The 71,837-nt window shown below is 40.6% G+C and overlaps 5 protein-coding genes and 1 long non-coding RNA gene across 7 annotated transcripts in view; 3 read left to right on the top strand and 3 right to left on the bottom strand.

The window, feature by feature from the left end:
- Window positions 1-1,839: 1,839 nt before the first annotated feature.
- On the top strand, window positions 1,840-5,409 carry cd74b (CD74 molecule, major histocompatibility complex, class II invariant chain b). Its single transcript, XM_076275222.1, has 7 exons — window positions 1,840-1,996; window positions 2,560-2,726; window positions 3,303-3,385; window positions 3,547-3,574; window positions 4,089-4,301; window positions 4,446-4,496; window positions 4,935-5,409. The coding sequence occupies exons 1-7, from the start codon at window positions 1,950-1,952 to the stop codon at window positions 4,940-4,942; spliced, it is 597 nt and encodes a 198-aa protein (XP_076131337.1). The 5' UTR covers window positions 1,840-1,949; the 3' UTR covers window positions 4,943-5,409.
- Window positions 5,410-7,147: 1,738 nt separating this feature from the next.
- LOC143112851 (SLC35A4 upstream open reading frame protein) lies at window positions 7,148-9,259 on the bottom strand. The gene is made up of 3 exons (XM_076275223.1): window positions 9,180-9,259; window positions 8,590-8,688; window positions 7,148-8,347 (listed from the first exon to the last, which is right to left on the bottom strand). The coding sequence occupies exons 1-3, from the start codon at window positions 9,192-9,194 to the stop codon at window positions 8,153-8,155; spliced, it is 309 nt and encodes a 102-aa protein (XP_076131338.1). The 5' UTR covers window positions 9,195-9,259; the 3' UTR covers window positions 7,148-8,152.
- Window positions 9,260-19,701: 10,442 nt separating this feature from the next.
- On the top strand, window positions 19,702-43,668 carry apbb3 (amyloid beta (A4) precursor protein-binding, family B, member 3). The gene is made up of 12 exons (XM_076274738.1): window positions 19,702-19,932; window positions 30,427-30,620; window positions 30,805-30,872; window positions 34,464-34,515; window positions 35,713-35,859; window positions 36,260-36,387; window positions 39,664-39,778; window positions 40,007-40,094; window positions 40,752-40,835; window positions 42,473-42,588; window positions 42,725-42,904; window positions 43,434-43,668. Exons 1-12 carry the CDS (start codon window positions 19,884-19,886, stop codon window positions 43,656-43,658), a joined length of 1,446 nt encoding a protein of 481 aa, XP_076130853.1. The 5' UTR covers window positions 19,702-19,883; the 3' UTR covers window positions 43,659-43,668.
- A 3,039-nt stretch (window positions 43,669-46,707) lies between these two features.
- Window positions 46,708-52,401, top strand: sra1 (steroid receptor RNA activator 1). Its single transcript, XM_076274126.1, has 5 exons — window positions 46,708-46,809; window positions 47,202-47,327; window positions 48,916-49,163; window positions 50,004-50,112; window positions 51,188-52,401. Exons 1-5 carry the CDS (start codon window positions 46,785-46,787, stop codon window positions 51,382-51,384), a joined length of 705 nt encoding a protein of 234 aa, XP_076130241.1. The 5' UTR covers window positions 46,708-46,784; the 3' UTR covers window positions 51,385-52,401.
- Window positions 49,063-53,886, bottom strand: LOC143111873 (uncharacterized). Of its 2 annotated transcripts, XR_012984629.1 has the most exons (4): window positions 53,832-53,886; window positions 53,596-53,695; window positions 49,998-50,126; window positions 49,063-49,155 (listed from the first exon to the last, which is right to left on the bottom strand). It is a non-coding gene; the product is annotated as an uncharacterized LOC143111873 (long non-coding RNA). The 2 variants fall into 2 exon arrangements; XR_012984628.1 differs by having other exon boundaries at window positions 53,596-53,849.
- A 13,980-nt stretch (window positions 53,887-67,866) lies between these two features.
- Window positions 67,867-71,837, bottom strand: part of LOC143111532 (vascular endothelial growth factor C-like) — a 9,432-nt gene continuing 5,461 nt past the window's right edge. Inside the window, exons 3-7 of the mRNA XM_076273776.1 lie at window positions 71,682-71,837; window positions 71,252-71,388; window positions 70,606-70,709; window positions 69,904-70,387; window positions 67,867-69,443 (exon numbers count right to left, since the gene is read on the bottom strand). The exon at window positions 71,682-71,837 is cut by the window's right edge and continues 35 nt beyond it. Of these exons, the coding sequence (XP_076129891.1) occupies window positions 69,323-69,443; window positions 69,904-70,387; window positions 70,606-70,709; window positions 71,252-71,388; window positions 71,682-71,837 (1,002 nt within the window). The 3' untranslated portion in view covers window positions 67,867-69,322. The remainder of the gene's footprint in view (window positions 69,444-69,903; window positions 70,388-70,605; window positions 70,710-71,251; window positions 71,389-71,681) is intronic.

Genomic DNA, 71,837 nt, shown 5'->3' with positions numbered 1-71,837 from the left:
GTCGTAGAGCTTATGAGTTATATAGCCTGTTATGGTTGTGAATGCTCCTGTTAGCTTCAGAAGACCTTTGTTTCTTACATAAGATGTCTATTGATATGTAGACTATTGAGCCCAAATACATTTTATAACTCAAGTGTATTTGATCATCCTGTAGGCCTATAGAGTACATCATAGATGTAAGGTGTGTCTTGGATTTAGCCTTTCTGTTTATCATTTTAATGTATGAGTCTTAAATGTTTTATTTTGCTTGCTGCAGAGAATGTCACCTTTAGTCAATCAGACACCACTTCCTCTGGTAATGATTGATGCCGTATTCATCCCCACCTATCAACTCTGCAGTGTATCTTGGTATTACTCATCTTTTGTTTTTGGATAAAAGTGTCTGCTAAATTAACACACGTAAATGTAATGTGTGAACATGAATATCCTTTTGGGACAATAAAGACTATCTCTATCTCAGGTATGAATTGGAATAAATGTGTAGACTACTGAGACATCTAAACTTAAAAGAAAAAAGGTGGCCTTGTGGATCCAAAATAAGGGGTGCCATAACTCGGCCTGTGGGCCCTACTTTCCAAGAAAATGATTTCCAAGGCTCAAGAATATTTCAAAAAGTGGCTATTGAAAGTGAAACCTGCCATATATTGGCTTTATAAATGAGCAGGAAAAGAAAAAAATAGTGTGTTCCAGTGTAAAGTGGAAACAGATTTCTGTCTAGAGATAAAGAGGAAGTGATTTGTTGTCCACCATAACATTTTACCAACAGTACAGCCAATCACAGCTTGTGTGGAGACTTCTGTAATGGGTTGCTAGGTAGAACTTTCCTTCAAACTTCTTCACTAGTGAACTTTTGGGAGCAATGATTCATTTGTTCATTGAGCTTTTCATCTGTCTCATCCTTGTTATAATTAAATCATTTGTTAATTATGAAATTAACTATTAGTTAAGTTGGATCAATTAAGAATAGGCTACAAGTTCACATTTGGCCTATTGCAAGGCATATCATCATCATCATCCTCATCATTACGTTTTGAGGATTTATTATTTTGTGTGGAAAATAATTTTTTTACATTTTAATTTTTCATTTTATCTTCCTCCTGAAAAGGCTTTTTACTTTTCTTCAAAGAAAGGATATACAGTTGCCCCCAGAATTATTTCCACCTTGATTTGCATTGAGCTTAATGAGCATCAAACCAGCTAATAGGCTAACTGAAATAACACCAATCTCTAGGTATGGTGAAGGGTATGTGATGATGTGGGGCTATTTCAGTTCCAAAGGCCAAGGGAACCCTATCAGGATGCATAGTATCCTGGATCCATGAAATAAGGCCTTTAAAAATAAAAATCTGCCTGCCTCTATGGGAATTTAACATAGGGGTGCCAATACTTATGACCCCTGTATTTTAAGGAAGAGCATTATGATACATTATTCATTCACAAAGAAAATGAGTGTCCTTAAAGGTAGGATATTTCCTATTTTTTTTTTTACTTAAGGCATTAAGATCAATTTCCAAAAGATGGTTTTTATTTCTCTTTTTAGTCAACTTTAGCAGAGGTGCCAATGATTCTGGAGACAACTGTAGCCTAAGTGCTGCTAACTCACCTTCAGTCTTATTTATAATCATTCGTATAGTATCATTCGAGTGAGGGGAGGTCAATTAAAAGAAATCGGATGAGCATTTGATATGTTACCTCCATCACTGATGCTGACAAACAGGTCAGGAGTTTGAACATTTGAAAAGAGTTGTCCTCTATCAACAGATGATGCTTTGCCCTAGCAGCCAATGAGAAACGTCCGCACTCCAAAGCAAGCGAAAGCAGAAATGTGCCTATGGGACTTTCCACGCAATCTTTTGGTCATTATTAGTTCGTCTGCAAGTTCAACAAAGTGAACATCTCAACTCTGTGTGTGAATTTATTGTTCTAAAGGATTTTGATTTCTCGCAAAAATGCCTGAATCTGAGGCACCTCTAGTGACCACCGAGACTCCTTCAAGGTAAGATTTCAATTTTAATCAAAACATGCAGGATCTATAAAACTAACACTTAGGCCTATACGTATTATTTAGTTTAGATCCTGTATTGTTTTGTATCTATAGTTCTAATCTTTTACACTTCAAGATCAATTGTGATTAAATGAAAAAATATATAAATATATAAATATAACGAATGTATAATTTAGAGTTAGAGAGAATTTGTGATGTAGCTAGAGTAGACTAAAGAAATTTTCAAGATTGTTTTGTTCACAAGTAATTTTAGCATGCAATTTCAGCAGATATAAGTATTTATGGCAATGAATAAATACTATTCACGTAGTGAAAATACACTTTGTAATCTAGACACTATAGCAGAGTTGGTATTGTCGCCGTCCATTTTTTTTCAGTCACCAGTCACCTTTCAAGCTCTTGTTCTACATCACAGTAATCTGAATTGGTGTCTCTTGCTTTGCCATTATTGTATACTTATTGTTCCTAGGTTCCTTTGAAGAGAAAATAGATTTAAATCTGAATGGGATAAAATAAATGATAAATGAAAATTAAAAAATGAATCTCCTTAACAGGGGCTCCAACAAGAAGGCGCTGAAGGCTGCAGGTCTGACCCTGCTGGCCTGCATGCTGCTGGCTGGCCAGTGTATCACTGCATACCTGGTCGTGGGTCAGAAGGGGCAACTCCAGGACCTGGACATGCGTATGCACAGGCTGAAGGAGATCAGCAGCCGCTCAGTCGGTGAGGCAGAGACCATAGTCATGTTATTGTTTTATGTAGAACTGCAACAATTCATTGATTGATAGATGAGTTGTCAACTATGAAATTGATCACCAACTATTTTGGTAATTAATTGTGTTGTGAGTCATTTTTAAGGAAACTTTTAAACTAAAGAAATTTGCTGATTCCAGCTCAACTTTATGACGGTCAACTTTGGTGTAGGGGGCAAAACAAGGCATTTGTTGATGTTGTCATAGGCTTTGGGAAACACCGATAGACATTTTTTTCACAATTTTCTGACACTTTATAGGCCGAGCATTTAATTGATCAATAGAGAAAATTATTTTAAAAACAATATATTGATTATGAATATGTTAGTTACAGCCCTAGTCTTTGTTTGGTATGATGAAATCAGACAGCATAGGGGCAGGCTTTAAGGAGCATAAGGAGGCTATTCTGATTGTCAATCTTGTAAAAGTTAAACGTGAATATTGTCAAGTCATTGAAATTCAAAATTCCCATACTTACATACGACGTGGGGAAACATTATTTGATGTACGTTATATATTAACTGAGCTTTCTCCATTTTATTTCTAGGCTCAGGTGTCCCCATGAAGATGCGCCTTCCCATGGCCTCTATGCCTCTTCTGAAACTGCGTGAAGACCCTGCTGATAAGAAGGTACTGCTTGTGTTGCCAGTAATGGCCATTCTTTACCGGCCATTGCCCCAACGCTCCCCATTTGAAAGTTGATCTGATCTGAAAGTATGTTTCGATTTGTGCTTGCTGGCTTAAGTGCACTGTACAGCCTGATCATGTTACCTGTGTGATCTGTCTTTCAGGACGCTGCAACCCAAGCACCCAAAGATGGTGAGCAGGAAGCACCTCCTTAATTTTCATTTTTCACACACACACACACACACACACACACACACACACACACAAACACACACACACATCCTAGGATATTTAGTTTACCATGCCTGTGTAATTTTGCACTTTATACCTATAACATAGCATAATAACAAAGCCTTCCATAGGCAAGGCACTACAGGTGAATAGGGGAAAATGTAACTAAAATGTACTAATATATATCACCATGAATTTCCTCAAGTTGATTACTTACTTAAGGACAATATTTTTTGTATAGCAAGTTTTTTAAAACTGTTATGTTTAAATGTAAATGAGGCAGTATCATTGTATCATTTGTATACATTTCAAGTACATAACTCTGAACGTGGGAGAAGGTCAGGTTCAACATTCTTGTTTTATTTTGTTGCCAGATGAAAATGAAATGTATTTCCTGGGGGAATTTTGGATATCTCTTTTTTTGTATAATTTGCCGCGTAGTCTAGTTAGTGAACAGATGTATTTCCTGCAACAGGATCCAGCTCCCTCACCCAGTGTCAGCAGGAGGCCCTGGGACTGACCGACACCAAGCTGCCCTCCTTCCGCCCTCAGTGTGACCGGGCTGGTGGCTACCTGCCCAAGCAGTGCTGGCAGGAGGTGTGCTGGTGTGTGGACGCAAACGGAAAGGAGATGCCCGGCTCCCTGGGGAATGCAAACTGCGCCAATGGCAACATGAGGGTTGCACAAGGTATGATGAGTGACCGTGATCAATCAAGCCCGCTGACTCCTGAAGAGATTTCTCATGCTCGTACCCTGAATATTATAAGCCTGGATTCATGCGTGTGAATGAGAAAAACTCACACTGTTTGGGTCGTGCTCTCTCTCTCTCTAGCTTTTGCTGTCCCTGGCTTACTGCTCCAGCCCCAGGTGGAGGAGACTAAGGGTGAGTGATTTCTTTGCATCCAAGACCAGACCAACCTTAACTGATAATAATGATAATAATACATGTTATTTATATGCACCCGTTCAAGTCACCCAAGGACACTGTACAATTAAAAGGTTAAGGATGTTAAACAGTACATACAGAAAGACATTGCAAACGCAGAGGACATTGTACAATTCAAAGTTGAAGACGCTACACACTACATACAGACACAGATGACACTGCACACCAGAGAACACGAATACACAGACACATGGCATAGTGGAAAGAAGACATTGTGATAAATAAAATGAAAATAAGATAATATGAAGAACCAAGATAAAAAAGGTTATGAGACGGGATGGGTTAGGAGGCAGATATAGGAACTGGAACTAGACGAAACTAGGAACTAGGATTTGGAACTGAGTATCTTTGTGTTCTTTTTTCTTTGTGTTTCAGATAACTGAGGCTCGAGAGAGGAAATGAAAGTGGTTGTCTATTAAACTTCTAAAAGTTTTTCTAAGCTGTTTTTACAACAAAGAGAAAATGTTAAAGACTCTGTTCCTGATATATTTTAGGTGTTGTGTGTCCCAATTATCATAATTCTGAAAGAATTTGCAGCCTAAAAAGGCACTTTTACTGTGAGACGATTTCGTAATGGCCTAGTGCCTAATTGAGGAAGTGCTGTGAGTTATTGGAGGCTTTTTTGTCTGTTTATCATATGGCTGCACTGATTGTTGTGGGACTTTAGGTAAGAATTTACTACTTTAAGTAGAATGTTTGTGTATTATTGGTTCACTGAATTCTCTACAATTTATTTCTGATCTATATCTATATCTAATATAACTAATTAATGTGTAATGAACTTTCTGTAATGACTTTATCAGAAATGAGAGACAACAATGAACAATTAAAACAACCACTGTAAAACATGTCCACATCTCTCTTTGAACACCTTTAATGTTGCGATGTGTTTGCCTACACTTCAGGTCATACATCAACACCATAAGAGACTTGCATTGACATTTTACTGTTTTAAAAATATTTTCTGTCACCCTGTGTATTGCAATAATGTAATTTAATTAAACTTAAGAGAAATTAACTCCACTGATGTGTGTTTTGGAAAGGACATGCATACACTCACCTGGTTTTATTGAGTGGACTAACTGGCTAAGTAACACTAATACATTGGGATCATAAGAGCCTTCAGGTTCAGTTCAATTAAATTTGGCTGTAAAATTATATTAGCCTGGGAGAACCCAGACGAACTTTTGGTGAATATAAATTTGCTCTGCAGGTCCGTCTGGCAAAAAGGCCATTCACTCCCATTTCAAATGTTTTTAAAACCCGGGTACCAATCAACCGTTGACGCATGCTTACATGATGACATTGAAGACGCTCCTTTGATGAGATGTTTTTGTTCCGTTGCTCTGCATGTCACCGCCTTCATTGCTGTGATTGGCTTTAGCTCTATCCAATTGCGTCCAGAGGCATTTTTATCGGTGTCCGTTCTGGATCATCTGAAGGGGCTTCACTGTGCAGGCTGGGAGACCTGTAAGGAGGGCGTTGCAGTAGTCAAGTCGTGAGATGACTATTGCCTGAACCAGGAGTTGGGTAGCATTCATCACTGGGTAGCATTCATCACTAAATATCACAAAATACTGTATCATGTATGTAGACAGTAGAAATGTTGTGCAAGAGTATCCTCCTTTGTAGGCTATATGATGTTCGACCTATCCATAATGAAGCCAAAAGGAATTAAATTGATTTGAGATAAATTGTTCCTTTGAGCCTGCTGGGAACTACTAAGAGCCATTGCCACACTACAGGTTGTTTTATTCTGCAACTAAAGCAGAAAACAAACCAGCAAGTCATCACCTCATCTCTTAGCCCTATATGGAAAAGAGCCCATTCGCCCATGTTGCACTGGGCGAAAACGAGGCTTTGGTTGTAGATAGTTCGAAAAGTTGTGAATGGAGTAATAGCTTATTGCTCTGTATTTCTTAACTACGACAGAACTAAAAGTATTTTTTCATTGTTTTCCAAGAGACACAGACATCCATCAGCAGTAGATTGCATAAAGCGTGATGTTGGACCGTATTTTGACATTTAGCCGAGGTAGCACAACAATAAAGCCCTCTATTCTATTAATAAATCCATTTTTTGTCCATCCATTAGGATTGATTTCAAAGCAGCTGAAATTGTGGATGACATTAAGTGAATGTAGTGCGACAGCAGGTTTACCACCTCACCCTCGTTGAAAATGTTTAAAATGGCGCTCACGTGACAAGCATATTAACGTTGGTTTCCAAATCACCAAAAACCAAGGGACATAATTCTCTTTCGAATGGAGTAAACAACTGCATCAGCTTCTGAAATGATGGTGAGGTAATGTACCAATTTAAATTTAATTTCACTGTTTCTAATGCCCCTGGAAATCGTAAAACAGGAAGTTCGAAAACGGGCGTCAATGGGATCCTTTCCAGACGGACCTGCAGAGCAAATTCAAATTGGCTAACAAGTTCGTCTGGGTTCACCCAGGCTACTCATCTCTCCTACATGCACCTCCCTTTTCAAGTGGCTCACACTGGAGCAGTTATACCAGTTACCAGTTATACCGCGACACAACGTGATATCATGGGATAGCAAATAACTAGCACACCACAGACGAGTAGTCTACAAATGCTTAGAAAGTACATTTATATGCAAATTGAAAAAAAAAATGGTTCCAGTTTCCAGGTTGTGTTAAAAAAAGAGTACAAGTCCATCCACATGCATGCCATTTAACTTAAATCAAAGATGACATTTCAATAGAAAAACTACATGGCATTTTCCTTATAGATGAGTGTAACAGCCTAGCCCAAACCAACCCAGCACCCAGAACATGAAGTAATCTACTAGACAGGCAGTAAATGCATAATGGTTTTTATGTAAGGCTGTTTAGAATATGATATACATTGAGTCCCAGGTTAACTGCACAGCAGTCAAGATATTAATGTCATCCATCTTGTGTATGTCAGAAGGCTACAGAGGGGGAAGTATATACTTGAATGGCACCAGTGGTCTGCTGGCACAGTAGAAGCACAATGGCTGTCAGCTTTACTGGTTATACCACATTATCAACGATCAAAGCAGGAACTATTCTTGACAATTTACACTTTCTCTGAGTATGGAGATGGTCTAAAATATCCCTGTAAATGAAGGTACTTAGCACCTAAAAGAATCAAGGGCCAAAAAGTGTCACTGCCTAAAAAGTGTCACTGAGTTATTCCAGTACATATCTGGTTTCAACACCAACGCCGTAATGTCATTATATGACAGAAAAGGGTCAGACTTAGCCTAACAATGTGCGTTTAGACAATACTAATGGCTAAAGGAACAAAATAAATCTTGTGTGTGTGTGTGTGTGTGTGTGTGTGTTAGGACGTAAAAAAATATTCCAGGCTGGAGACTTGAGACACTCTGAGTGAGGGTCCACAAAGAATATCCCAAAAAATGTTCATCACACATGAACAAAAACACACTTCCAATTAAATTGACACCAAACGATAAAATACAAAGTGCCACTGCATATGCAAGGATATGTTCCACCATGATGCCCTAACTGAACTCTTTGTGTGACTTGGTCAGCAATCCTTCATTCATGGCTTTCAGGTTTAGGGCAACCAGAGAACAATTCACTTGGATCCTTTCTTAAAGAAACTGAAATCTTTGATGGTTTTCTCAATGTTAGGCACGCTGTAGTTTTGTGCTGCAAAAATGCCAGTGCATGTCCCTACAGCCACACCCAGGATAGCAGAGGAACGCAGCTTTGCAATCACGTAGCCTGCGAGAAAGCCCTTGAGGAAGGGAGATGAAAGGAAACTGCCTCCCTGCAAAAGAAAGACAACATAATGACTTCTCTGTAACCAATACATTTCATAAACAAGACCAAATTTCTCTGTAACCATCTAAACACGTCCATGATGCACTGTCATAAAAAATATAAACAGTGGCCTACATTTGGATGTCATTTCTACACAATCACAGTCAAAACTCAATAAAGTATCTATCCCCTAAGGATCAATAAAGTATCTATCTATCTATCTATCTAAACTAGCCGACACAAGCTTACCTGAGGCATGCCCACTTGAACCTCATTCTCCAAGCGCTCCTGGATGTCCTCCAACTGGCCTTTCAGCGATGCAAAATCTCTCAACTGTTTGAAAGGATCCTGAATAAAATAAATAAATAATTTAAAAAAAAACAGCCAAACTTACGTTAGGTAGCCAGCACTTAAATACAACAGGCCTGCAGTTTTAATATGTCTACTTAGAGAGGGTTACATCAATGAGTCATGGGGTGTGCCTTATCCCACAAAAATGTCCACTGAAAATGTGAATGAGGCTGCCTAGATACATTTAGTTTAGTCTACAAAGGCTATACTTGGTTTAATAATATTACTGTATTATTCTAAATATTCCTTTGCAATTTAATGTAGGCTAATGTCCTTCCGCGTGTGGCAACGATCGCTACCATAACTTCGGCTAAACTTAAAACTTAGGCTTCTCTGGATGCCGAAAAACTGGCAACGGTGGCTCTCAAGCGAGTTAACAAAGAACACATAGCCTAAACAAGTTCATGGATCGGATATTAACAGTTGAATTTCCATAGACTGAACTGAGACCCGCAGGCTTTTCCAAAACGTTATGAAATTGTACTAACCTTGTCATTCGCCATGTTTAGAAAGCGAACGAATTGTTCCGGCAACGATTACAAGTCCTCAAAGGGCGTGTGCTTAAATCTGCCTGCGATTGATATGGACTAGTTTAAGTGTCCAAGACGTAGCGACAGAGGGCGGTATTTACCCATAATTTTCAGGTCTCTGATCTATTCCAGGGACATTTAGCCTACATTAACTCTGGTATGGCTACCTGTTTTATTTTCACTTTTATTTGTATGGGCTGCTGCTACACTATAGTGGCAAATAGAGAAACACCAGGGAATAACATTTAGTCACATAGATTTATTGATTTCATTTATGGAAATAGAAGACAAGGTAGGCTCATAGACATTAAAGGGGAACTGTAACGAAATAGGAAGTAACGGTGATATAACTGATGTGTTATCAATTCTATTAATGGTAGGATACTTAAAACTGCTGAAATAGTTACAAGGGGAAAAAAACGGTGATCTGTTATTACATGGGCAGCCATCTTGAGCTTCAATCTGTGATGTCATTGACATGGTACCAAAATTGATTGCTACTTGGAATGTTGTGGTTGTGAACTTGCAATATCACCATAATCCATGATGGTGATGGTGCATGGTTATAATTCTGAAATGCAAGTCTGACCTCTGAATTTATTTTGAAAGAGCTTAAATTGATGCATTTAAAAGTTAAAATATACAAACATTTCTTAAATTCTTACAAAACACCCAGGACGACACAGCATCAGATGAACGCAGGTTCAGGTGATATACGGTTTTACATTGTGTTCGTGAGAAATTCCTCCGAGACTAATGGGTGTACAGATGAAGGCACTCAAGGCAGAGCTATATGAAGAATGTAGCATATGTCTTGGTAATTTTCTCACAAACTGCGAATCACAGCAACTCATGGCTAGCACCATTTAAAAGCTGGCATTGAGATCTTCCACGTGGTGTACATGTGATATCATACATGTGATGGGTACATGTGAAGTATGTGATGCATACTTCGGGAGTATTTCAACAGAGAAGAATATTGTTCTCTATATAAAGTCAATGGGTCATGTTAACCATACAGTGACGTAATTGAACATCGCTGCTTGATGACAACAAACGTAAACTTCAGTGCGTGGAGGGAAATGTGATATGTTGTGCTTTTATTATTATTTATAGATTAATTTGTTTACAATATTAATAACCAGTGTTGGGAGTAATGAGTTACAAAAGTAATGTAATTACTGTAATATATTGCTGTTTCCGGTAACGCGGTAATGTCAAAGGCATTACAAAAATTGGGTAGGCTAATATTTACTCGGTACAAACTTCAGTAACGCGCGTTACAATGCATTTTAACACACAATTAAGCGCTTGTTTTGTTTTGATACATATTCGCAAACACCACCGTGAGAACAACAGACGAGAAAAAATCCTCGGAAAATAGTAGAACGTATCTCCCGATACTGGTTGAAGATGACTGTGGCTGCAGCAGACTCTAAGTCGGACTCAGAGACAAGGATATGAAGAACATAATAGTTAGTGCACTTTGTGTGCGAAACCGAAAGATCTCACTATGCCTCGGCGAAATAGCACAAGTCATTTAATGAAACATCTAAAGTGGTGCCACGCTAATCTTTTTTATTCTTGATAAAACACAAACTATGTTCTTCTAGTGCATGACAGCTTTGAGCTGTGAACTTGAATTAAAGAGAATAAAGGGATAGAAATGCAGAAAAAGATTGTGTAGCCTGGCAGTGCCACCGCTCTCACCACGCGCATCACGCACTTTGGGTTCTCTCAATCTAGTAGAATGGAATTGGTGGGTCTTCAATAATTCGTTTCCCAAGCATTTAGACTACATGAAGCACATGATATGCCAAGTCGACAAAAAATCCATTCAGATAGCTAGGTGGATACCAGGCTCATAATTCACTTTTATTTGCAAAACGAAATGTGAAGCAACATGTCATTGCATACTTTCCAAAGCAATAAAGGCTGCTTAAAACAACTTAACATTGTGCATATTATTGTTAATATTGTGCTATCAATGTAACTCAACAAACAAGGCTTGTAAACAAGAGCTGGCAAAAGGGCATTATGAGAACGTAAAGATCAATGCTCTTAAAGTGACTGTGAACCATTTATAAGAAAACAGCATTTCTTCAGAAATTAATGTTAAAAAAACACACAGTAATGGTCTGTATAATAGGCCTTTTATTTTACTTTATGTGTTTGAGTTACCATTTAAATGTCACTCACTCAAAGCCACTCACTTAGGGCACCGAAATGGCCAGTAGGCCACCATCTTGACATGTCTTTATTAAGCTTTGATTTACAATAGGCTCTCTTTTGAGCAGGCCTAGGCCTTAAAGTTACAGTATTTATATCACAATTTACCAGACTTTGACCTTTTGTCGGTTTTTAACAAAATTTTGACTATGATTGTTCCTTGTTTTGCATCATGAGCACTGCGCCTATTGCATTCTTACTGTATGTTGTTAGCCTTAAGCCTAGCTCAGTCATTATGCTATCACATCTCCCTCCATTGGAAGAGCAATGAGCTGCATTGAGCGTAATAAACTGCATTTAGAATGGCAAATCCATATTTCTAGATATTTTGGTGAAAGTAACTTAAAAGTAATGCAATAGTAGTGTAGCTAATGCCTTACAATTCAGAGACAGTAATATTATAATGTAACAAATTACTTTGAAATGGCAGTAATAAGTAATGCATAGTACATTACGATTTTGAAGTAACTTGCCCAACACTGTTAATAACCAACATGTTATCAACTTAAATTCTGTCCGTTTCAGTTCCTCTTTAAGGGGTAGTGTAACGGAGGCGAACTGAGCTTGCTAGTTGCCCGTGTAAATCCTCACACCCCTAACCTTAACCCCTTCAGACCTGATTTTTTTCTGTTGAGCAAAAAAAAAAATATTCAGCTGATTTTTACTCCTCTCCAATGTAGAAATAAAGGGGAAAAAATAATTATTTGATAAATCATGTCTTTATTACTATTTTTTAATGTCCATTACAATGGACGCCTCGACTAAATAGGTGTAAAATGACATGAGGACTTAGGGAAAAAAACACTATATTTTGTACATATAGTATTGAAAGTAACAATCACATATGACTTAAACATTTGGAACTGGATGTTTGCATGTGTCCAAATGTTTTTATATGTCTATGAGCAGGTCAAAACATGCACATTAACTAATGTGCCAGATTGCGTCCACACAATACCTGTGGTGCTAGTACAAAATGTTTAGCAGTTTTCAATATACACACATAGTTTGCGTTGTGTTTTGCATTTTGCACTGTTGTTTTCACACAGTCTTGTGAACTGAACTGTTAAATTGATTTTTTTAATTACATGATCCAATAGGAACACCGGGGGTATTTTTGCAACATATTTGCTTGTGTATATGGAGGGAATGTGCTTTACTAAAGTGTGTGTGCTCATTTTACTAAATTGTGCGCTCAATTTTGTAAATCGTGTGCTTGTTTTACTAAACAGTGTGTTTATTTTACTACATTGTGGGCTCATTTGCTAAATTGCACTCATTTTATTTCATCACATTCTCATTTAAATTTTTGGAAAAAGAGCACACAATTTAGTAAAATAAGTGTACTTTTTAATAAAACGAGAGCACGATTTAGTAAAATGAAAACACGATGTACTGTAGTTAAACGAGCGCACAATACACAAAAATGTGTGCACAATCTAGTATAACGAGTGCACAATTTAGTAAAGCGAGCACATGATTTAGTAAAACGAGTGTATGTTTTCTCAATACATAGAAAATCTTGCAATGACACCCCCCAGGAGATGTCATTGCAAGATTGTTTTTGTATATCAAGATAATATACGCTCGTTTTACTGAATTATGCACTTATTTTACTAAGAGTGCGTTTGTAAATTGCCACTCCAAGCGCTCTGAGCCAACTCTTAACTTTTAACCGTTCGTAAAATGTGGGTGGAATTATCGTTCGTTTATTCAAAGTGTCACACTCTCAGAGCATCCAGATCGTACTCTTATACTAACAAGAATAGATTGTAATATGGTTAGAACGGAACCCTAGAGTAGTCATTGCAAGATATTATATATCCAGAAAACGTATACTCATTTTACTAAATTGTGTGCACATATTGCTAAATCATGCGCTTGTTATACTAAATAGTGCACTCGTTTTACAAAATTTAGTTAACATACGCACAATTTAGTAAAACGTGCACACAGTATATTAAAATGTTATGTAAAATGTAATAAACTAGTTTTTTGAGAGAGCTATTCTATTTTCAGTGTTGAATTTACGAACGCACCCTAAATTGTGCACTCGTTTTACTACATAGTGTGCTCGTCTACTAAATCACTCTTTTTAGTAAATAGTGCACTCATTGTACTAAAATGTGCACTCATTGTACAAAAAAATAGCACAATTTGACTAAATGAGCCCACCATTTAGCAAAATGGACACACTATTTAGTAAACCAAGCACACATTTGACTGAATTCAGTGCACAATCTAATAAAATGAGAGCACGATTTAGTAAAAATGACGACACATTAAATTGTGCACTCGTTTTACTACATAGTGTGCTCGTCTACTAAATAACTCTTTTTAGTAAATAGTGCACTCATTGTACTAAAATGTGCACTCATTGTACAAAAAAATAGCACAATTTGACTAAATGAGCCCACCATTTAGCAAAATGGACACACTATTTAGTAAACCAAGCACACATTTGACTGAATTCAGTGCACAATCTAATAAAATGAGAGCATGATTTAGTAAAAATGACGACACATTTTAGTAAAATGAGTGCACATTCATCCAAAATAGCTGAAATAAATAAAAAATGCATTCAAAATTATAGCTTGGGTCTTGAGGATATGTCAAAACATTGCCTGGTGAGTGCCTAAATGAGTGTTGGCTAACATCTCCCAACACCTGATGTCCATTGGGATGGACATTAAACTTTGAAAAAATCCTGTACTACACTGTTATGAAATATATTCAAACTAACTTCAAATATCATCACCTGCAATGGTTAGAATTATACTGAGTGCAAATTGGTTAGGCTATCATAAACATAAATTCATATTTATGAGGGGAAAAATGTGTTTACTCCTGTTCCTATTTAGCTTCAGAGCCATGCTTGTCTTGTCTGATGTCTGAAGTGCTCTCAGATCAAGTTACAGGCCCTAACTGCATTCTGATTGGGTCATCAGGATCCAATCAGTTACAAAGCATAATTAAAATGGTGAAATCACAGATTTTCATTGGTCTAGACCCAAAAATATGTCATGTCCATTCCAATGGACGTGGGGTCTGAAAGGGTTAAGAACGCTTCTAACTGCTGAGTTGGAAGCCTGGGCTTTTAGCTCAGTGGTTAGCAGTGTTGGGAGTAACGGCGTTTAAGTATAACGGCGTTACTAACGGCGTTAATTTGTCAATAACGGAGTAATCTAATTAATTACTTTTTACAACGTTACAACGCCGTTAACGTTACTGGACGTTAAATGCGGTGCGTTACTTACTTTGCATTGATTGAATAAACTGTGTAATCCGAACGCACCCCTGGCTCACAGCTAGTGAGGAGGTGGGTTAATAACGACGTAAGCGATTAGGATTGGCTAAGGCAGAGTCATGTTTCATGATAGCCAATCAGAGCCAGTGTTTTTACACACTTGCCAGCACACGCGCCACACACACGCAACAGCTAAAGTAGAGATTCGATGAAACAGCAGAGGTCAGGAGCAATCCGATGAAAAGTTGGCATTTTCAAGGTGGAGATATAAGCACTACTCAAATTCAAAGTCAAAGGCAAGAACGTGCATGTAATGCAGGGGTGTCAAACTCATTTTGGTTCAGGGGCCACATCTGATCTCAAGTGGGCCGGACCAGTGAAATAATTGCAAAACATTCTTTGACAACTCCAAATCTCCAGCTTAGTTTTTTTTAGTAGGCTATGCTTTACCCTTCAGCCTACATTTGTAGCCTACATAATCACAAGGGATATATTAGATTATTACACATTTATTCAGAGAGGCCAATGAAATTGAAATAAAATGCATTTCACTCATAAACAACTGGTTTATTTTTATAGTTGAGTGGATAGGCCTACATTTTTACATCTGACCACCTGAACCAACTCACCACACTAAACTCAAGTGGGAGCTATGAAGAAAGTTAACATCCTGCCTTAAAAATGTAAATGTGCAAATGTATGAAAAATAAAATGAATTTAACAAACATAAGTTAGCAGTGCATGAGCAATACGATCAACTGATACGATTAGGTTACATCAGATCAAATAATTTTGTAGGCTAGGTGGCGGTGCTGTGTAATAGGCTATCCACCATAAAGGCCAGATCCTGCACCCATTCCGGGCATTTAAATTGCTACTGGTCTGCCTTTGTTCTCCAAGAACTGTCCAATTTCCTCTCGTAGTTCAAAGAAACGCTTGAGTACGGCACCTCGGCTTAACCACCGTGCTACAGCGTGGTATGGTAAACCAGACAGAATGCCATTATCACTAAGAAAACAGTCAAACTGACGGTGAGTCAGACCTCGCGACCTGATTAAATGTACAGTTTGCACAACCACACTTTAACATGATCCAAGTTTAGTGTTTTACAACACAACACTTCCTGGTGCAAAATACAATAAAATGCCCAAACATCTTGTCCTCCGTTTGCAGGCTGCACTTTGTCTCTGAATTTTGTCGCAACGCCTGCTTTTCTCCCGACAATGTAGCCAAACTGACAGCACAGGACCAGTCAACTCTTTTGTTTTTTTGGCTGCGCCTAGCGGCTGAATTGAGCTTTTCGGTTATTTTTTTGAAAATTCATAACTCCTCACAGGAATGGGCTAGAGATTTTTTTTTTTTTTTGACATCGTCAGAAATGTATTCTCTACAAGTCTGGGCCGGATTAGCGGGCCGCATGTTTGACACCCCTGATGTAATGTGTACATTATGTCCAGGAGCGAAGACTTTGTCGACATCCGTTGTAAGCAACTCTAATTTAATGAGGCATCTCACACACGCTAGTAGCCAAAAACACCGATAGCCCCCCTCCACCAGAGATGATAGCTCGCCATCCACTAGCAAAGAAGGACTCGGAGCAATGTCCTCCAAGCAGCAAAAGCTAGATCTTTCTGCCTCACAACAAAAACCTATGACACAGGCTGAAGTCAAACGTAGGTCTGTCGATGTACAATTTCCCCTTGGGGATCAATAAAGTATCTATCTATCTATCTATCTATCTATCTATCTATCTATCTAATAAATATCGAAAGTTATGTAGCCTACAAACACCTGTCTGTTCTACTAATTTCAACTGGCTTTTCAAAACTGTTCAAAAAATCCAAATTCTTTGACATATAGCAACTTTTTTTAACAGTAACGCAAATAGTTACTTTCCCTGGTAACAAGTTACTCTTATCATAGAGTAATTCAGTTACTAACTCAGTTACTTTTTGGAACAAGTAGTGAGTAACTATAACTAATTACTTTTTTAAAGTAACGTTCCCAACACTGGTGGTTAGAGCGTTCGACTCCCATGCCGGTGTGTGTTGGGGGGTGCGGGTTCGAGGGCCGTGAGCGGTGGACGAATCACGACCTTGGTTACAGTGGTGCCGTGACCCGGATGGGAGTGAGGATTTAGGGAGGTGAGTGTAACGTAGGCGAACTGAGCTAGCATGCTAGTTGCCCGTGTAAATCCTCACACCCCTAACCTTAAAGAAGCCCTCGGCGTCCGTTTTGCAGTCTTCTTAGAAACTACAATCTGACTACATTTTCGAGGCGCGATTGGGTACTTCCGCTGAGTCACATCCGGATTTCCTCGGACCGGGAACAGAAGTGATAGGGGGGAAAGTGATAGGGGGAGACAAAGCACCCACCAAACGACCCAGAAAGTGTTTTTTTGCTAAAATTGTTGCATAGTGCTCACACCCGGTGTGTTTTCAGGTGTGCGGGTTCGAGGGCCGTGAGCGGCGGACGAATCACGACCTCGGTTACAGTAGGCTACATTCAAGGGACAACATACTGAAGTGAGAACACTCGTTAAAGGTACACTATGCAAGATTCTTACCTTAATATGACATTTACGAAGCCAATTTGATGGTAAACAAACTTGTAATAGGCGAATCGTTCACCACACACATAGACGTAGTGAGTCGCTACCGAGAAAAGCAGTCATCCAACTTGAAGAACGGCGGTCCGACAAATCTTGCGAGAATCGTGAAACGTTACTAGTAGAAAATTAAACATTAGTCAGTAAATATAGCTCTTTGGAGAGATAGTTTACTTTTTGCCTGTTGTTAATCCTTCACCACAACAAAAGCATTTTCATTGTGTAGGCCTACTACAAGTCACGAGAAGTTTGCTATTTACAACAGCAGAGTAAAATATAAATATACCAATACAAAAATACCTCAACCTGCACAGTGTAGGCTACCTTTAACATGCTCCCTGATATACGCAAGACGGGACAAAAAACAGCCCACATAGGCTAACACAATAGAGGCATATACAGTATTGAGCTAATGAATGTGATTATAGATGTTGATGTCGTAGTTTGTCATTTCAGTTTAACAATTATAAGCCTAAAATAAGGATGTATTAGATAGGCCTATTTGAAAAAGTAGAAGAAGTAGGGCAATGAGAATGGACTATGTAGCCTACTTCACAGGGGTAGTCCACTAGGCAGCTAGCAACAATTGTTTGCATTTCCTTACTGAGTATCCTCATTTGCCTTTGAGTTTGGGCCAAGAAGCAAAAAGGGCCCATGGCAAACACTTATAGGCTACTCATATCAGGCAAACATGGACACAGTGCTGCTCAGAGATAACAAGGGTAGGGGCTCTTGTCAAACAACTGCCTGAGTGTGTGTGTATGTGCGTACTGTACGTGCGTGTGCGTGTGTTTGTGTATGTGCGTGCATGCGTGTGCGTGTGTGCGTGCATGCATGTTAATTGTATGTTTTTCCAATCATGAAACAATTAATTGTCTCTGTTCCTCCTACCCTCACTTGCCAAGTTAGCTGGCTGCTACTTCACCTGTGATGTAATGGTTTCTAAGAACGCACTATTCTGTGTTGAACAACTGAGGGAATTTATCTGTGTGTCATCTTATATTCACAAACCAGTGAAGCATGAAATTGGTGTTAGTGTTTTTGGTGTTATTGGGTTTTTAGCCTCATTTGGACATTACCTAGTTCTATGTTGATGAGCCACACAAACACACACACAAGCATGCATACAAACACACACACAAACATGCATAAAAACACACACATCTACTACTACTATACTGTATGTGTAAATGTGTACATTTATTTTGACAGACATATTTTCCTGTTTCAGTCAGCCTTTACATTATCATCAACCACATGCAGTAGCATTTAATCTCAGACAATGAGAACAGTCTGTTGTTGTCTGTGTCTTGTTTAGCCGCTCTGCTGAAGGTGTCTCAGCTCTCAGTGCATATACAGCTCCTGCATGAACCACAGTGCAGCTCATCCCAGGCAGTCTAATGCAGCCAGACACACACAGGAACTGGACTGTGGTTGCTATGGCAACGCAATGATGTAGTTGAGCAAAGGATGATGCAAACGGAGGCTGGACGATGACGGCTGCTGGAAGACGTCAGGTTGTGGCTCTCTGTTAAGGTGGACTGACTTTCACTGAGACAAAAAGTCATTTAAATGTCAACTTCGCCCCAATGTCAGCTCTGTGAGTAATATACTCCCACTGATCAGAGTGATATTGCATGATTTTGAGAGACTGACCTCAGTATTTCTGCTTTTTATTAATAGTTATTCATTCACAATCATTTCATTTTTAAATTAATTGTCTGCTTGTTAAAGTTAAAAATTAACTTGCACTCCTGTCCTGCACAATATATATATATATATATATATATATATATATATACAATATCTATTCTTGATTCTATCTATTCTTGATTCATCACTTTTTCAAACATCTGTACAAGATCCTGTGATCATAAAAGAGTAATTTCCTTTTTGTTTGTGTTTTATCAACAGTTTTATCTCGGACAGCAATGCCGTGATTATGATCACGCTCAGGTGCTTCATGCTTGTGTCCCTTTTCCTCTTGTTCTACACAGAGGCTCTTCTTATCCACACTCAGCCATCCTTAAGGCGGCTCCTTGGAGGAGGAGAGGGTATTGGGTGGGGTTGGGGGGGGGGGGGGGGGGGCTGCAGGTCTGACCAAATGCAATCCCAACGCAGGGGGGAAGAGAGGCGGCATCGCATCCTCACGTCCAGCATCTACATCCGCACAGGCTGAGCTAAATAAAGGGAAAAAGAGAGAGAGAAAGAGAGGGAGAGAAAACAGAAAGAGCATCCAGACAAAGGAGAGGGGAAGGGTTTTTTTGAATGTTGTTATTGAATCAGTTGTAGCGCTCAGAGGGAAGAACTTGGAGAGAAAGGAGACAGGGAGATAGAAAAAAAACAAGTGAACAAGAGAGTGTGTGTGTATGTGAGAGAGAGAGAGAAAGAGGGAGGAGGGACAGAGGATAGTAGATTTTAATCCTCTTGGCATGTGAGAGAGTCCCTGGCTTCTTGGCACTGTGTGCAGTTGTTACGGGTGTGCAGAGCTCGTTGTTGGTCTTGGTGGTATCTGGAAATCTTGGACTGGAATGTGTCACAGCTAACCCAGGGGGGCCAAGACGGAACACTGCTCACTATGCTGGGGAAGGATTATATGCTCGCGATCATCATAGTCAATTATGATGGTAAGTACGCAAGCACACACACACACACACACACACACACACACACACACACCATTCTGTTTGACCAGACCTCTACCTATGCACCCATACTTGTTACCCCAGGCATGTATAAAGGGGAGAAATAGTCGAGTTCTCTGTACCGGTCCGAGGCCACAGACAGTTTTTTGCTGTACTATATAATGCAGACTACAGGTGCTGTGTCATGTAGAGATTGGTGGCTTCCTAACTTCTCTTTCAGGAGATGGTTGTGGCTGGGAAAAAAGAAAGTTCACTGGCTGCTTTAGATGATGTTAGATTAATTATTCCTATATAAGTTGCCTTTGAAAAAGCGATTCTACCAAGTATAAATTTTTTGTTAAATATCCTTTTCAATGTATTTTGGAGAACACTTAGTTATGCCATCTGTAGCCCAGGTTTATGACATCTTTTTCTCAGGACACTAATGCAATGATTATGTTTTCTTTGTTTGAAAACAAAATATTTCTACTGGTTTGTACATTATTAACTTCCCTATTCCAGTGCATTTATACATGGACACACATATGGTAGATTGTATTGGTGAGACTGGGTATTATTCGAATACCATTCGTCTTGGTAACTGTTGCATATTGGTGAAACATAATAACTTAACAGAACATATTATTTCACATTTTTGGCAGCTATTTCCTTGTTGATGATTATTTGTACTGTGTCTGACAAACTTGAAAGTGTCAATTTTATTGTGAATTTCTGAAGATACCTTCCCTGGGGTTACATCTGCCTTTGTACGTCACCACTCCAAAAATAGCTTTCTCTCTGCCCCCCCCCACACACACACACACTAACCATCACATACTGCACCTGATTTTCTGCACCTGATCAGTTGACATGTATGGGATATAATGTGAATTCAGATTTATTGTCATATACCAAAACTGCTTTGCAAAAACAAGTGCATATTTGGGACAATGAAACAGAGAGAGAGAAAGAAAGAGAGAGAGAGAGAAATGTTGGTGGCCGTTGGCGTCCACACCAGTGGAAAAAAGATCACATAAACACAGTGTAATGAGGTAGTTACAGCAAATGAGAGAAGCACACGTGCAGATGGTTCTAAATGAGCGGTGGACTTGGTAACTGTGTAACTGGATAGAACTGGATATTCACTGATTACATGTACATGCTGACCACAGGTGCTGGATTAAATGGACAAAGGCAAAACAGAACAAAAACACACACGCACATTAGATTTGGAAAGGCATGTTGGACCACGCAACTCATGTTTTGCTATTGCACTGTACCCAAAAAAAAAAGAATCTTGGGAGCTCTGAATAACGGTTGCTGAGTTTTGGATCTTCCGTGATGGCTGATTGGAGCCAGGCTCCAGATTGGTTTTATGATCCCCCTGGTCTCTAATCCCCCTGACGAGGTTCAGCAGACCATCTGACCCTCTACAGACAGCATGCACCACCAGGATTACCCTCCTACAGATGTTGCCAGAGACTCACACACAATTACACACTCACAACCTCTCTCTCTCTCTCTTGTTCTGTCTCTCTGTCCCTCTCTCTCTCTACCTCTCCCTCAAATATATGGATAGACACATGCGCACACAAACACAATAACAATAACATCAACAACAACAACAACATCATATTCTTGTTGTCCTTGTACTGTACTTAGCCCTCTCACATGTTCTTCAATCTTTATACATTTGAGTCTCTTGGTTTTCCTCTCTGTGTGTCCTCAACACTCTATAGGGCTGTGTTGACCTTGGCTTGCACTGGTACAATTGCCTTGCACTTGCTTCCCACTCCTGCTTTGCCTTTTATTTCATGAGCTCTACAACAAAGGCTTTAGAAGAAAAAAAAGATGATTGGGATTATCAGGACAGCCACCTCACCTCAAAAGCAACCTGGTTCCTAACTCTCTAAAGGGAGCTGTTAGGCCCACGATTGGCTACTTGAGAGCTGTTAGATAATGAGCACAATCAGAGAGAGAGAAAGAGAGACTGGGACAGATGACTGGATAAAGTGGCCTCAGTCTCTGTCATCCGTCAGCAGACCGTTTTGCTCTTCCCCTCTCCACAGCCCTGCTCTAGAGCGTAGACGGAGCGGAATGTTGCAGGAGATTGGCAAAATCAATGCAATAAGGAGCACAGCCTTGACTCCTGTGGTACACATCAGCAATTGCATGGACAGAGTCTAGTCGAGAGAGGAGATGGTGACGCTGGATGAGACAACTGCTTGGCACACACACACACACACACACACACACACACACACACACACACACACACACACACACACACACACATGACTCAGACATCCAAGCTCCCCGCTGGTAGGCTGACGTTGCCATAGGGACTGGCTACATACAGTATTGCAGGCTCCCTGTAGGGTTCATCAATAATTCAACAACCCCTCCAGTCTCCACCACTGTTACACTCGCTGTTGTCTGTGCTCCTTACTGTACCTCTGACCAAGGCTCTTTTACAGAGCGAGAGACCATGAAAAACACAGTGGCAGTATATCTCCTAGAACATATACGCATACATGCATAGTGCTCTAAATGGGAAAGGCATCCTACTCAAAAGAGTCAGAACAGAACAGAATTTTACAAAAATGATTGATTTTATATTATAGTCTATCACGTGCAGGTTCTAGTAGAACTGACACATGAGCAGTGGCGTAACTATAGTAGGTGCAGCAAGTGCAGTCGCACCAGGGCCCGTGACCTCCCGGGGCCCGTCGCTACCCCCGCCCTGCCTCCTTTTTTGTTTTTTTTGTTTAGAACTTTAGAATGTTAGAGCACGGAGAGTGAAGCGTCACTTTGACGATCTATCGGAAGATGAGCGCTTAACCGATGCAGAGAGATACTTCAAAGTGCAGGTATTTAATGCAACTCTGGACATCATAATCAGTCAGCTCTCCCAAAGATTTGCAAGTATGCGGGAAACTTGTCATGTGTTTGAGTCTTTACGTCCTATGACCCTTCAACTCGCAGGTGATGATGAACTGCTTGAAAAGGCAAGACGTTTGTCAGACCATTATAGCAGGGACATTGCACCGACATTCCCAACACAACTCCTCTCATTCAGGTCTTGCTTTAAAGCAGAGATTTCACAGAAGTCATCTATTTTTCAACTTGCCAAAATGCTGGTGGTAGATTATGACAGTGTAACATCCACATTCGGGGAGGTGTGTACTCATGTTGTTTCTGACATTGCCTGTGACTGTGGCAACAGCTAAGCGATCTTTTTCCAAACTCAAACTTATTAATATAGCTGCAAGCAGCAATGAGGGGGCCAAGCAGTATAGGCCAGAGTAGCCACGGTGACAAGATAGAACTCAGCAGACACCCGGGATCAACAGGGCTGAAACAGGGCTGAGTATTGCCACCGCCTCCGCTAGCCAGCCCCCCCCACCTAATCACCCCAGCCCGTCCCAGCCCGTCCTGCCCTGCCCTGCTCTTGCACGCACGCATTAGAATTAACTGGATGGAACATGTTGTCATCAGTTTCACATCAAAAAATAAAAGATTGATAAAACACATCAGCAACTACACATCAAAATGCTATATTGCTAATTACAGCACCCCCTAGAGGTCAAAGGTCACCAAATTGTTTGAGCGTCCTCCTAATGGGGTCATGAATATATGTAGTAAGTTTGGTTATGATACATGGCAGGGTTGCTGAGATATGAGCTCACTTCCTGTTTGGCGGCTTCACCACCAAATTCGATTGGCTGTTACGGGCGAATGCTTTTGTCAATTGTTCCAGAGAGCAATATATTGATAGGTTATGGTCTGAAGATGGTCTGTGCCAATGTTGGTGAAGATCAGATGAAATTTGTGACCTGCGAAAACTTGTACGTGTTTTTGATTAAATCCAATATGGCGGCCGAATCAATTACGATAACATCACAAGTTGGCTTGGGTCGGCCTAAGGACCTTCAACAATTGTACCAGACACCACTAGTGCATTTTAATTCTAAGCACAACTGCTGCTACAGGCCAAAAGGCATGTTTCTTAATTACAGCGCCCCCTAGAGGTCAAAGGTCACCAGATGTCTTGAGCGTCCCCCTGATTGGGCCCTGAGTCCATGGACTAAGTTTGGTTATGATAGATGAATGAGTTGCTGAGATATGAGCTCACTTCCTGTTTGGCGGCCTCGCCGCAAATTTCGATTGGCTGTTACGCGCGAACGGTTTTATTTCCGAAGACAAAAAGCAATGCATTAATGAGGCATGGTTTGTAGATGATATCTGTGAAGTTTGGTGTCGATCGGACACAATTTGTGACCTCTGATACGTTTTAAGTGATTTTGATGAAATCCAAAATGGCGGAAAATCCATCATGGCGGAAAATGACGTCATAGGGTGCGTTGAACTCGGCTTGGTCCAAGGATTCCAATGATACCTCATTTATGACAATCGGGTCAACAGGTCAGAAGTTACGTGCGTGAACGCAAGTCCAACTTTGGCCTGTTGGTGGCGCTAGAGCGCGGGAGGTGCCAACATGAAACTTGGTGACATGAATCATTGGACTGTTTCCAATCAGTGTGCCAAATTTCACAACTTTTCACCGGACGGTTCTATGGGCTGCCATTGACTTCAATGGCGGAAGCGTAATAATAAGAAAACGTAGAAACACAATGGGTGCCTTCGCAGCTTCGCTGCTTGGCCCCCAAAGACCTATACCTAAGGAGCAGCATGGGGCAGGAGAGGCTCCGTGGGTTAGCTATCCTGTCCATTGAAAATACGAGAGCCAGAGCATTAAATATTGGGAACATTGTTGACGATTTTGCACAACGAAAGGCTCGTAAGATGGCCTTCTTCTAATGGCCTAATTCACGCATATTGGGGATTGTATGCATATGAATGATTTTATTTGGTTTCTGGACGGTTAAATAAGTTAGGCTACATTAAGTTTTGTTTCTGCGCAGTGCGAGTTTATAAGCAAGCAATCTACGCTCGCAGTTTCAGCAGAGGGTTGAAGAGGCGCATTGAGTGTTCCCACAATTCCATGCGAGTTGATGTTAATGCAGTAATATTAGATTACCCTGGCTGTTAATAAAATTATTTTTTAATGTTTTTACATGTAATGGATATGTAGTCGTGTGTTTTTTATTTGAAATTGTAATCTGTAACTACTAAACTACTTCGGTGCCTCAGGCCCTTTGCATAAACAATTGAAGTCACCCTTAATGTGTATTGCATGTATCAGAGTTAATTCATCCTGGGCCAAAGGTCGTCGGTACAGGGCCCGCGTAGCGCTCTCGCACCTGGGCCCACCATTGGCTTGTTACGCCACTGGACATGAGAATGAATGTGGCTTCAATGATGACATCAACTTTTAGTATTTTGAAAGCTGTTGTGATTGATTACATGTTCAGCGATAGTAAAAAACTGTAATAATCTGTGGAGGTTTTAAGGTTCGAAATACAATGAACAATGATTATGTTTAAAAATATGCCATTGTGCAGTACTGCGACAGCATTTATCACTATTTCCAGGTTAACTTTCAGCTTAATGTGTGAGCCTGTGAGCATTATTTGATGGTTATGGAGATAATCTGTCTTTAGGTGCTGTGTGCTGCCACCAGTAGCGTCCCTAGTTGTCTGCCTATCCTGTGTAAAGTGAATAGATGGTCCTGTCTGGCCAGATGGCTCCCCATCTGCTCTATCACACCACGTTTCACCGGCAGCGGCGCAGCAAGGCGGCCTGAAATACTCACCGCGTCTCAGTGGTGTGGTGTGATTATTACAGGCCTGTTAACTCTTCAACCGCCGCACTGGTTGGACATGGCTGTGATTGATGATCCAGGGGAGAGAGAGAGAGAGAGAGATCCTGTCTGAGTGAGTTTCTGTGCGTGTATGTGTGCGTTTGTGTGTGTGTGTTTAGAATTAGCTCTGGGGAATGTCTCAGAGTGTTATGATTCATGGCTTTTAGTTTTTCCTGATAGAAAGTGGGGAGATTAGGAGTAGTCATTAAGAGCCTCTTGAAGGGCAGCTACCTGATCCTCCTGAAAACACATAAAGACTTATTTTTAATCCTCCATTCACACACTATAAAACACAGTCCTCAGAATTACATTCATACATTCATCATAATTCCACTGGAAATACTCAAGAAACTTTGGAGGTGTATAACACAGTATATGAAGTAGAGTCAGCACATGATTTATGACGAAATTCCTGAATTGTTTCATTTACAGCATTATCTGGTTGTTTCGTAGTTTTTAGTGCAATTCAGGGGTAAGGATTACATTTGCAAGGCTTAACCTTGTTATACTAAAAAATCTGTAGTCTTACTAAAATCTAATTAATAGTCCCCTAAAATTGACTAAAAGTCCAAAATTACAGGATTTAGTCTCTCAGTTAGGATTGTTTGTCTATTAATGATTTAGCAATTCTTTGTCATTTTGTAAAGGTTAAGTTTATAAATACCATTGACCTGAATACTGACACAGAGAGCGATATCACTTCACTACAGCACACTGTCAACTCAACCATGCGATTCTACAAGTTAGATTGAAGCACTGTAACAGTTTTAAAACAGGTTGTTGTGTTTAGAGAGCAGTGAGCATGTTGTCCTGATATGCAGTTTTGAATCCTATGAGCTATGACTTGATTTCACCCAGGGGGTACATCTGCTGTGATATTCCACATGCTCCTGCCAGATCAAATCCTTTACAAAGCAAAAATATTTCCTATCTGAGCTAAAATAGATGAATTAAAGCAAAAATGAGACATCTACAGCTGGGTCAAAAAAGCCACTGCAAGCATTTGCAAGGGCATAGAGACCTGGTAACATCCCCCAAACAGTTACATCATTCCACTGGGTCAAGGTGAGTATTTCTACTGGTTTAAGCATACCTTCTTGGCCTAGCAATGACACCTTACTAAGCATACAGCTAATAGATTGTGGGACTCAAAAGGAATGAGTCCTTTGTAAAAAGAAAAATGGAACATTCCTTGACATTTCTTTCATTTTCACCTTTTGGTATGTTTCTTTTGCCTTTGTAAACATTTGAACATTTGACAACTTGCTGAATCACCTGTGTGCATGAAATGTGCAATAGCAATGGGGTTGTCATGCCTTGTCCTGACAATAATGAGTCTGAATTCTGGATTGGAGTCTATTCAATAAGGTGTATACTGTCAGGCCGGCTGATAACACAACAGGTGTTAGGTTATGTAACTAGGCTTGGGGCATGTAAGATTCCAGCAGGGCCTTTCACCACTGTTGAATGAAGAATTACAAAGAGAGCCTTAGACATGAGAAGATTTACTAAAGAGGTTATGCAAGGTGACAGACAGACAGGATCTACTATTATGAGTAATGTGAGACGTGAAACACTTACAGTGAGATCTAACTGTTATTACCAAATTTACTGTAGATCGACGTTATATTTATAATTTATGGCAAAATTGCGCTCATTTTCCTTCTGAATTCAGACTTTTTAACCCAAAGAAATGACAAGAGGTGAACAACGGAGGCAATTGTAGCTCAGTTCAACTGAATTAGGGAAGAAGCCAGAAATATTTGCAGTCAACCAAATGAAAATGGAAATCCCTCCTCTTTTAATCAAACTCTCTGTGATGTGCATCAGTGGGGTGAAAATGGTCACAGAAGAGCCCCCTGGACAGCAGCCCTGTCCTTGAAACAGAGATTCATTTTTATTCATGACTGAACTCTCTGACTCACAGTTCAATCAATCACCAACATGTGCAGGACAGCTCTGTGTAATCTGCCAGAGTCATCGCCTCCCATGGGCAACTGGGTTGAATATGAAACTCACAGGCAGGCGCGGCATTGATCGCTGCAAGCTCTCGCTCTCTCTCTACATGTGTGCAGCTTACTTGCACGGGCTGATGCATTAGCCTGCGCTTCAAAGGACTTGCTGACCCATCCATTTTCATGAGTATGTCAGCAATCACATTTCTAACATTATTATGACCGCCACTAGCACCAGCACAGCGTGGTCATGTAGGTTTATATATATATTTTTTTTTTTTTCACCGATTGTTGGTCGACAATTTCCGGGATACCGAAACACCCGAGCATGTGAAACTTAGTGGCCATGTACTGTAGCCCCACTAGGCTGGAAAGGAATAGACGCTTATTCTGCCCTGGGCCATGCACTATGAAAACAACTGGAGGCACTTGAAGTCCTGACCATAGGGGCCACTGCAATAAACATTCTGTATCTCAAAAACTGGTTAAAGGAATGATCCGGAGTAAAATCCTAAAGTCTATTTGTGGATGATAACAAGTTCAAACTTTAGGGAGCAAATATATGTTAATTGTAGTAGTTTTGAGCTAGACCGTTTTTTGCATTAACAACAAAATGACTGATAGAGCTTGTAGCGCAAGGGGCATTGCACCACGTTAAAACAAATCGCTATTTTTTAACCACTGACAAGGCTCAGAATAGCATTACACTTCGTTGGTGGTGTTGAGAGGATCCCTACTGACAAATCTATTATAAAGTAAACATTGTAAGTGTAGAGAGGTTATAATAATGACAATGTTTATGAAGTCAGTTATTAACCAGCTTGAGGTAAGGTACGTACAAGTCATTGACAACTCAAGATGGCAGCGGCCTGAAGACAACTTAAAGTGAAGTCATTTTGTTGTTAATGCAAAAAACAGTCTAGCTCAAAACTACTCCAATTAACATATTTTTGCTCCCAAATATAAATAACTTATTAACATCCATAAATAGCCTAGACCCTAGGTTGTTTTTACTCCAGATCATTCCTTTAAGATACAATTTTGAAGTTTGGTATGTTTACTCTTGGTCGCATTTGTTAATTTTGCTCACTCAACAAAATGGTTGCCAGCAGACAATCAGAACAAAAGTCAGTATACTATTTTGTGCTAGTATCTTGTGAAGTAAAGGTTAGCGAGATTTGACATGCTGCCTCACTACCACAATCTGTACAAGATGTATGCCACACACACGCACAAGCACACATGCATGCGCACACGCGCACACACACACACACACACACACACACACACACACACACACACACACACACACAAACACACACACACAAGCAAACTGGCAATGCACATAAGTTTGTACAGACACACACACACACACACACACACACACACACACACACAAGCAAACTGGCAATGCACATAAGTTTGTACAGACACTCACACAAACACACACACACACTGGTGCACATATGTTTATGTACCAAACTGAATTTGACATACATAAGCAGAAATTTTAAGTTGCAACAATCATCGAGCAACCAAAGGCAGAGCATACAGTAAGACTGTGGTTTACGAGAAGTTGCAGGAGTAGGGGATGGAGAGAAGTTGCAGGAGTAGGGGATGGAGAGAAGTTGCAGGAGTAGGGGATGGAGAGAAGTTGCAGGAGTAGGGGATGGAGAGAAGTTGAGAAGCATTTTTAACTTTCATAAATACACCATATATATATATGATATTTTTAGCTTCCATTCCTGGTTGTGAGGTCAATAGAGTGTTTCAAACAGATTGTTCAGGGGTTTAAGTAGAGTGCTAATGCGCACTCATAAATCACAAATGTAACCCCCCTTTCTGTCCTGTCCTGGATACTCTTACACTCCTCTCTCTCATTCTCTCTCTCTCATTCTCTCTCTCTCACTCTTCCCCCACCAAGTGTGCTTCCCCCTTTTGCCCTCACATTTTGGCGGATGGTACATGAGTACAATGTCCTGCTGCTGGGACTGGAGGCATCTCTCTCTCTCTCCTTCTCTCTCTCTCTCTCCTCTCTCTTTCTCTCTTTCTCTCACTCGTGCTGAGCCTCACTCATGTCACTACTGACCCACTTCTGTCTCGTGCACACCCCCCCTCTCCTCTCCACACACCTTCTCTTCTTTTTGCTCTAACTTGCATGCATATGAACACACACACACACAGACACACACACACACACAAATAAGCATATTAAATGAACTAATGCGACCTCTTCAGGCAGAGAAAACTATTATTTTTGGAATGAGACCACTAGGACTTCCTTGACCAAGAACAAATGTAGCTCAAGTTTACATCCATTGGATACTGACTGACCATGCCTGGCGTCGAGGCGCTGGAGCTTGGCACGCGGCAGCCCAATCCCACTCTAATGCCACAGAGCCGCCCGCACAGCATTTTGACCTGATATCAGTCTGACACACATGTGAATGGAGGATCATATTTCATCTGCTGGGTTGGTCACGTGTACAGCATTTGGAGGCAAAACAAGGTCAGCTCAGTGCCATAGATTCCCCTCAAACTCACAAAAAAAGGAAAAGTGTGTGTGTGATGCCTCTGGAATGTTGAAAAAGCAGTAGAGGAAATGGTGTGTTTGTGGTCCCAGTGCAAAACACAAGACATGTTGCAAGACTTACTGACAATTAATGAAATAATAACGCAACTCTCTGAGGTGGCAAGAGAGAGAGAGAGAGAGAGCAACCTGATTACATACACACTTGGCCCAGGTGTCTTAGTCACAATCTGCTGTGTTTTGGACAGATAATATCTGGGCTGACCAGAATTTGGAGTTGGACTCCAACCTACCTCCAGGATGGCGCACCATACGGGACAGTACGGGCACCTACTACTGGCACGTGCCCACTGGCACCACGCAGTGGCAACATCCGTCATACAGCGCCGAGGATGAACAGAACCCCATCACCATCAATGGTATCACTGCCAGCAATCTCAAGGTAAACACCTCTAAGCATTCCACTGTGCCAGAGGACAATGGATTGACATGCTGTTTTTGCAATATAGATTATAGGCTGCTTTTATAATTGCTCTTTTCTTGATTGGATTATACAGACTAAAACTAGCTAGGCATGCCAGTGTGACAGATGGTCATCTCTTCTGTGTCCATCTTTTGCTCTCCAGAGTATCGGTGCTGTCGAACAAAATGAGTCTTCATCCAGGCAGAACCCTGGAGGCCCCAGCAATGACAGGTCAGTTATACCCCTTCCCCCCACACAACATTGCACACAGACTGCACAGAGTAGTGTTATCTAGGGATGTCCGATATTGGCTTTTTTGCCGATATCCGATATGCCGATATTGTCCAACTCTCAAATTTCGATTCCGATATCAGCCGATACCGATGTCGATATGTGGGTTATTTTTCCTCAAAACTAATTTAGGTAACATCACATATCTCCTGTTATGGAATTAACACAACATGCTTAATGTTATTGTGATGCCCCACTGGATGCATTCTTGAATGCAACAAGGCTTTCCAAATGTTAACATTGTCTGTGCAAAATAAGAAAAATACTTCAACTTAATTTAGGGAAAAAGTGCCATGTTTATTTTTATTTTTTTAATTGTCTCAAACAACAGTTTGGATTACACTCTCCCTGAGATAATCTTGACAATGCCCACAACAAATAGGGCAAATTTGACTTCTTCACAAATGATAAAACATTGTACCTGAACAACTATGTGCAACATAGCAGAATGTAAAGCCAACTAAAATAACAGGCATAGTGTATGACAGGCTACCCTTTTTCTGTGTTAAATGAGCCTGCATTTGTAGGATGCTTCATGAACTGTTTCTTTAACTAAAACTCAATCACCTTAATTGAATGAATGCACAAATATGAGTCACGGGGTGTCTGTTTTTACAGACAAGACAGACCCTCACTCTAAACCCGTCCTTCCTCATATACAGATATCTAGGCTATATTTAACATTTATTTTATATTTGGCCTGTTATGAAATCATGTATTGAACAATTTAAGCACAGCTCAGCTTTAAGAAACTCAAATAGCCTAGATGATTGCTTATCATTTTGTGATCATGAAGGCTACTTTCACAAACTCTTATTGTCAGCTGTCCTCTGATTTACCGATATCTAGGCGACATTTGTAATATTTGTTTTGTATTTGGCCCGTTATGAAATAATGTGGAACAATTTAAACACAGTGTAAAACTTAAATCCCAAATTTGGAGACATCCATGTATGTTGAAATTTACTGCAAATTCAAAACGGGATTAGTCTGGAACGGCTAACTGTACAGGGGACTGCTTTACACCTTTCTGTTCGGTAAGGTCTGCTGTTTATTCTGATATATGGTTTGTCATGTGTTAAACGGTTCTGAAGTATTCCACCGAGATGAATGGGTAGGGAGATGGACGCAAAACCTTCGGTAGAATTTATGATTAAATTGAATGATATTATTTACTTTTCTCGCGAACCGTTCACCACAGCAATTAGCGGCTAACATCGATTAAAAGCTGAGAAAAAGCTCTTTCGAGTGATACTTGTGATGTCTGTGTGATGAGTAGGATGGGTTAATTTGGACGCACTTTCTTTCTTGCGCTGTCACTTTCTCCACTGCGTAATTTGGTCATAGGCTAAATATATATCGCTATTAGTAGGACGCAAAGCAGAATATTTAAAGAAGGGGGCACCAAGGCCACCGTGGCCTGTAAACCTCTGATTTTCAAAGGGGCGTCACGGCCAACGCAAGGGGCTACTACGGCCACGAGCAAGTTTGTTACTGCAGCCATCCACGCATGTTTGTATGCTTCAAGACGCAGATTGATGAGGTCATCATCTGTGCGCCGGTAAACGCTTCAGGAGCGCATAGGCACTATTTGTGTGTAACGCAAGCATTATGTTATCGGTTTTAAGGCAAAAAAATCCGATAACGATATTAACAGATATTACATTTTTATGCTAATATCGGGCCGATAATATCGGTTGGCCGATATTATCGGACATCTCTAGTGTTATCCTAATGCACTATCCAGTTTACTACACACTATACATTGTGGCATCATGCTGCCTTGTAATAATTGATGAATAATAGTCCCATACTATATTACTCATTGCCAGGGCGACAATTGGTCATTCACCAATTGTATTACACAAAGACAAAAACCACTCTTCATATTCTTGTCCATTTTCCAAATCACAGTAGGTGCAGCCTATGTCAAAGTGCCCTCTCACAGTTTAGAAATGGTCAGTAGTGGGAACCGGATAACTCTGCAAATTCTTCTAGCCTCATCATTGTTGCCTTCATGATTTCATTTTAAAAGCTTCTTATATTAAAAAAGAGATATCAATTATCAACAGTGACAAGCCAACTGAAACCTGCCACTCTCTTTCTCCCTCTTGTGCGTGCTCAGATGCATTCCCAATTAAATGGAGTAGCATATTGGTCAAGTTACATCTGCTGCATAATGGAGATTGAGAGAGAAGGACCCAAAAAGTATCATCCTTATGTAATATGCTGTTGGTGCATTTTGACATTGCAAATATTCTCTAAGAAGAGTGAAAAGCAGTTTGCAGTAAAGCTACTCCTATTTGTTGGCTTGATGTAGGAAGTGATGTGTGTGGTGGTAGCGGCGGCACTGCTCATTGCCCTAATAATTTGCACATCACAATCTGGCTGCAACACAGGCTCAGTTAAAGAGTTGAAATTGCAAACTAGGCAGATCTCTTTTGCTCATTTGAGTATCCTTGATGGCTTAATTTACTGGACGAAAGCACATTTCCTTTCCCCCGGGAGACGAATGTCCAACTGTCTGTTTTTCTGCCTGAGCAGATGCTGTCTCCACTAGATGGCAATTGAACAGGGGCAGAAAGAAAGAGAGAGAGAGAGAGAGAAGAGAGAGAGAGAGACGCTGAAGCGAAGGAAGGACAGTTTCTAAACAGGGCCACAATGCCCTGGCCGAGCTCCAGACTCACTTAGTCTCACCCACAGGACTCTTTACCATGTCACGTCCGATGTGACCCATAGGAGGCGCCGGTCTCCATAGGAAGCAAGATTAATTGAGACCATTTGAGTTTATTAATCCTCCAGGGAGTGCTGGAGTGGAGGAGGCTGAAATGCCTTAGCCAAGGTGTTTTCTGCTGGCACCAAGGAGAGACGTAGTACCACCTGCTTGTTATACAGCTCTAAAAGATTCTCTCATTTCTCTGGGTTTGGAATATGAGAATACATAGTTGAGAGGAAATGGATTGAAGTTTGATTCAAGGAAAAAGGTAAGAGATCCCAAGTGAATGTCTTTTCATGGTGAAGTCTGGACAGGACACTAACCACTGCCATCTCTAGTTCTGTATTTTGCATCATTGAACAGTACAGAGGAGCAAGCGGAGAGCAATGGGGGATGAGTCAGTTAGTGGATTAGAGGAGGGCGAAAAATGTCTGTTGTTTTTGTTCTCTTTCTTCTGTTTGGGGTGCTCTGATTTTGGGATGCTTTTTTTGGATGTTCCTAAACAGCTGTATCAGCCGAGACTACATTGTAATGATCATTTTGTACCAGGGATATCAGCAGGGATATCAGCAGCAGTCTCAGAATATTTGGCTGAGGTACTGGCTACTTTGTGTCCCTGGTACAGCATAATACATGACAGACAGACAGACAGACAGACAGACACACACACACACACACACACACACACACACACACACACACACACACACACACACACACACACACACAAACATTCATACCTTATCAAATGTATATTTTGTAATTTCTATGATTAGATTTACAGAGGATTAATCACCTTTCTTTGTGCCCTGTAGGGAGTCCTGGCAGGAGGAATACTTCTATGCCAACATGGATCCTGACTCTAAGGTAAGGATGTTTAAATATGAAAGCAATCTCAAATCTTAACATTATCTTTGAGCACAAAATATGCTTATTTTTCTGCAACCCTCCTTTCTCTGAATAATGATCATGTTTCAAATATATGATTGAATAATTAAATCACAGTCATCATCTTCAGTAGTTATGTTGAGAGATCCTTTTGGGCAGTGTGCCCTCTAAACAAAGCGACCTCATTCAGACATTCCACTGACTGTGTGAAAGAGGATCCATGTTCCACTGCTGACAGACTGAAAAGCATGAAATGACAACACCAGCCCCCCAGACCTTGCTCCAGTTCATTCTACATCCATTTCTCTGTGGACCGAAGCCTCACCCAAAATGTCATTGCTTTAGAAGTTCCGGAACTTCCTGAGTGCTCGGTCCACCATTCTGGGTCCTCAGGGTCCCTTCTCGTCACACTAACAACCTCTGTTTGGATAGTTTAGGTTACAAAGCACTGAGGTCACTACCTGTGGCTAATGAGGTAAAAGCACACCTGTCCTGGTTTTTGGGGCTAAACAGGATGGGCTCGATGGGTGCCGAGGCCTGTTGCCCCCATTCCCCCTTTTGTCACAACTTGTGGTGTGTAGGAATCAAGGTCTTGATGTGGTTTGCATTGCAAATGAGGAGAGAGTGACTTTAGATAAAGACATTAAATCCCTGGACAACCGAGTTTGGCTGCTACAACTCTCATCTCTTGCATTTTGTAAGCACACCCACAGTGTGATGTCTCTGACTGTACATATGCTGCACGTGTACATGTATATATTTGGGGCAGCCATGGCCTACTGGTTAGGGCTTCAGGCTTGTAGCCAAAGGGTTGCCGGTTCAATCCCCGACCTGTAGGAAAAATGTGGGTGGGGGAAGTGGTTGAGCACTGCTCTTCCATGCCCACATCCACGGCTGAAGTGTCCTTGAGCAAGGCACCTAACCCCTCACTGCTCCCCGAGCGCTGCTGTAGCAGGCAGCTCACTGCTCCGGGTTAGTATGTGCTTCACCTCACTGTGTGTTCACTGTGTGCTGTTTGTGTTTTACTAATTCATGGATTGGGATAAATGTAGAGACCAAATTTCCCTCACAGGATCAAAAGAGTATATATACTTATACAGTACTTACTTACTTATACTTATATGGGGTCAGTTCCTGACTAACCTCTCTGTGTTCCCCCTTGGAATCTGTGTGCAGTGCTTTGCCGTCCGCTCGCTGGGCTGGGTGGAGATCCCGGAGGAAGAGCTGACCCCGGGCAAGAGCAGTCTGGCCGTGAACAACTGCATCCAGCAGCTTTCCCACAGCAAGGTGGAGGGCCGCGACGCGGTTGGGGCCTGGGGGGAGGTGAGCTGAACGCAGGCAGGCCGTGTCGCATCGCAAGGGGCAACTGAGCTGATGTCTGATAGGGTTTCACTAGCAGCATTTATGCAAACAATGACACTGTCTGTGGGAATAGAGGTCATGGAATACAGTTTTTAATAAAAAGTAAAGTAAAGTAAATAAAAAAATTAAAAAAATATATTTTTTTTTGAGTGGGAGAAATTGAGCTGGCCGTCTTAACAGTTCCTGTGCTTTTTCCCCTTTGAATTCTAAACCTATTTCTGTAAGCCCCAGGTAATATTCCACATTTGTGGAGAACATAGTATTTTATAGCTAATTTATTGAGGGAATGACCCCATCTGTGGCCGATTTAGAACACAGAATTGGAGCGCATCCAGTCTCACTCTCCTGTGTGTCCTGACAGGGCCAGGATATGATGATGGTTCTGAAGAAAGACACCCTGAGCCTGATGGACCCAGTGGACCACAGTCTGATCCACTGTCAGCCCATCATCAACATCCGTGTGTGGGGAGTGGGATGCAACAACGGCAGGTGAGCCGCTCTGCTCCACTCTGTCTCTCTCTCTCTTACACAATCTCTCTCTCTATTGAAAGCTTTCTAGTGAGAACTGTTGTTTTTTTGTTTTTTTTTAAAAAAAAAAGCTCTTTGACAGTATTTTTTCTGTTTCTTTTTTGACAACCTTAACTCTATCAGAATTCTAGAAAAAAAGAAAAGAAAAAAAAAAACCTTTCTGGCAAGTTACACCACACTGGCCATAACTCAGGGAAACATAAAAACCATTTAGTCCGCTGAATGAAACCTTGACCGTCCAAAGTTTGTTATTTATGGTAGGCACACAGCTTTGGGCGAGACTAGCATTGAAGGCCACGGTCTGAGTGATTGGACATGTACATTTTAGCGCTTGCTGAATGTGAGTCTAAGGGCAGCTATTTACGGGTACTCTAGGGAAATCTTCCGGGACAAGGGTGGGGTGGTGGTGGTGGTGGTGGGGGGAGTCAGCTCCTCATCCAATGTCGCTGTCCGTGGTAATGCTATATCAGAATACAGGCTGCCTAGCAGGCTGTGGACACATCATTGAATGAGATCAGGCTGAAACTGTGTCTGATAGTGATGTGCATAAGAGTGTGTTGTGCTGCAGACACTCTGTTGTCCAGCACCAACACCAGAAGCACAGCTGCATATCAGTAACTCTCTATCAGGCGTTTTTAACAGATGACTTTCTTTCTTTTTTTTAACTGCAACTCATGAATACAGAGACAGGTAATCCCTTTTTCCTTTTTATGAAAACAAAAATCGGAGTATTATTTTGGTGCCAATATCATTCATGGGTTTGCCAGCTTGCAACCACATCATGGTCCTTAGCATTGAACTGTCTGCTCATAAATGATCATTGTGTACTGCGGGGTTAGTCTCTGTAGATGCTGTATGTCTTTTTCCATTGCTTCTGGTGAACCTGCTTTCCTCTCATTCAATAGACTTTGTACATTTGCTATGTTAGACAAGACCTTACAAGTACCTATTTGAGATGTAGTATGCTCTCTTCCTTCTATTTTCCATGCATGTCTGGTGACGGGGGTGACGCTTTTCTTTGCAACGCACACAGAATCCAGAACATTCCTCTGAATGTTTATGTCCATGTTGCCAACATACTGTAGCTCTTTCTAGACTTATTTAGATTGACTGTTTTTCAGTGTCACCACCAGTTGGTTGCAATGAATTGAATATTATCTCATTGAAATTCCACACCCTGTAGTTCCAGCAGTCATTTCTGATGTGGTGTGTTCATCATCCCTTAAGAGATACTATAGTATCAACAGATGAACATACTCAGTTCACTTCAACTCACTGAAATGTGAATTAAAATCAAGTTAACTCTCAGTTAGGAACAAGAGACCTGGTTTATTGTATCCTTCTAGTTTTGTTTGAATATGTAATGAATCAGAAAAATCTCAACAGCCAAAATGACAGGGTCAACTCCTTTTCTAAAGTGACTCATTATTCATTCCTAGAAGACAGCCATAGAACCAAAAATGTTCCTTTTTACACAAACAGTCATGATCCATTCAATTATTTGAACTCGGAAAGTTTACTGGATTTATGACAGACATACACCCACACCAAAACACCACCTCTGGGCCGTTTTTCACACCCACTGTTGAATAACACAGAGGAGAACGATTGAAGCTGAACATGAATAAGAGTGGCTGAAACACAGCGATTTAACTCTCTGTTGGCATTCACTTACTGGGTGTTTTCCCTCAAGTAAGCGCGCAAGAGCGTCCCCAAGCCTGAGTCTCTTCAAGAGAAACTCATCCACAATTCCTTTTGACTCCCACATTTGTCACTAAATAATTTAAAGGCTGCAAAAGCTAGGAGGCATTTTAGGGATATCATCACACGCAACGTGACTGGAGCCCTGACCTATATAAAGAGAAGGCAACTCTGTGTGTTGGAATGTATACAAGACAGACAATAGAATTTACTCATGATAAATAGTTCCATCTCAGCAATACAAAAACGAAGCAATGGATTCTGCTTGTACAGTACATGAGACTTATCTCGAGAGTTATCTGTGTTTTATGTTAAAGACTGACTATTGAACTGTAATGCATGCCAAAAGACACGGTTAATAGGAAATTATATGCAACTGATAAATTTTTAGCAGTTATCGGTTTGTACATTTGTATCTAGTTCTTATTCTTCTTATTATTATTGAAATAGATTATCTTTACTTTTTTGACCGAATGAGATAGATGTGTTAACTATTATAAAAAGTGGAACATAGACATACAAACATATACATGATGAAATACTGATATCAATGCATTATAACCAGGCAGTTGCTGCTCCTGGACATACATGCGTTTCATACGTCTCTGGCGTGCTGTAGTGTTGTGAGTGCTAGCTCTGGAGCTGTGAGGAATCTCTGGTTCAGAGAGATTCTGGTGCCACTTCTCCTCAGGCCAATCTCAACTTAGAGACAATGCATTGCATCCCGCCAGCTCCCCCCCCCTGCTCCCCCCCCCCCCCCGCTCCCTCCCTCCCTCCCGCTTCCCCTTCCCTCTGACTGTCTGCCTGCATAAGATCTCATGTCTGACCTCAGGAGGAAGGCCATGGCCGCGGGTGGCCCAGGAGGGTTCTTTTCAGGGAAATTGGACATGAAAACAGTCACAGTTGGGTGAAAATGGAGATGTGTCTGTGCCTCTCCAATGCCAGTGTCTGTGTCACAGAATGCCAAGAGGCCAAAGCGCTAATGTCCCACATGATTGAGCAGTAATCTGCTCTCTACTGCTTTGCATCTGTCAGCCCTGCATGCTAAGGCTTTGAAAATGACCATCAGATCCTGGTAACGACTTTCAAAAGGATATTTCACTATTTCAAAAGGATGATGGCAACAGACACTGTTTTCCTGTCTGTCTGTCCGTCCGTCTGTGCCTGATATGACAGGATAAGAAAAGATAATAATACACCATGTCAGTAATGAAAAGATGTGCGGATGTGCGGACACATCACTTCTTTGTGTGGCTTCAAAACTTCTGACTGATGAGAGCCATCAGACAGAAAGAAGTAAACATGCTGTACATCGTCATGACTACAGTTTTATGTTTTATGCTGTTGTCATTTTCCCATTCATTGTGTTGGTGTCGCTGTCGCCACATCAACACTCATGGCAAAGAACAGTGCCCACATTCCAAGCAAAGTCCACAATGGTCTTTCTCTCTCTCTCTCTTTTTCTTACCATAACCAGTGTCTTCCCTTTCCCCATGTTTTGTTTCATGCTGGCTGTTGGATTCTGCTCCCCTGCAGGGACTTTGCCTTCGTAGCAAATGATAAGGACACCTGCATGCTGAAGTGCCATGTGTTCCGCTGCAATGCTCCAGCCAAGACCATTGCCACCGCGCTGCACGAAATGTGCTCAAAGGTGACCACGAACCCCTGCAAACTCACGCAGCTCTCTCAGGCTTCGCAGAGCCTTCTCTACTTGCTAATCAGGATGTAATTCATTGTTCTGCAGATCTAAACCCTAACCCTGACCATAAAACTCCCCAAAAAGTTGGGGTGTTCTTTTAGAGATGTACAGTAGTGTTTGTAGGGATGAAGTGTAAGAAGATGTGTGTTTGTAAGCATTTCTGTCTCTGTGTGTTGCCAGATCATGTCAGAGAAAGCAGCCATGCACCCATCCATGGCGAGGTCCCTAACAATGGAGAGCATCTCTCCAGAGGACCTGCCCAGACAAGGTAGACCGAGCAGCACACAATTAACAACCATAAAGGACACTGAAACTATGACACAGTCTGTGTAAAAATAACTAACTACAAATACAGAACTAAACCTGACACAGCATAAAAACTAAATTAAAAGCCTAGTCTCAATGAGACGCAGGTCCCTCTTACTGGCCTGGTGTGGTTGCAGATTTGGATAAATAAAAGCAGAAGCCCGGTCATGGAAGTTTTTACCCCATAAAGCCCACCAGATCACTCGCTTGAGCTAGTTCTATGCTGTTTAGATCATGTACACAAAAGTTAGAGGGCAGTGTTTCAATTTCTCTCAATTTGGACATGCTATACATCTTTAGATCGGTTAGATTCTCCACAATTCAACCGTTCAGTTTATTTTACGGAAACAACGAGCACCGAAGTAGGCTACAGTCAAGATTTACCAACATGGTAAACAGGCAAAAGGAAAAAAAACACAGTAAAATTGATACATCTTTTTTTTATTCACTCACTGTCTTCCATTTAGTTTAATGCAGTTTGTTTTCACATGTGCACTTTGTACAAGCACTATGTCCAAAAGAAACTAGAGGAGTTAGATTAGTGGAATCCAACACAGTCTTACACGCCATCTTATCACTATGTTGGAAGTGAATCATGGCCCTGTTCTGTGTGTCTTAGTGGACTTCCTGGATGCGGTGAGGCAAAGGGTGCAGAAGTTCGAAGTGGAGTACATTGGCAACCTGCCCGTGTCCAGGGCAATGGGTGAGTCACTTTGGCAAACGGCAAATGCTACTTTGTTCGTGACCTCGGGGTTATAGCTCAGGTTACAGCTTGTGTTGCACGTTTCGTGAACAGCTATGCACAGTCATGCTTGCATAGAACCTGAAAGTAATGTGAGTTAGATGCAAAAATACTTGGGTGGACAGTCCTTTTTGCTGTAAGGACAGTTTGACCTTTGTTCCTTTTTGTGATTGTATTGCATTGTCTCATTTTGATGGAAGAGATCAAACAGAAATAGTGTGTGATCTTTGCAGAGCTACTGATTGGAAATAGATCAAATGGCCCAGCGTTCTTCCTGCTGAGTTGAGAGGAACCCTAGATAAATCAATGATCATAGCACACCCCAATCTGAGGTCACAAATAATTATGCAATTATCATCACTAATTACTATATTTGCAAAGTTACAAGGGTCTAATCAGTCTCATTACAGTATTTGGCGCTCTGTCTCCACAAGATAATCAAGACTGAAATACATTTAAATATTTAAATATAAAGTATTTCAAGCATGTGCAGCTATCTTGTTTCTACCAACCACTATGACAAACACTATGCCAACACAGTACATACAGTAGTACAACATTTTTTCATTTAAAAAAAGAGATTAACATTAGCCTTGCTCCAATTATAAAACAAAATGGTATGAAAGAAACTTGCATTGAACGTGCAGCCATCTTGTTTCTACCAATCATTATGACAAACATCTGGGGAGTGAAATGTTTGTCTTGACTAACTGAAGATGTCTAACAGCGCGTGTGGCAGCAGAGGGCTGTGAGGCCTAATCCTCAGTAGGAAAGCCCTGGACATATTCTGTCATTCTCAGTCCGTCAGGGTCAGCATGGCATTGCCCTTTTGCCTGATATTTCTTTAAAAACATCAGTGGATCCCTCTCCAGACGCTAAACGGATACATCCATCATTGTCTCAGAGAAGGAACACTGAGTTCAGACATTTAACCTTCAACTCAATGCAGAAGTAACAGAGGCACAAAAGGGGAACAGAATGCAGTTTGCTGTTGCTTGAGGTGTGTGGCTGGAGGCAATTTATTTGTGTCATTCTACTTTTCCCCTTTTTTACAAGTATGCATTCCCATTCCGGTAACACTGTACAAAACTGCAGTATTCATGAAACATTATAAACATAATTATAAATGTTCATAAAGTATACATAATGCATTATAGTAACTGGCATAAATTAACTTCTATTATGAATATAAAAAAAGCATTTGTTGAATAAAGTAAGCATCTAACATAAGGCAAAGATGCTGTCATTATAAGGAGGTTAAAGAAACGTTCTGATACATTCAGATATTGTGTGAGATTCTGAATGAATTTAGTCATAACAATGTGTGAATAATTATATAGACTTGTGGCAACCATTATGAGGCATTATAAAGACTCGTAACTCTAAGAATGTGTTTACAATTATGATACTGGGTACTTAAGTACTGTTACCCAAATTCCTGTAGAGGTGTATTAGAATGTGATTAGTGTGAACATTATTTGATGTGTGTGTGTGTGTATGTGTGTGTGTGTGTGTGTGTGTGTGTGTGTGTGTGTGTGTGTGTGTGTGTGTGTGTGTGTCTGTGTGTCTGTGTGTCTGTGTGTGTGTGTATTCACAAGGTATGGAGGTTTTAAACCGGGCCATAGAGAGCATCCTGCACTCCAGAGACCGAGACGAGTGGGAGCCCATTGTGATCCATGTGTCAGACACCATGATGTCCTTGTGGAAAGGAGAGGTGAGGCCAGGACCTACTTTACACTGCAGTTGAAGGACACAGTCCATGTGCACCAGAAATTGTCCTTGTGCTGCTTTGGATACAAACATTACGTTCTGTTATGTTCTACATTTCTGTTCTATGTTCTCTGTCTCAGGATGGAGACGAGCCTTTCTGGGAGTCTCAGGTGAGGTACCTCACCTTCCTGGGTGTGGGTCACGACATGCACACCTTCGCCATAATCGTGGACGCCGGGACGCAGCGCTTCGAGTGCCATGTGTTCTGGTGTGAACCCGACGCCGGCTACATCTCCGAGGCGGTGCAGGCAGCCTGCATGGTATGCTGAGTCAGGGGTCCCCTTCGCTCCCCGTAGCGTTTAGAGGGCTCTGCAGCACCGTCGACCTCTGAATCTAATATTCTCTTCACAGATGTTGGAAACGTCAGGCTACTCAGTTTAACACTCTGGCATCACTGTGGTTGGCTCGATAATGCCACTTCGAATGCCATATTTAACCTAATGTCTAATTTTAGTTAACAAACTATAAAATCACTTAGTGTAGTCTTGGAAAACACACTGGGTCGGTTTCCCATACATGGATTAAGCCTAGTCCATGACTAAAAGACTTCAGTGAAAATCTTCAGCGAAAAAAAAATCTTAATCTAGGACAAGGTTTAATCCATGTATGGAAGACAAGGACACATTGTAGGCCTACTCATCAAGTAATTTCTGAACACACTTGCACTGAGCAGGTTTGAACATCACACTGACCATAGTGGCAGACCAAGCAGAGAGTGTTGTGGCTGAAAATCAGAGACATGCTGTAACTGTGTGTGTGTGTGTGTTTATGTGTGTGTACACTGTGCAGGTGCAATACCAAAAGTGCTTGGTGGCTCAGACTCCTCCTCCAAGGTCGAAGATGTGGCGCGCGGGCTCCAAGGTCAAACGCGCCAACTCCATGGACGGCTCCACCTTCCCACCGCGCTACCAAGGACACTCGCCTCCAAAGATGGCCTCCTCTGGCGTCAAAAAGGGAATGCTGGCCTTCTTTGAGACGTTTCGAAACAAACAGCCGGTGATGCCCACACCATAGCACCTGGGACCTGGGGTGGGAGGGGGGGGGGTGGGGGTGGGGGTGGAACCATAGGCAAGGAAAGGGGGGTACTAGAACAATGTAGCTGCTGACGATGTAAAAGTATAGCATGATGAAAAGAAGAGGGACCAGACAGGATATTGAAAAAGACTATGAGAGATAAAATGTTCAAATTCATACCAGCTTGTCCAGAAATCACTTTCCAAGGATTACTCAGCCCTTATAATAAAAATACAAACAATTAGGATTACAACAATTACAACAATAAGCTTACAAAACTACACTAACTACAGTACAGAAAAATGGTACATGTCTGGTCTCCTGCTACTAGTGCTTTGTCTCTGTGGATATACATATCTTAATTGAGCTGGTGTGTGGTATACTTGGGTGCTGTGCTCTCACATTCCACAGCCTGGAACTCCTTAGTGTCACCAATAGGAATGTATCTCGACGACACGCAGGTTTTCGACTTAACATTAGGACATCATTCCCACAGTTGTGGAAGTATAGCCAAGGAACAAAAGAACACTGCAATAAAATGACCATTGACCAACAACCACAAAACATTTTTTTCAATACATAGGAAAACAGTATATATTTTAAAAACGTAGCGTGGTCCTTGTATACTCAATGTGTGTAGAAGATGTACTCATTTTATTTGGGTCACTTTTAACTTCCAAAGTAAACTGTAGAGATCTTAAGCAATTCACACTATTACCGAAAGTCAATCTCGTAACTGTATCTGTAATCCCTGAAAACTGTGGCTCTGTTTTGTGTTCAATATGAAAATTGAGGCTAGCATCTTTTGGCATAGCATCCTTTGGAATTAAAATTCCTGACACATAATAATTCAGATCAAAATGAACTGAACTCGCTCACACTCAACCCATATGCTACTTTAGAATCTCATGACAATACACAGCAAGACTGCACCAACACAATAAAATAAACACCAGTTCATTGTTAAAATACAGACAACCTGAGCACATGACTGACAAAATGCATCGTAGTGAACTGCTCAACAAGTCAACTGGCTGCAGCCAGCACAGTACATAGTACAACATTTTTCCATTTATAAAAAGAGATTAACATTTACCTTGCCCTGATTATAAAGAAAATGGTATGAAAGAAACTTTGAACATGACAAAATGACTGCATCTGGATGTTTATATTTAGATATTTTTTGCTGACTGCCCCCTACAGCTTACTGGCATCACTGCATGAGTTTGCACAAACCTTGGAATGCACATTCTAAATGGAATTTGAGATTTTAAATATATATTTTCTATTGCAACAGGCATTAAATCAAATTAATCAGAGATCCAATCAGAAGCGTTATCCAAATTGATCTATGATTAAAAGAACCTGAAAATGACTAAGTTAGCTCTAGCTCTGGCTCTGGCGTACTTGAATGGCAAGTGGGTTTGCTTTGACATCTGTAGGTAATTCCACCAAATACAGGCATTTGCTTTTGGCTGTTGTTTGTTTTTATGTATACAAATCCTGAAAGTTCTCTGCTCATCAACACAAATGGACGCCAGTGCTATATGTTGGCCCCTGAAACCTAAAGCATGCTTCTTTGAGAGGCTGTGAAATCTGTGTGCATACATGTGAATGGCACTAAAGAACACTGATGTGAACCTACACATTATATATGCAACTGCTCCTTATCCTAGACTTTGAATACAGTGTGTGTTATATAACAAATCAATCAACTCAGGTCTTCTTGTTGCTTAAAATTGGTTAAATGATACATAGATGGTGAAGCCATCCGATATTGTAAGTGAGGACAACGTCACTACAGCATGTAAGACCAGTGTATGGAGAAAGCATTGTGTAGGAAAATTAGTCTGGACTACTGTTACAAAGTGGTTATGTAGCACCTTGTGTTTATCAATTACTCTATTTTGCTATTTATACTATCAGAATGACATCTTTCTCTTTCTTTCTCTCTTGCTCTCTGTTCTCTAGCACAAGACTAGATCATGTATATGGAGCTGTTTTTTAATGGAGAGTTCTCATTCTCACTGTTGTACCAGACTGGATCCACACAGTGGCAATCTATGTTTGACTATTAAACTGCTTGATTATCTTTGTTGTTCCTGTCTGATCGGTATTTGATTAACACATCAAAAGTCAATAATTCTCACTATTGTAAATACAAACTGCGTCAACTGAATTACTGTAATTAAACAAGTGTATGGACAGCATCCATGTTCAGCTGGAATTGGCTCAGAGGTGCAAATAGAAGTTACAGTGTTTTAAATTTACTAAGAACACTGTACTAAGACAATTCTGTCATAAAAAACATGTAATAACCAGGTTTTACTCTTTTCATTAGATTAACTGTTTCCCAAAATCTGCCCAAGCTATTGGTTTTATTATTAGCATGGGGTTCATATCTTGTATAATCAAAGAAAGGTTAGCTTACCTTGCAAATATTATATTGTAATGAATCTGCAGATAGCACAACATGAGTTGATAGTCCTCTCTTCCTCATGTATGAAGATTATATGATACTATTATATTGCCTACTCATGACACAAATTCTATGATATGGCAGCATTATTGCTAAAATTATCCTACCACACAAATCAAAGCTTTGGGGTATAAATGACTAATTTATGACATTTAAAGGAAGTGTTGGTCATGCAACTCTCCGGAAACTACATTTCACATCTCATTTTAATTTTCCCTCAGTAATTCATAAAGACCCACGGTAACATATACATGGATACTTTGTGCATTTTAAAAAGCCTTCTCCAATAAAATAAAATGCATTATAGCATACCCTAGCAATTAAGCCCACATTCAGGGGATAGGATGTCATCAATTTCCATTAGGCTACTATTAATCATGATACAATTTAAGTAAAATAATCAGGGATTAACCATAGCTTTTGAATTTGACGTAATAAAGCTAGCAAATTCTTTAAAACATGATTATTAGTGGTATTTGTTTTCTGTGTTCTTGGCGCGCGCAAGCGCGCTTGGTGCACAATGGAGATGTTTGCGTGTGTGACAGAGCAACCGGATATCCGTAGCCTGGCTTGAAAAAAAAAGGGAAAATGTGCTCACGTGTCCCGGATATACAAGAATTGAATGTATTGAGATAGGTGAAATCGCAATGGCAGACATGTATATCAAACCCGGTAAGTATTTACACACTGTATAAGTAGCCTAAGTTACCGTAGCCTATATTCGCAAAGAGAACTGCGACCATATAAATTAAGGCCATGTCCGAATCGGCTACGTGGCCTTACTGTATTGTTTACATGCGGCGAGTGTCCATCAGCTGATGGAATGTAGCCTAATCATAGAAATCCGAGCTAACCACTAACAGTGCTCTTTAATTCCAAATAAGTATGTTGTAGCATAACAAGGTAATGTTGTATCTTATCAAAATCAGTAGTCTACTGTCAACTTATGGCAAGATCTGATAAATGGGTTTAGTGTCTAAAGTTAGTGTCGCTTCAGCATACTTTTTAAGAGTTATATGTTATGGCATAATCACTGTTTTGAATATGTTTGTGTTCATGGATAGGTAATCAGGAGCGTGGATGGAACGACCCCCCACAATTTTCTTACGGTTTACAGACGGCTCAAGGCAGTGGCCCCAAACGTCTACTCAATAAGAGAGTGCCACCTCCTCAACTCTCTGGACCTCAGAGTATGTAAAAAGAAAAAGAAAAAAATTGTCTATGATGGACTATATTTTATGTGGCTACCACTTGTCTGTGCTGTGTCTAACCTCATCCTATATAGCACTTGAGGTGACTACCACTTAAAGGATTGATTGATTTATTTCTCCAAATAGAAACCACAACAGATTTGTATATTTATTCATGTAATTAGCTGGTATGGGATCAATTATCCACTATATCTATGACCTTATCTATGATCCACCTGTGTCATCCATGTCCATCTGCATCCACTATGACTTTAACAAGATGACAAAAATTGATAATGAATACACTAATGATACACTAATGATAGTTTTTAAGCAAAATATTGCAGATTGCTATTGGGTCATTCCATGTCAATTCAACCAGGGCCCACACACTATAGGTCTCAAAAAATTCTGAAAAAATGAGGTGTACCTATGTTACTCAGGAGACACACTGTAAAATAACTTTTTTGTAAGATCAATACTTTCCAAGATAAAGCCAGTTTTACGGGGGGGGGGGGAGGGGGGTGTCGATTTTGTTCAGCCTCTTTTTTTTTGTCAAAGTTCACAAGCTAATAACATAAGAACTAAATCATGTAGGAGGCTCAAATTTTACATGCTGGTTCATAAATAGGAATAGTATGTAGCAAAATTGTCACGTTTGGTCTGGATGATCCTGCGTGGTCATAGCTGTCCCTCAAAGTGTTCCTCTGTTTAGGCCTTCATAAGACATATTTGTACTCAACATAGGCTCTTAATTTATTTTCCTTATTGAGATAAGTAGAAACACTCTCATAAAAAGCAGTGAACAGAAAATAAATTCCTTCAGGGTCTGAACAGCAGACCTCACAAGTCTGAAAAATCATTTTGGATCTCATTTTCAGAGCACATTAACACCTTGTGGGAATGTACGAAGATTTTTAAAAATATTTTTTTCTGTAATCTCCATGATCCCTTCTTTTTAAAAACACCAATTTGACCTGTCTTATGCAAATCTTTCTTTTTTATTTCCCACCTTTAACATGGGCAAAATGCACCATTGAGATCTATATGTTTTGTATAGAGTATCCACAGGTGGCACTAAAATCACTGAAATTGAAAAGGATATCCCCACCCTTGCTCAGGTACTCTCGGGTGATCCCGTCAGAGCAAAATTTGCCTTTGGTTATTTACTTATCAATGCTATACAAAACATATTGTTCTCAATGGTGCATTTTGTGTTGTTTTGAATAGCATTGATGTAAAGAATAAATAACCACATTTTGCTCTGACGTGATCACCTGAGAGTACCTGAGCTGGGGTGGGGATATCCTTTTCAATTTCAGTTATTCAGTGATTTTAGTGCCACCTGTGGTTGACACGTCAGTACGTATTTCACCCGCTGTATACTTTATTTATTTGCTAATTTGAATACAAGACAGGACAATGAAATGGCCAGAATGACCAAATAGGAGACGTGGCTCCAAAACAACATAGAGCCCTGAACCACTTAACGAGAGCATCCATCACATTAATTATGTCCACAGCAGTGCAGCAGAACATCAGTGCAAAGTTTTTTTTTTTTATAATTTAGTTTAATTATTTTCACCAGGCCCGTCTCCAGGGATACCCCCTCCACCGAGTCTCTCCACTCCTCCCGCAAATCCAACACCACCACCGAGTTGTGGAATGACCCCACCACCCCTGTGTATGACCGCATCACTGGCCCCGCCATCACGGCCGTCTCCTGGGGTAGCACAGACAGAGTCTCCCATCACAGACTCAGAAGGGGAGCCCAGTGTAGATGAGGTTGTCGCCCTCCTTCAGTGGGCACTTACAGCCTGTAGGAAATCTGTTAAGGTAAATAACATGAATCACTCCTCAGTCCTCAATCTGAAGTAGGCTAGTTACTGAGCTTATCCATTCCCATTTCTTCATTATTCATGCAAAACAGCTAGGCCTAAATTCAGTGAATTGTACAACTTTAACACTAAAGTAATATTGAGTAGATGAGTTTTCCTCTGTAGATCAGTAATGCAGTGGTAAGGTAAGCACATTCTCAGAAAAACTACAGAAAGAGTGCTTATGTCTTACATGTATAGTTTGTGATTCTGATATAATTGACTTTTCTGTCAAATTCAGCAAATTGCTTCTCAAAGGCCTCTAGCTTTCTGCTCATTGTGTGCACTCAAAAGATGCGTTTGTGCACAGTTCTATCAATGTAAACTCATAGCTTAACTAGGCTAAGCCATAAACAATTCCAAGAAATCAACATGTTGCTTCAGGAGCGTGGAAGGGAGAAGTGCAATTTGATTGGCTGTTGAGCTTAAATATGAAGAATCTTAATTTTGACAGAATTGCAGACTTGGCCAGAGCCTGTAAAGAATCATAGAATTTGCCAGATTATGGCATCCCTGATAGCTGAATAGTATGCTGGATATATGAATGTAATTTAGGTCAGTCATTTCTTTTATGTCTTCAGATCTTTGATTAAACTGAAGGATAGAACATTTCAATCTTGCTTTTGAGGAACTAAGCCCTTTGAATACTATTAGAACTTGTACTTACAGTTCTGATGTTAACACCTATTAATGTTCATGTACACATGGTAACTTTAAAAATATGTATAGTCTGTCAAGAGTATAAATGCTATATTTTTTATGAGTTTTAAATTGTTATGTTTTTCTTTGTCACCTATAGAAGCAAGTGTGTGATGATGTTGACAAACGTCTGAAGGTGTTTGAGGATATGTGGAAGAGTGGGAAGCTTTCACTTCCTGTCAAGAAGAGGATGAATCTTCTGGTTCAAGGTCAGTGGTCTAACCTTTAGAGAAAGAGAGGAAACAGAACAATCATTTTTTAGAATTTGGGTGCATATGTTAACTCCTGAATTCGCATGATGGATAGGAACATTATTTTTCAATGTGCCCTTCACTGCATGGATGAAACGACCAACAGGCAGTGCACAGTGACCATATTTACATGCACAATAATGAACTTAATGTTAGGATCATTAATATTATTTTTTGTATTATTATTAAGGCTATATCATTTTAATTGTTATGTTAATGTCATGTTTATTGATGTGTTCTTTGCTTAGAACCATGAACATAAACATAATTTTATATTGGCCTTACCAATATATGATCCAGTGGATCCAATTTCCATTCTCTGAATATGGTCAAAAACCTTAGTCTGACCAAGGGGAACCATACTTTGAAATGGTATGACTGTTTGAACTGAACACTTGAATCTCTCCACACATCCCAGCACATTTTCCTACTTGTTTGGTGAACATGCCTATTTGGGGTTTAGTACACGACTACACGTACACAGGGATGGTAATATTTTCACAGCTCACAAAAATACCTTGGGCTCTAATTTGTACGTCACGGTAGGTAATGCGCTAAATCCCTCAGTGCATGAACAAAAGTTAACGTTAATACTAGGCAAGATCGTGTTGCTAATTTAATGCAGAGAACGATCCTACATGCAAACTTGGGTGAGTAAGCTCAGGTGTGTTCCTGCACAAACAAGGAAGTTCTCTGAATAGGAATTTCTTCAAAGCCACACAATGTTGGTAAAACTTTAAAAAAAGGACTTAAATAAGGACTGTACAGTCAACATATTCTTATATGTTAAATTAAATTGCTACAGATCGCTGAACTCATTTATGCTTGATTCCGCATTGTATCTGCAAGTATTGGGAACACCACATGGGATGAAGTGTGTCCATGTGCTGAAGTGTGTCCAAGGTGTGCATTGTGGTTTCAGATTGAAGTCCTCTGTGTTAAATCTTATTTCTTAGCTAAATAAACACCTTTTGAAGGCTGTGTTGTCAATGTAGAAACTCAGTCACTTAAGTAATTTTGTTCCTCAATGCAGAGATGAAAAGCCACAATTGGAATGCAGCTGATGAAATCCATCGATCTTTAATTGTCGACCATGTGAATGAGGTCAGCCAGTGGATGGTCGGGGTCAAGCGTTTAATTGCAGAGACCCGAAACCTTCAGCCTGAACACCTGTGTGCTGCAGACGCCGAGCAGACTCCGAGCTGCACATCTGACGATCTCAATCCTTAGTAGTCTCGTTTGGACTTGTGCTTAAACCATCTGAAAAGGTTGTGGGAATCATGTGGCTGAAGGGCTTCCTTTGCATACCTCTTGAGACTGAACTTTCTCCCCAGACAGTGTGGAATGATGGGGGAACTTCAAAGCTGCTGACTCATCAACCTGTTTACAGTCGACTCAGTGACTGCACCTTCTCCTCCATCCTTCTTCTGTCTATCTGCCTTATCTTATTCTAGCTGTACACGACAGACAGAGAGACACAGTCAAAGAGAGACAACTACACCGCAAAAGAAAGTTAATGCTATATGGACTTGCTAAGACCTTGGAATTATGCATGAAATCTGTGTGATTAAGTCAGTGCTATGTATCTCTCATTTATCTTCAGGAATCATACCTCTCGAATCAGAAGTCAACCTTCAAGTTTATTTAAGGCCATTCTGCCATAATCTATGTCAAGCTTGTTGTCAAGCATTTCCACCGTGTAATATCCTTGAAGTATACAATTCTCTGTGTATTTGATTGGATTCTCCATTTTCTTCAGTTGTTCAGATCATGGTTGTTATCAGTAACCATGGTTTGTGTTTCTGTGAGGGAATACAGTGCTTGTGCTTTGGGATCTGAAATTTCTAAATCATTTTTCCACATTTGACACCTCTCTGTTTCCATTTTACCTGTTTTGCACATTTAAAAGACAACAAAGGGAAAAAAAATAATACTCATTGTTATTGACAGTTAATTGTTACTGGACAAAATTCTTTGTTACAATAATCTACAATATAAATAATCTGAAAATAATCTTCCGAATGAATAATTATCATAAATGACCATACATTGGTAACTTTTTTGTTAGTTTTTCTTCATGTCTGCACACACCAAACTAAATATCCACTGTGATTCATCCATTTAAAACATAATCTATTCTTTAACATTAAAGGCGTCCTATGCAAGTTTTTTTTTACCTGAACAGCTTTACGGCAATTGTTCAATATCCTACTATTTGTATTAAACAGTGTAATATTGCCATGTCAATCCACATGTCTGGTCTGAGATTATCTAGCCCAGTGTTTCTTAACTGGTGGGTTGGAACCCAAAAGTGTGTCACGGAACTGTTCTGGGTGGATTGCGGAGCTTGTGGTTAATAAATAAATAAAATGGTACCTTATTAGATCTAATATTGGACCTTTAATTTAACAGACTTTATTTGTGGGCAATTTCAGTCATTACCATGTACATAGGCAATGTTAATGTGACCAGTCATGTTAGACATAATTAGTAGGCTGTGATCCTGAATATTTGAAGTAGGCTAGGATATGGATTCCCATAAATTGAGGACAAAATAGGACAGAAACCCCAGAATAATGTGCAGTGAATTGCTGGCACAAGAGAGCATGGAACCATTAAAACTAAAATGCCACATGGAAACAAGGCACCCCTGTCAAAGTCAAATATGTCGTACTTTGAAAGGTGATATCAGGAGTTGAAGACTTCACAAATGTAATGCCAAACATCCGCATGTTCCAAACAAGTAGGTCTACAGGCACTTTGTGTGTCTTACCATGTAGCTCACCATATCCGTTGGCTTGAACACTAAAAAAACATATGGGTTGTGACTTTATGAACATGGGAAATTGTGGGTCACAAAGCCAGACCAGTTAAGAACCACTGATCTAGCCGATAAACATCCACCTGCACGGTGTCAAGATAGAAGGGTACAAGCCATGAGTGGTATTTACGACAGTGTAAAATACAAAAATACTCGACAACTTAAGGGGGAGCCTACATTGGATACCTTTAATATCCATATGTGTGTTTTTGTGCTTTGCTCATTGACGGTCAAAGCTGCACAATGAGCAATTGACCTGGGAACAAATACTTTTTAGTCACTTTTAATACTGTAATACCTTTAAATACTTTAATTCTTTTAATACTTTATTAAGTTATACACTTGTACACACAAGGTCATGAACAGAACAGAAATGGCTGATATTGTCATTGGATTTGACATGCTTATTGCTGCACTACTCACCTTACACCACTGGGCGGCAGTCTGTATATGTCTAACTCTAGAGGAACTACAAAACAGTGGAATAGTCCCTTGGTAATGACTATAATAGAACAGCAACAGCAGAATAATGCACACACAGGACTGGTTATTGCTTAAAGAATAACAAATCTGTTTGATAAAATACTGTAATTAAATGAGCACTACCTGAATCTACCTACCTGACACACCGAAGGTTCTGGAGTCTGAAGTGGAATCCTGAATCCAGAGGGCAGAACCGATACAGACAGAGCCATCCCTGCATGGCTGGGTACAGGTAGTCTAGGGACCGATAAAGAACACTTAGGTTCCACAGCACAGAATGAGTTTTAATCCGTGGACATCTGCTTTACATGATCATGATTCAGTGCAGTGTCACTTCTATTAGACTGTGTCTGAACTAATGACATCTTTTTACCATCCACTTTCATGTCTGCAAATACTCCCTGGAGATCCCACTTATTTAAAAAAAAAAAAAAAACAGAATTCTGAGTACTTTCAGTTCTGTTTGTTGCCGTATCAACAGTAGAGCGTCACAGAACATTTGTGTTTGGTCCCAGTGTTTGGACATCTCATTGGTGATCGGTGATTCATTCAACATGAGCATCACAGATGAGCATTTTCATTACTGTAAAATGTGCCTCAGTGTTGTAGGCCACTCCCAAGCCTGGCCAACAACCTGTCACCGGGAATGTGTGTGTTTGATAGTCTATATCCATAAAAAAGCTTTCAAGTTGTGCAGGCACTCTTTTTCTGCAAGTGTCTGCAATGAAAGGAATTAGGTTATAGGCATGTACTGTACCAGCAATAAAAAAATCTGATGTTTGTCCAAGAAGGAAAACTACATAAATTTCACTGGCTGAACATAACATAGTAGAGAGTTACTGAACTGTGTTGACTCATAATTAAGTATTTATGGCTGGCCATGACATAGTGCCAAAAGAAACAGAGATATTGCCATGGAGTTTTGCACTTTTAACAGTATGTTGGAGAAAGAATGGAACTTCCCATTATTTAAACAAAACAAGAACGAGAATTGTAAACACTATCTTCTAATCATTTGTTTTTAGCCCAGCTTTATGGATTAGTCCAAAGCAAGATGTAACTAGTTTTGAGGAGTATTCGTGACAACTGGATAGCATCCCAGAATGCAGCGGCCACCTCCGTAATGTGAGCAGGAATGCTGGGAAACAGAGCAGATCCTAATCTTTCTTTCTCGCAAACTGGTAAGACTTTTTAGAACATCAACCATTGGCAGATATTTATTTCTTGTCAGTCATGCCTGTTGCTAAAGATTATTTTACTGGCGTGTTTGTATGGCTTAGACTCTTCCTCATCATGTGTCCATCATGTGCCCTTGGAAACGTGACACAGTTCACACCCAACTTTGTCACACCCATCTATGAATAATCCTGGGAACAGTCTATTAGGTAAATATATTTGTCTATTTTTACTATGTCTCTATATTTTAATTAATTATTTACCATCTACTGTAACATTTACAGTACATGTCCAGTAATTCTTTACAGTAAGAGTACATGAATTATCATGAATTCATGCATAAATTAATTCATGAGTTATGCATTACTTCATTCCTTTATATCTTATGAGTTCATAGTCTCTCATTCATCACCTCATGCATGAACAACACGTCAACTAAAGCATTAGGTAGGGTGGGTACATCATTATGATTTAGAATTTCTTAAGCATGATCATCATGATTACATGATTACAACTTAATTGAGTTCATCATGTTTGTGGCCCCTCAACTAAAGTGGTGAATAATGACATGTGCTGCAAAGTTGTGTTCAAATGAGAATTTGAGCAGCGATGACCATTTTTGGCAGAAAAAGAAATAATCATGATCGTGCTTAATAAATCATAATTCATAATGATGTGCCCACCGTACATAATTCTTTAGGTGATGTGCTGTTCATGTATGAGGTCACGATTGACAGACTATGAACTCATGTTCCTGATGATTCATGAGATATTAAGGAATAAAGTAATACATAAATCATAAATTAATTAATTCATGGATTCATGATAATTCATATACCCTTACCGTTTATTGTTACTACATTTCCTATTAAGTATATCTAATGTAACATGTTTGTACAACTGTACATAACTTCACATTTGGGTTGGCACTGCTTGTTATTTTTGAACATCCTTGAGACAGTCCTCTGCATAAATCTGATTTGTTGTCCAGAAAATTGTTTCTCAATCCACCTCCACACTGATATGATCAAATGTGTGCCCTGAAACCAAACTGTTTTGTTTCATAAACCACTGAAATCATGCACAGCGACTGCCAACACCAAAACCCTTGCAGTTAGCATTGTTGCATTGAGCAATGTCAAAAGCCACTCGCTGGCAGTTCCTCTTGAAACACAATGAAACCCACTTCCATCCTGAGGGCTTCAGATGCGGGGGAGATGACGCAACACTTTCCAAGTCTTGTGTACTCAGGCCTTAACACAACAGACATAACCAAACTTCCACACACTGTAAAACAAATTCACAGTTCAAGACACGCTGTTTAGAGTGACTGGGATTGTTTTTCAATATTATAATTGATTGTGCTCTTTCTTTAAGGTCATGCATACAGTAAAGTTAGAGGGATAACTGAAAATTCTTTGTTAAAGTGAAAGTCCTTGACCATCCTTAATATAACATTTTTTTCAAAACAACCAAATGTTTGGGATTTGAAGTAAAACCTAAACAGAGAAATGGAAGAGACTGGGTGATCATCTAAATAAAATGAAAAGAATTTGCCTCTGTGGTTTTGCCGATCTCATGGCGTATGGCAAGCAAGCAGGTACATGCCCGTGATGGGAAAAGAGGTTTAGCTGTATTTATGCATGCTACGTCATCCCAGACCATGGTATTACGATCACAGTTCTCATTTCTGAATGGTTGAATCTCCTTGGCTGTTCGTGGCATGTTGTTGTGTTACAGGTCGATAACCTCCTCCAGACACCTTTTTTTCTTTTTCTTGGAATGGTTTCAGAGCTTCCTGGTATGTCCCAAAATGGTGCAGAATGTTTTCATTCCAGACAATACGCTTGCGTGACAGATTCCAACTCCTCTGCCTGTGAGAATCAAGCTTTTTCATGTCTCATATATATATACATGAGACATGAAATATATGTGGTTCTGTTGAATGTATTTCAAAATTACACAAGTAAGGCATTTCCAAACACATTTATTACAACGGAACTGACACATTGGACTATTAAATGGAACAGACCAAAATGTTAACCTCACTTTGCATGACTGGGCTTTGATTACACCATGAAATTACTCAATATGGTGACATTACAGTGACTATGAAGTAGCCAGTGTAATGTCACCATAGTTCGGGACATCACATCAGTACAGCCTTAATTACCTCAAGATGTGGGAAGGTATGAGACACTTAATTGTTCTCTTTATTTGACAATATAAGAAAATGGTCACATTGGTCAAGACATTTTTTTCTTCTTTCCAGCAGGATTGAATTTAGCAGCGGTTTGACCTTTCATATATAATTGTAACTCCAGTGTTATAAATCATATACTTTTCCCAAAACTTGTCTTGTTTACTTGTGTTCACGTACTTTATAAAAGCCTAAGCTTTATGTGAGTTAATTTTATTCAAATTAGCAGACTTTTTAGCATGTGATACTGTGCCACCTCCTGTCATTGGAAATGACTGAACAGACAAACACAGTTTACCTTTAGATGTTTCTTTGACGCTTACTTATATACTGTAGGAGTGCATGCCTGTAAACAGGGAGAAGGACACTTACTGAGAGGCACAAGAATGCAGAAATTATGCTAAATAAAATAAAAATGTCTCCCCTCACACTCGAGGAGAGTAATCCACAAAAGCTTTGCCAGATTTATAACACAAGGAAATGATTTGACAGTGGACCAGTAGCCACAGTCGTCAAAGAGAGACAAAAATGGACAGCTGCAGGAAAACAAAATTCGTATTCTATGGCAAAACTCTGAACAGTTGCTGACAGACATGTCACAGGGTTTCTGACCCAGTTGTATTCTTAAAGCAACACTATTGAACAGAATTGATATTTGGGCCCCTTTGGTGTCAATATTAAACAATATTTAGTCCTAAGGCAGTACCCAGTTAATCAAAAAATTACTAAAAGGGTCATGATCCTACCCGATAATGTTCTGGGTGTGCATGGGCAATGTTAGAGACTTAATTTCCAATATTGTGAGTCAGTGTAGCTCCAAAATGAGTTTGAAGCTGTTATTTTTAAGTAAAATAAATGCATTGTGTTGCTTTAACAGTTAGGAACAAGCAAGGTCATGTTATTACTGATAATATTTTGGCTGTGGTGATCCATATCCAGGCTCCATATTCACCACTGGTTCGTGCTAGTGACCTGATCAAAGCCTTAATGTTATCCTTCATAGATTATTCCCGCATTTTTCCCATGACGTTGTACAAGAGATGTAATCACAATCTTGATGTTACTCTTGATAAAACTCTTAAATGTATTATTACCAAAAAAGTAGTCATAGTAAAGTTGCCAACTCTCCTACTGACTGAAGTCGCAGAAAGCATAGAATCCTCAACTCTCAGCTCCCCAACGGTTCATTTGTCAGTGAGGCAAAGCAGTCAGAATAAAGGGCTACATGGTTGTGGACAGCTGGCGACATGCTTGACAAAACACCAGTTTTGAAGATAGTGGAGTGATGCATTTAGTTACTCATAGATGAAATTAGCTATAAAGATACCGGTACTTCATTCACAATTTGAGTTTACGAAGACAATTAGCCTTGTTGTGATCTCATGTCTGAAGGAACTGTATTTAGACCAGTGTGTGGGTTTAGCCAACTGCTTGTGCTCATAAAAAATGCTGGTGTGGGTAAATTGGTTGGACAATGGATTATAAAGGACTAACAAATGGATTGTAATTACAGAGATAAAGCCAGGCTTGTGTTTTCACCTGGTTGAAGAAAAACAATGGAAAAATAATCTATTCCAAGAGAGATAATATTTTGATAGGTGAAATTAAGGCCACAAGAGGTTCTTTACCTTGCTCTTATGTTTTGGTACTGTTATTCTTGCATCCAGAGGATTCCTGTTCTGCCATTTCATGCAGAAAAATACATTTTGCTTTCTCAGGCTTGCGTGGATAACGGATGTCCTTCTGGGCGGCTTCCACTTGGCCCTATCCAGTGGTTGTCGGCAGTCCTCCAGTACTCTTTTTGTCTCTCTCATAGTTTGAGGATTGGCTGTAGATACTGTCAGGTCTACATGCAGTCTTCTGTCAAATAATTTCCTCATGCCATAAATGTTAGACATCGCACAGCTTAGACAATTAGACATTAAACAATTTTACTGAATTTTGCACTGTTACTGCACTTGACACCGCTATTCTTTCCCAAATATAGAACCTTTGAAAAAAGTATAATAACTGCTAACGTACTACATTTGCTTTGATGACAGCTGCTCTGAAACATATTCACCATGTGAGGCCTTTAAAAGGATCACTTTGCCCTAGTGGTTTCAGCATGTGTGCTCCCTCCATGTGAAATCCATCATGTTTGAACAGGTGGGGAAGGAAATTGCCCTCCTAGCTGACAGGATATCGGCAATTCTACTCAGTCTTGGTCTGTGTTTGATTGTGCAGGAACATTTCAATCCAAAAAGTAGTTTAAGCGTTGCTAACCACTGATGTCGTGCCGAGGTTAAACGGAGAAACCATTTTCAATCAGGCTAAGCCTGCCTCTGGACTGGAATGCACCACACTCATGCAGACTTGCAGGCACTTTCACAAAGCCACTTTTGTTTCGTTCTATTCCTGTTCCTATGGCCCTACATCCCCCGTGATGGCGAGCTTCATGCGGGGAGCTGAAACCTGAACTGCAGCTATAAGAAGCGTTTCCTCTAGCCATGGGCCTGTGGCAAGCTGTGCCTGTTTGATTTAAGATTCAAGACCAATCAGTGCTTTTATGGGTATGCATATAAAACACACATTGATTTAAACAAGTGAGAATGCACACTTCACACAACATTATACAGGCTGTAAGATGTACTAAGGCAGTGTCGCAGGCAAAACAAGGGCAGTGGGTGAACTGGGAAGGGGTGGAAAAAAGACAGATTAAATGGAAAGATCTATGGGGCATGGAAGCTAGTAAGATCAGATTTATGTTAGGTGCTACATATGATGTGCTCCCATCTCCCAAGAATTTAAGTCAATGGTTTGGTGAGGATGATAAATGCATACTTTGCTCGTGTGTGGGCAGTCTCCACCATATCCTATCAGGATGCAAGGTAAGTCTCACCCAGGGGCGGTATACGTGGCGTCATAACCAGGTATTGAAATGTGTGGCAGCGGCAATAAAGGATAAAAGAAGAGAAGTCAATTCATTAGCAGCTAGTAAAGGGGTAAGGCAAATTAACTTTGTACGTCAGGGGGATAAACCTTGTTCCGCGAAGGCCAGGTGCAAAACCGGCCAGTTGAAAAATGGGGCGGGCTGGGAAATGAAGGTTGATCTTGGCCAGCAGATGGCGGTACCTCCACATATAGTGAGTACTAAGCTACGTCCTGACGTAATTCTATGGTCGGATTCAGAGAAGATAGTTTACTTCATTGAACTCACTGTTCCTTGGGAAGACAGAGTGGAAGTGGCCAATGAGCTGAAGAGAGCTAAATATACTGAAATAGCAGAGGAGGCAGCTAAGCGAGGTTGGAGTGCACGATTAAGGCCTATTGAAATCGGTGCACGTGGGTTTGTGGCCAGATCTGCTATTGGCTTGCTGTCTGAATTGGGCATTTGTGGTCGAAGTCTAAGGCAGGTGGTTAGTAACATGTCCTTAGCAGCAGAACGGGCAAGCGAATGGTTGTGGGTAAGGAGAAGTTACCCTTCCTGGGGCGCAAGCTAAGGTAGGCTAACTGGCTCATTTGTTTTGGTCGTGGGTAAGGAGAAGTTACCCTTCCTGGGGCGCAAGCTAAGGTAAGCTAACTGGCTCATTTGTTTTGGTGGTGGGTAAGGAGAAGTTACCCTTCCTGGGGCGCAAGCTAAGGTAAGCTAACTGGCTCATTTGTTTTGTGTTTGTGATGGACTGTGCCTAGGTTGATGGTACTTGGCTAAGGTTCTTTATGGTTTATGGTTCAGTCCACATCAACGGGACGGACCGACCTAGCCAACTTAAACCATGCCTAGGTTGGTTAAGGGTATTTGGATGCTTGTTGTGGTAATATGGGGCAGCATGGGGCGTAAGCTAACTGCTAACTGCTGGCTAATTTGTTTTGTGTTTGGGATGGGGCCTAAGATAGTGGGCTAAGCTAACTGGCTAATTTGTTTTGTGTTTGTGATGGGCTGTGCCTAGGGTGATGGTACTTGGCTAAGGTTCTTTATGGTTTATGGTTCAGTCCACATCAACGGGACGGACCGACCTAGCCAACTTAGACCATGCCTGGGCTGGTTAAGAGTATTTTGAGTATTGGATATTTCAATGTGGTAATATGGTGGTAGCATGGAGGGGAGTGTCTCCAGGACGCTGGTTTCACTGTTAAGCCTTCATGAGGTGTCGTGGGCCTAACTTAACGAAACATCGGTGAATGAGGGTGCCCACTTGATAACCCCAATGACATGCCGCATACTATATAGGCTACTGCTGTTGGATAGGCCATTTGCATTGTGCTTGTGACCATTTGTTGGCGGATTTGTGGGTAATGTGCTTTTTAAAGTTAAACTTGAGCAGGGGCTTCTGAATGTGTTTTTACCTTGGATTTTGGCACAAGGGATTTTAACATCTAATCCTGTGTATTAATGTAATAATAATGAATATAATGCCGATGCAAAAAGGCTGCATGAGCCATTATTTACACTGCTGTAAATCAGTGACAGTAACAATTCATGTATAGTGAAAGTATGAATGAAATGTGTTCAAGGACATAATTCTGGTAAGTTATTATGACCGCCGCTAGCGAAGCTAGCGAAGCGGTCATATAATGATTGTCAAAGTTTTTTTTTTTTTTTCGTAATCTACTTCCTGAATTTTTGGTCAACAATACCCGGGACACCGAAACACCGAAATTTGTGCACATGAAATTTGGTGGGTATGTAGCCCCACTACTTTTACGGAAAAAATTCGTTTTGTCGCCGGGGGCCACTCTCTCCCCCCCCCCCCCTCGTGCTGGGCCCCCTGAACTGCATTAAAAGCAAAAGTTTTTCCTAAATAACTACCTGAACCGTGGCACTGAGAATGAAGAATCTTTTGTGGTATGTTGGTCTCAAGGGCCCACATCAACCTGGCCCATAATCACTCATTTGTGATTTGCACCCCCCCCGGTACAAAATGAAAATGCAATATTATTCTGCTTTAATCGCCCCTATCTTCAGTTAAGATGTTCAGAACTGCACCAAATTTTATGTGTTCTATGTGTTATTTTATGAATCATGAATTTCATCCATGGGGGGGTCTAAAAAAAATTAGGTTATGTGTACATTTAGTGACTGTACACGCATTGGCCTGTAGATGGCGGTGCACACATATACACATGCACACACACACAGGCACCCACATACTATCGGTATTAGAACGGCCGATACATAATTACAAATTCAGTAGGATTAAAAGAAAGCCATAATAAATATTCATCACCATCATCATGGCTGCATTTCCAGTATTGGCGATAAGTAGTCGTTTGTCCACTAGATGGCGCATCGTTGCAGTGAGACGTAATTTTGTTGGAAGTTAAAAGTGGGTGTAGTTTACCGCAGAGAACGTCTAATAAGGATAGGACAATGTTCACATGAAATGTAATTCCCATTTCTTCTTGAAGCCGAAATAAATCTGAGAATGTTTATCGGACATGCTTGGTTTTTACTGCAGGTACGTTAATCTTATAATATCAATAAGGACCTAGGTAATGTTACCGTTAGCGTTGGTTGAGTGATGGAGGCCAATTTGTTTGCATTTGTAGAAAACTATAAATGCTGTTATACCAAGCAAATTGATAGCAGCACTGTAATTGTATCTTTCGACTGTCATTTGTTGCACGTGCTACAAAAATCATTCTGTGCAATGGAAGATTAACCAACGTTACACCGGTCTGATACAGTTTTGCCTATACTGTACATGCGTGAGACTGAGACTGAGACGCCTGTTTATTTGTTTTAAGTGCGTGCAGGGTGTGAGAGAGAGGGGAATCGATGTGCTTTGATTCCAGCTTGGTAGTTGTAGTCTGTGAAATTAAAAAGCACGTGTGTGTGAAGTATCCAAACAATGACACCTTCATTTCATTATGGCTGCTTTAGCAACACACCTTAAGTGTAGTGGGTCCCATTTAGAAGTGGCTACTTCATTCGCGCTTTCCTTGACTCATGGAGCTGCGTGAATTTTATTACAACTTTTCGCCACGATATGGCAGTTTAAGTCCGCTTGATAGCCGTAAGGCGTAAGCCATTGGTTTCCAAATGAGATTTTATTTGTGTCGCCAGCATAGCCTATTGCCAATTTATGTTGTAAATAGGCCTATAAGCCTACCTGTAGCTTAGGGAAGCTAACAGCTTTCTATTAGGATCTAGTTTGTTAGTTACAGTTTTGTCATAACTCCCTGATGCATTTTTGCATTTAGAATAGCCAGAGCGTGGATATCTCAATCGGAAAATTAAACAATATCGGGTGCCTATGGACTAGGCTGGGTGAACCCAGCCTGATCTGCCCGCTATTTATTTTTTGATTTCTTAAAAGATTGAGCTTGGTCTGGTGAAAGCCAGACTAGCCATGGACCTCAGTTACACAATGCAAGGGAACATGAATCAGCCTATATTTGCACGAACAATAACGGACAACAGCTCTTCAACTTTGGCCCGTTAAAATGTGTAACAGTCTAGCGACGCATTTCATCAAGGCCCATTTGGACATGTCAGTTATTTGCACCACTGGTTAGATGTAAAACAGAATTTCGTTTCAGACTACTGTTACTTAATTTGTGCATCAACAATAACGTTTCAGACTACTGTTACTTAATTTGTGCATTGACAATAAAGTATCACATGAACTAAAGATGACTAAAATCTTATGTAGAAGAAGAAACATTCACAAAAAATCCATCCATCCAAAAATGACTAGCTTTCAATAGCTGTTGAAAACGGCATGGAACTGACAGAGATGTTTTTGTTTATAAATAAATAAATAAATAAATAAATAAATAAATAAATAACATTATGCTGATACCTTTTGCTTTTCCCAAATACAATGTAGGTGTAAGTGACCTTTCATCAATCCAGTTGCGATGGATAAACTGTGATGAACTGCCCTACTTGTGATTGTTTAGAGATTTTAAAGGTTTTATAACAATGCTACATCTTCTTTGGCTATTCTACAATCTATTCACCTTTTCAGCACCAGGGGCCTGTACTACGAAGGGAGCTTAACCTACCCAGATGTAACCCAGGGTTACTTTGTTAAACAGGGGTTGACAAAATCTGGTTATCTTTAGTGGTGTTAATCGGTACTACGACGCTGATTATGAAGTTGATTTGTTGAGCCGGGGTTAACCTCATTGGAGTTTGTGCGCGTTCACATAAAAGGGGCGGGTTGCAGCGCAAATCACCACTTTCAGTGATGACGCGTTCATCTTATTTTACGGATGGGGAATGCACAATTATTATGACAAGTTATGAGGAATTAAAACCCACTCTACGACAAAAATCAAATACGTCGGCAGTGAACAAAGCAAGCTGGCAAGGCTGTTGGCAACGTATTGCAGATCCTAAATGCCTAAAAGTAAAGTTTTATTTCCACATGATCTTCACATACGGAGGATTAATAGCTTGCGGAATGTATTTAATGAGTTGAAATAATTAAATTACTTATTTTGAGTTCATAGAAATGCCTACAGATGCAACACAATTTAGAAGTGGGCATATAGATTACAGTAATAAGGATAATTGAATGTTTAAGTAGCCCCATTGACTGATTTAGTGTATGCCTAATCCTGTGAACATTTCAGATGCAACACCATTGCCAAACGCACATGGCAGCAGGTGAAAATGAAACACAAACACATTATTCAGAATAGTGGTTTATATAGTCATAGCTTGCATTAATATTTCTTAATTATGAAAACATGTAGGCCTATGATTGTAGCCTTCACTTGGCCTCTGTTTTACAGCTAACAAGAAAAAGGTGTCTTTGAACACTACTGTAAGGCACCAGAGTGTTTTACAGTAGCAGAGGAGTTGGCCATCGCAAATAATAGTGGAAGGCCGATTATGGAGGGGGTTGAGGGAGGCATTCGGTCGGATTCTGGTGCTGTGGAAATGTGTAGCCTTTATGTGCAGGGTAGCCTACAGTAATATGACATTCAATTCAACAAGTTTGTTAAAATGGTGATTTTTATTTATTAGGCGTACTGTAGGCTATGTGCGATTTATTTTAGGCTATTCTTGCTCAGATGTTCAGCATACTGTAGGCCTATGTCCGATTTATTTTAGGACATACAGTATTCTTGCATCACCGATTGAATACATGAATGTCCACGTACGGGCATTGCTATGAGACGTCTTCCTAGATCATCTGACAAAGATAACGAATTCCCTCGGCTGACAATCTATATCTTCATAGAGAATATCGTCCGGGTAGGCTACATATATTTTCTGGCGGTCTCTAAAACCCCTCGCCCTGCGAAGAGAGTCCCTCACGATTTGCGCTCCAATGTCGTATGGATCATCCAGGTACGCCGACATGTCTCGGGAGAAATTGTTAGTGGAGGGGTGGTACTTATAAAGGGTGTGGTTAACGGAAACCTCGGGTTAACCAAGAACATAACCTGGTCGGAGCAGGTTTGAGATGCAGCGTAAATTGCCATGGCAGCATACCTCGGTTAAAACCTATCCACCTTTCGTAGTACGGGTTAATCGGGAAGTTACGCCACACGTGATCAAGTTACTCTCGAAGTTACCCAGATAAGCCAGAAACCCCGCTTCGTAGTACAGGCCCCAGTAGGCTACTTTCTGTGCAGCCGCACACACACACTCTGGCACGCCAAACAAGCATACACAAAAGTTTCAAGAGTGGGGGATGGAGTAAAAGATGGAGACAAATTAAAGTGTGATTTATTTTCGCAGAACGGATGTACAGGACTGAGCGGCGGTCATATTTTGTACCGCTATGCGGTACATCTAGTTTGTTATTGATTTACCATTCTTGCTTGTTTTCACTGTTTTATGAATGTAAACAACAACACATTTTTTAAGTAATTGAATAACCTCAACTGATAGAGTACTCAATTCCTCTTTATCCAAATGCATGTTCTGTCTGAAGCAGTCACTGACTATGACACTTAACTAACAAAAACAACAAAAATGCAAGCATCTAAAAGGAGTTCAACAAGCATAATAATGACTACTACGCATCACAAATATCGGGCAGATTCAAGCTTGTCTGGAAAATGCAACTTTAGAAGCATGGAATTAGCTTGGATGTCATAACAAAGGCTTTGAATTGTCATAAATGGCATATTGGGATGCTGTAGGAAAGAGATGAGATAATTATAGGAATCATTTGTTTATAGAACGCGTGACTGAGAGTCTTTATTGTGGATTCCTGTGCCTTTTTATACCATTTTACCTGTTAAAGCACAGATGTAGAAAAATGCATTGCTGTGTTAAGAGACCTGTAGGGTGTTGAGAGGGCATGTTTGAACAAAGAGATTTTGCGGTTATGCTTTGACTTATTCAGAACATTTATATTTCAATCAAGATATATGTCTTAAAGTAACACTATGTAACAATTTTACCTTACAGCTTTCAAATCCTTTTGATGGTACACTGACTCATAATGGGGAGAGTGGCGTCTCCCGGAACTCCTGTTGCACCATAGAACTTTGTACCAGGCTAGAGAATGGACCCTTTTAGTCACTTTTTGACAGACCAGGTAACCTCTTTAACCTAATTATTCGACATGCAGGCAGAGCGATAGACTTTCATGAAGCCTTGGATGTTGAAAAATTATGCTAAAGGATAAAAGTTATGCTTATGTTGAAAAGCGATGGCAATAAATTCCTATTCTCACACAATGGAGTGTTAGACATCATCACACAACTGTGAAAAGTTGATCTTCAGACCATAACAAACCAATTTAGCCAAGCAGGGAAAGCCAGAGAGGTCAATGTTGTCATTTCCCTATTTGATTGATTGGGAATTAAAAAACAACACTTTAAAGGTGCTCTAAGCGATGCCACACATTTTTTAGGCTAAAACACTTACACTTACACTTACTTATCACTTACAGCAAACATCACCTCACCATCCACTAGCTGTCTGTGTCCTGAATACACTGTAAAAAAACGCGATCTCTGTGGACAGCCCAGGCTCCAAAAACGGCAACAAAAACAACCTGGGCAAACCTAGCCCATAAAAACGTAACAAACTGTTCCAGCAAATCGCGTTGCAAGCTAGCTCTCTGTTTTGTTTGAATGTCAACAGAAGTGACGTTACCCAGCATCGCTTAGAACACCTTTAATTCATTTTAATTTCTGCAGCTGAAGCTTGTCATAGATTATGTGATGATAGAGTTAAGGAGGTCACACTAATAAGCATATGCTGTTATCAGATCAGTTATCAGATATTATTCTTTTCAAATATTACTGACAACATTAGTTCCAGTTATGAGCATGATCATCAATATATTTCTACAACCCTGATTTCAGAAAAGTTGGTGCATTGTGTAAAATATAAATAAAAACTAAATATCTTGCTCATTTTTGAATTCAATACCAGCCTGATACAAGTCTCCAAAAAGTTGTTACAGGAGCAGCAAAAGGGTTGGAAGGGTTGAGTAATGCTAAAGAAAACACACGTTAACTGGCACCATAACTGGCTATAAAAAGAGCATCCCAGAGAGCCAGAGAGTCTCTTAGAAGTATTAGCTGCCCAGGTATTCATCACTCTGTGAGAACCTGTGTAGGCAAATAATGCAACAAGGCAATGCTCCTCAACGTGAAATTGCAAATAACTTTTTTTTGTGATTTGATTGTGAAACTAAGATAAAATAAACATGTTTTTTTATATCTCTTTTTCTCATCTCTACCAGGGGTGCCAATAAATGAGGAGGGCGCTCGATAAGGAAAAAGTCAGCAATTGTGCTCTATGACAGTGAGAGTTGCCAATTCGTAGCCTGGACCACAGACTGCAGAAATATGGAGTACCTTGTGTCTGTATACTAACATTCAATGCATGTTTGTGGTCTTCTTTAATGACTGATATAGGCCTACTATTAGTTAGCGCAAGTTACTCTTTGATTATGACCCACATGATGGCAGTGATATAAAAAAAGAAGATGAAAATATCCGCAAAACTACCTTATGTAAGTAATGGAGCAGTTCTGAATATGATTAAATATTAATCTGTTTATTTAGGTTCAGGAATTACAAAAATAAATCTGTGCATCTGTAGAAATTATCTGAAAAGAAAAATATGTTGTTGATAAAAGTTAAACTTAATTTATTACACATAAAAATCAGTCATTTTTTATTTTGAGATATTATTACATGTAAAATCAAGACTAAAGAATACACAATCGTGTTGACTCTTTTGGAGTACAGTGGAAAGCTATACCGTACACCAACCTTTTGATAGTGGTCACAGATAAAACCAAGCAAGCAAAGGTTTCACCTCTCCCTTCAATTGACCTCAATAAATTTTGTTTATTATCTAGAACACATATGTTCCGAATGAGGAATCTGAGACACAATTTGAAGACGCGTTTCTCACAGAGGGAGGGTGTGTTTCCCCCAGTGCCTTTTGCGATTCAACACTGCTCTGAGAACACAGTACGCGCCTTATGGCACAGCAGCAGCTCTGCAAGTCTGCTTTCCCATACACATGCCGACCTGCTGTTCGCCTGCTCTCTACCTTTTCCCATAATCAGATGCACCCTTTGAGAGAAAGAGCTAGAGGAGCAGACGGCCAAACGAACTCAATCATGACGGCCTACGCTCCACAGATGAGCCCATCTCCACAGCAACAACATCAATCAGAGACACATTTGGAGTTACACCCAGGCCCAACCAGAGCACATTTTGCGCATTATGGCGCGATGTTATTGAATTTTCCCATGGCTTTCTCCTCTTCAAACACTCTGCCTGGGCGGTTGCTTTCTAATGACATCAACACAATGCCATCCAGAAGGCTGGGCTGGCTCTGCCCACAGCGAGAAAACAGCTGATGCTAAAATAATAATACGCTGTCTGTCTTATACACTAATGACGTTAATGTGAATCATATCCTGTTACAGCCCACACTGATTGTTTGGTTCTCCGCCTTAATTAAATTAAATACACGTGATAAATGTTCATTTAAAAAAAAAAACGAAAGTCCTCATTACGCACAAGTGTTTACTGTAGTGGTTATGATTTATCTGTTATGTCACCAGCTCACTCAACATTTATCAACATCTTATAATTTATAGACATAATATGCTTCAGCTCTCTTACCCACTGGCCACAGATTACAAACTAGATGCACGACTGTTGGTTTTGAAACCACCTGAAATGACTCCCCATAAATAAATAATGTTTTGCTAATGCAACAAAGTTCGGTTAATGTCTTTCTTTACATAGGAAACAGCAGCATTCATAAATTCAGTTCCTTCAAGTTCAACAAAGGGTACCAGTTGATAAATATATTCAGAACGAGCAGCTTGAGAAAGTTTGCTCCATGGCTGTTTATGTAACAGTTCAGTATATCTCAGTTCAGTCCAGTTCAGTGCTCCTTTGTCCATGCAAACTCCCTCGGTAGGATTCTTGCACATCCCGTAATGGCGGTCACTGGCTTGAGTCTGTTGGGACGGTGAAGAATTTCTCTGGACCAGTCTCCAAAAAGTGTCTAATCCTCTCCATTCATCGTGTAGGGCTCACAACAGCTGGACATCTTACTATGTAAGTTCCCTTTCATTTGACCTCAGAAAGTTGGGAATGCACTGGCAGACTAAATGACTGTAGTAGGAGCCACTCGGGCACTTCCTGTGAGGATCTTTGCATGGCAGCCGATAACAGCTTCATAGAAAGGGAAATACAGAGGCAGTTGTTAGTGTAAACCACAGGCACAGTCAAGAACTTATGTATCTGAGGTTAAAAGGTTATCGATGTGGGTAGCGAAAGGGCGGTTCAGTGGTTAGCCAATGGCCGTCAGGGAAAAGAAAATCATCTGGCTTTAACAGAAAGTGTGTCTCCTCTGGGAGGCATGTGGGGGGAAACAGTAAATCTCCCAAGTCACGTCAATATCATAATTCAGTACACAGTGGAGCAGAAAAGACATGAAAGACACACAGACAACACAGACATGAAATGTCTTCTCTGATATACATGTTCATGTCTTCTCTGATATACAGTCACAGAAGACATGAACAATGTCTTCTCTGACTGTACATGCAGTGTGTGGTGTAGTCTTGAAGTATTTTGTGGTGTAGTGATACTGTGAAACACCCTGTGAACTATTCTCTCCGTGTAGACTCACCTGCAGTTGTCAGCTTTGAACTTTTTGCCCAGTAGCATGCAGGTCTGCTCGCTCTTCTTGCACTGGCAGAGGCAAGTCTCCGGGTCCAGCGGCTGGCTAGCAGGACACTGGACCTGGCACAAGCTGCCACACTCAGGGTCCCAGCGCCTGTTGGGTGGGCAGGAGGGCGCCTCGGTGCCTGGCGGGACCTCGCACTCACAAGTGTCCTCGTCCAGCCGCCACCCAGGACCGCAGCTGGCAGCGGTCAGCCCGTTCTGGCACACGCAGCCACACTGCTCAGGGTCCCAGCGCCTGTTGGGTGGGCAGGAGGGCGTCTCGGGGCCTGCCGGGACCTCGCACTCGCACTCGCAAGTGTCCTCGTCCAGCCGCCACCCAGGACCGCAGCTGGCCGCGGTCAGCCCGTTCTGGCACACGCAGTCGCAGCTCTCCTCGTCCAGCAGTTTATTTGGCCCGCACAACTCCAGCAGGGCGGAGTCCCCGGGCTCTATTCCAGATGGACAAAATGAGAGAATGACATTATTCTTATTTTATTTATTATTCACGTTTTTTTTCCCTCTTTTCTTTTTGCACTAAGTTACTCCTCACATGTGTGTGTAGCCTGTGCTGCAGAGAAGGCTTGGCTGTCCTCGCCCTGGCTGGAACGAGTTGCTGTGCCGCTTCGTGCTAAGCACAACAGCGTGTGCGCAACGGCAGTTCACTCACCCAGCTCTTGTTCTGACAAGGACAGTAGATCCGCTGGAACACACTTGCAGCCCAGCTCGTCCCACACAAAGCCAGCCCTGCAGGCCTCCTCCGGCTGGGGACACCTGGGAGAGAACCAAGGGGGAGTTATGAGAAAGGGTCAAGAAAGATTGTGACCTCACAGAGCAAAACATGCCATGGAGTGTGTTCTGGGCGGGGGGGGGGGTGGCAGCAGGTGGTTTTAGTTCACAGCTGGAGAGCAATCCAGAAACTGCCCCCCATACACCCCACCCTGCCCTGGCTCACGGCCCACTCACAGCGGTCTTAAGCCTGCCAGTGAGTGAGCTGGCCCAGGGTTTTTGGGGCTGAGAGGCAGAAGGAGATTCTGGGCCTCTGCTCAACGATTCTTCCTTGAAATAACATTTATCAGACCCTCCTTCACACACACACACACACACACACACACACACACACACACACACACACACACACACACACACAAACATGAGACACACCATATCCATTCACCACAGGAACAGACATTCAGTTTTCCTTTGGAGTTATGTAAGCATCTGGCATTTCCTACCAGGTATCTTTATCTTAACATTGCACACTGCTTTCATTGTGCAATGCATTTACACATTGATCTGAGGAGGGGGAGACTCACAGTGTTGGCTGCTCATCAAGAGACCTCCTGATGATTGAGTGTCTCGGCCTCTTTGCCAGACATTCACAGGAAGTGTGGTTGACTACGGACACCATGACCACGGTCCGCTCCATCCGTGGAGGAGACAACTCCAGGAGCTGTGACAAGAAAAACCCAGCGGAGGACAAGAATAGGTGGAGGGAAGATTACAAGAATTTACTTGCTAAACACCAACATGAAACAAATACTTATAGTTAAAAGGTTCATTTATAGTCATGAGGAAAACAAGTGACATCATATAATATTATAGATGTAAATACTAATTCAGTGTGGTATACACTGCAAACATTCTTAGTCAATGCACAGCAGTATTTAAGCTTCTGCGTGTCATAAGGGTATTGTAAAAAAACACAGTTCCATATGTATGTGTGCTGCATTCTGGTGCTCTTACTGTTTTGTTTACCAGTGTATAACTGGTGTTGGTACAGTGGAAGGCCTCACTGGGACAGCACCCTCCACATCGATGGACGCCCACACACCGAGGAAGGTAAAATCGACTGGTGCTGTCCGGAAATTCCTTAGACACTTCCAGACACACCTCTCGTGG

Source organism: Alosa pseudoharengus, unplaced genomic scaffold (genome assembly GCF_046254945.1).
Source record: "Alosa pseudoharengus isolate Yale_2024_CS ecotype anadromous, Long Island Sound unplaced genomic scaffold, YU_APseudo_1.1 YU_APseudo_1.1_scf_8, whole genome shotgun sequence".
Classification (NCBI taxonomy): Eukaryota; Metazoa; Chordata; class Actinopteri; order Clupeiformes; family Clupeidae; genus Alosa; species Alosa pseudoharengus.
Note: the sequence above shows the minus strand (reverse complement) of the source record. Positions and strands in the feature narration are given on the sequence as shown.

Excerpts from the sequence above, each read along its gene's own strand:
- apbb3 (XM_076274738.1), top strand. The coding sequence starts at position 19,884 with ATGCTGGGGAAGGATTATATGCTCGCGATCATCATAGTCAATTATGAT. Across the intron at positions 39,779-40,006 it reads TGCACGAAATGTGCTCAAAG|ATCATGTCAGAGAAAGCAGC; the intron begins GTGACCACGAAC and ends GTGTGTTGCCAG. Across the intron at positions 42,589-42,724 it reads TGTCCTTGTGGAAAGGAGAG|GATGGAGACGAGCCTTTCTG; the intron begins GTGAGGCCAGGA and ends TCTCTGTCTCAG.
- sra1 (XM_076274126.1), top strand. The coding sequence starts at position 46,785 with ATGGCAGACATGTATATCAAACCCG. Across the intron at positions 47,328-48,915 it reads TCAACTCTCTGGACCTCAGA|GCCCGTCTCCAGGGATACCC; the intron begins GTATGTAAAAAG and ends TATTTTCACCAG. Across the intron at positions 49,164-50,003 it reads CCTGTAGGAAATCTGTTAAG|AAGCAAGTGTGTGATGATGT; the intron begins GTAAATAACATG and ends TGTCACCTATAG.
- cd74b (XM_076275222.1), top strand. The coding sequence starts at position 1,950 with ATGCCTGAATCTGAGGCACCTCTAGTGACCACCGAGACTCCTTCAAG. Across the intron at positions 2,727-3,302 it reads GATCAGCAGCCGCTCAGTCG|GCTCAGGTGTCCCCATGAAG; the intron begins GTGAGGCAGAGA and ends TTTTATTTCTAG. Across the intron at positions 3,386-3,546 it reads AAGACCCTGCTGATAAGAAG|GACGCTGCAACCCAAGCACC; the intron begins GTACTGCTTGTG and ends TCTGTCTTTCAG.
- LOC143112851 (XM_076275223.1), bottom strand. Across the intron at positions 8,348-8,589 it reads TTCAAGTGGGCATGCCTCAG|GGAGGCAGTTTCCTTTCATC; the intron begins GTAAGCTTGTGT and ends TTTCTTTTGCAG.